Source organism: Balaenoptera acutorostrata, chromosome 10, assembly GCF_949987535.1.
Source record: "Balaenoptera acutorostrata chromosome 10, mBalAcu1.1, whole genome shotgun sequence".
NCBI classification, from domain to species: Eukaryota; Metazoa; Chordata; class Mammalia; order Artiodactyla; family Balaenopteridae; genus Balaenoptera; species Balaenoptera acutorostrata.
In genome coordinates, this window is record NC_080073.1 from 3,343,437 (window position 1) to 3,414,997 (window position 71,561).

At 45.0% G+C, this 71,561-nt stretch overlaps 2 protein-coding genes and 1 long non-coding RNA gene across 3 annotated transcripts; 2 read left to right on the top strand and 1 right to left on the bottom strand.

The window, feature by feature from the left end:
• Nucleotides 1-593: 593 nt before the first annotated feature.
• On the bottom strand, nt 594-31,712 carry XPC (XPC complex subunit, DNA damage recognition and repair factor). Its single transcript, XM_057555191.1, has 16 exons — nt 31,500-31,712; nt 24,455-24,650; nt 21,985-22,103; nt 19,569-19,692; nt 18,566-18,650; nt 17,465-17,622; nt 17,068-17,188; nt 10,198-10,287; nt 8,468-9,364; nt 7,123-7,283; nt 4,553-4,634; nt 3,456-3,590; nt 3,206-3,375; nt 2,565-2,658; nt 1,969-2,058; nt 594-1,249 (listed from the first exon to the last, which is right to left on the bottom strand). Exons 1-16 carry the CDS (start codon nt 31,645-31,647, stop codon nt 1,043-1,045), a joined length of 2,877 nt encoding a protein of 958 aa, XP_057411174.1. The 5' UTR covers nt 31,648-31,712; the 3' UTR covers nt 594-1,042.
• Nucleotides 3,584-7,150, top strand: LOC130709084 (uncharacterized). The gene is made up of 4 exons (XR_009009559.1): nt 3,584-5,484; nt 5,585-5,912; nt 6,179-6,402; nt 7,012-7,150. It is a non-coding gene; the product is annotated as an uncharacterized LOC130709084 (long non-coding RNA).
• A 144-nt stretch (nt 31,713-31,856) lies between the features above and the next one.
• On the top strand, nt 31,857-42,077 carry LSM3 (LSM3 homolog, U6 small nuclear RNA and mRNA degradation associated). The gene is made up of 4 exons (XM_007182992.2): nt 31,857-31,995; nt 34,210-34,320; nt 36,893-36,988; nt 41,672-42,077. The coding sequence occupies exons 1-4, from the start codon at nt 31,975-31,977 to the stop codon at nt 41,750-41,752; spliced, it is 309 nt and encodes a 102-aa protein (XP_007183054.1). The 5' UTR covers nt 31,857-31,974; the 3' UTR covers nt 41,753-42,077.
• The last annotated feature ends 29,484 nt before the right edge of the window (nt 42,078-71,561 follow it).

Here is a 71,561-nt window from a genome sequence, read left to right on the forward strand (position 1 = left end):
GAGTGAGATAAAGCCCACGAGCGCCTGAAGAAGTGGGCGGCCGCGAAGTGTCCACCGTGCAATTTGAACTTTTCCCTTGTTACTGGATTTGAAGCAGGTGAGTGGTAACTTTTCAAAACCTGAGGTTTCACTCCATTTCCAAGATGCATCCTAGGAGCTGCTATCTGCCTGAAGAACCAGTTATTCCTGCAGAGACGGGGCAGTGCTCTTGACTCAACTCCTAGAAAACAAGGTGCTCACCTCCAGGAGGGTGAGAGCCAGCTCTGGTGCACGAAGTGCCAGACCAGGCGGTTTCCATGGCAACCCCCATGTGTTTCACAACAGGAGCCTGCCTGCCAGTTCTTGCTGCATGAGTCACACCCCAAGTGTTTTGTTTGTTTCCCTTGGATAAAACTGACTCACATTTTTTTTAATGGCTCCTGTCAAAGATTAAGTCATATCTCCTGGATTAAACATAGAAAGAAAAAAATTCCATGTGTGTAATGGTAAGTTCCCAGCCTGTGGGAAAACAAGATCTGATCTTTAATGTAGTCACGACCTGCATACAAATCACTGTCGTCCCAGTGTTCTTATCTGATGTAAAATCTGAAAGAAAACGTAGAGTCACGTCTTTCTAGAGAAATGCTTTATTTTTTTCCTCAAAATGTTACAAAAGTTATTTCTCCTAAATATCTACAGTGCATAGGGCTTTATAAATGTATCCAGTAATGAATAAAATCTAGGTTAACATTGATCCACTCTTCCTGACATTTAATTCTCGTTTTTCCTTTTCTTTCCTGACTTTAGCTCTTTGTTCTAGTCTTCTGCCACCACGAAGTGTTACCTGGGAAAGTAGGTCCAGCCGTGTCACCCTGAGACGGCCTGCACTGACCTGCTCTCCCCCCACGGCGTCAGGCGGCGTCAGGGACCTGACTGAGGGCAACGAGGCGCCTGCAGAGAGGGGGCCCGAGTCTGCAACAGCACGAGTGTCGGACGCAGGAGGGATCTATCCGGGAGCAAGGTCTGGGGCACGGCTGAGCCACCGAGGAGGTGACCACTCACATCACAGCTTCTCAAACGGGAACAGGTGGGAAGCTGCCTCCTTCTCCCTCCTGCTCTTCCGGGGGCACTTCCGCTTCTCCTCTACCTCTCGGTTTTGGGGCCAGGAGGCCGCCAGGATCCTGGCCGCTTCCGCTGGAGAGCTGGTCCCCTCCTCCTCGTCTGAAGAGAGCCCTCCTCCTGCGTCTGCGTGGGGAGCGGCTTCCTCGTTCTGGGGGGGGACAGTGGAGGAAGCCGCGTCAAGAGGCAGCGATGCCCTAAAAGCGCCGCGCCGTGACCCGGAGGACAGGGCTCAGCCCAGCAGGTCCTAGAGCGCTTGCTGTGCACACAGGGCTGGGGACACAAAACTGCCCTCGGGGAGCTACGAGCAATCCAGGAGGTAACTGCGTTTTCTTCCTCGTTTCTGAACAGAACAAGTGCACGAATGCACAGCACCAGCGCTCGGTGCCCACTGCTGCGAGGACGGGCTGGGGAGGGCGGGGACAGCCGTGCATGGGGTCGCAGCTACCCCCAGAGCGTGTCTGTGCGTCTCTGACCACTCCACGTGACTGTGTCCAGGGGGCCTCTGTGCCCCCATGGGAGCCCGCAGGGGCTGCGAGAGGGACCTGAAGGAGCACCTGTGGGCCTGGGGGTGGTCACAGCCCCAGAGGCAGCACAAGGCCAGGAGATGCAGACACCTGTCCCCCCCGAGTGGGCTCAGCACCAGATCCAACCCATAGCGGGCACCCTCTCGTGCAGACAGGGTGGGGGTGGCAGAGCAGCCGAGGCCTGACTCCAGGACACCTTTCTCAATGTGGACAGGACGCAGGGCCTGGGAGATACAGGTCTGTAGCACCGGAACAGAGCTGACTTGATCTTTGAGCAGAATCGGCCCCTGGTTCCCTACCCACCCCCACCAAACCTGGAGTGTCCTCCAAGGACCACTCTGACCTGATCCCCGTAGCGAAGCCTCAGCCGCTCCCGGATGAGCAGCCCTTTGACCAGCAGCTTCCAGTTCCCCAGAGCACGCTTCTCCCTTTTCTGCAAAAGCAAACAGAATGGAAAACACCGTGCACTGCCGTTTCAGGAACATAAAGATTACAGATAACGCTTCAGGTTAAGATAGTTTCTCAACCACACCAGATGTGATTCATAAAGTGCTACACACACAAGTCACCAAAACCAGAAACCTCTTCTTAATTGTTAACCAACTCTAAAGTGTTTAGTGGAGGAGGGGGTCCGGGACCTGGACCACGGGCAGCTCCCTTTAACAGAGGCGGGTGTCAGCAGCAGGGGTAGCGGGCCCTGGAGCCCGGATCCAGGCAGACAGTGGACAGAGACAGGGTTCTGAGGGGCAGGCAGGTCGTTGCTCAGTGCTGGCTCCTCGGTGCCTCCGGAAGAAAGAGCCAGAAAGAGGGCTGAGCCCGGACTCTCCCCTCCTCTTACACGTGGCGTGAGGGAGGCTGGAGGGAACACCGGCTCCGCTGTGTGTGCTGCCCGCCTTTCTGCTTCCCCGTCCTGGCCCCTCCCAGGCCCTGCCTGCTCACCTCCTTCTCCTTCTTCTCAATGAGCGCCTGCTCGTTCTCCCAGGCGGTCAGGAGCACATCTTTATATTCCTCACAGACTATGTAGCCATCGGTTCTGTGGGGATCAACACGATGGTCTCTCTCGAGTCTGGGCCTGCTCTGGCCTCTCCACTCCCCTCTGCGGGGGACAGTGGGCTGCTCCTAAGCACTCGGGGCCCTGAAGTACTTCCAGGGTCAGCAGTCCACAGTCCCGGCCACAGCTGCTGGCAGACACCACCCACGCAGAAGGCAGGCCCGTGGACCCCAGGCTGTGTCCTCTTCCCCAGCCCCCTCCCCCACCCCCACTGCAGGGCAGGACAGAGGTCACCGACCAGGAAGGATGCTGACCCTATTCAGTCACCCTGACCACCCCCAGAACAGTTTTAATCCACATCGTTAGGGTGCTGGTTTCCCAGCTTTCACTGGTTTTGCAGCCTCTGGTTGGAAGCCAGAGTAAAAGTATAGGACATCGAGGGTTAAGGCTGATTTTGCAAATCCAGAGTAAAACCTTGAAAATAAGAGCCACTGGGCCTCAACCCCCGCCAGCCACACACCAACCTCCCGCCCCTTCTCCATAACCTCCCCCCACCCCTTCTGGCCTCCACGGGAGGCCCCTCACGCACACGGGATGGGAGTAGCCTTTGTGGAAATCGAAGCCCGTAACAGCCTGGGCACAGTCAATGTTCAGCTTTCGGGCCACGCGGTGCAAGTTGGGCAGGTTCAGCTGGACGCAGCCGACAGGCATCATGCCGGGCAGGAAGAGGTACACGTTCCCAAATTCGTTCCGGGGGACCTGCGGAGGGTGGCACACCGGGTCCGGCTGGCCGCAGAGGGAGGTGGCCTGGTACCGACCCCACTGAGCGTGGCCCTTACCTTCCCATCCACGGCCACCGGCGGCTGGTACTGCTCGGTCTGCCACTTGCCAAACAGGCCCAGGTCGTTGTAGTCCTGCAGCTGCGGCTCAGCCAGGCGGGCTCTCCGGGCCCGGTTGGAATAGCCTTTTACAACCTGCACCGGAGGGGACAGCCACAGTTTATAACAAAGGCGACCACTTCCTGAGCGTTCACTGTACACCGGGCACTGTTCTCAGTGCTTCTGTGTATTGATTACTTAATCTTTTCAACAAACCCAGGAGGTAGAGTCTATTATCGCCTCCATCTTATAGCAGCCTAGGAGGTATAAACAATCCACCTACAGTCACACAGCTTGTAGAGACCAGAGCCTGTGTCTTGAACAGCTATGCTGTGTTTGGTGTCCATCACTGAAGGGGAAATTGGGACTCAGAGACGCTCCTGTGGCCGGTGAGTGACGGGGCCTGCTTTCGGCAGTGACCGGCTGGCTCCCTGTGCCTCAGCCCCGTCCCACCAGCCAGAGGCCCCTGCGCCCCGGCCCAGCTCCCTGGGCCTCACAACGCGAAGGGCTCCTCCCAGGGATCTGACAAAAGCGACTGTGTCTCACGACTGGCCGCTGTCCTCCGCCGGCTGAAGCGGGCCCTGTGTCCCGTGACAGCCTGTGCGGTCTGCGCTGAATTCACGCGTCTGTGGGCAGCTGACCGGCCGGAGAGGGAACGAGGCATTGGGGCTGCACACTGCCATCTCACTAGCTCAGGCCTTGGACAAGTTTCCCTTTCTGAGCTCCTGTTTTCTCATCTGTACAACAACAGGCATCCTGATGCTAACTCCTGTGAGACTCAGCGAAGATCACATACATGCAAAACGAAGGGACAGTGAGGGCGGGTGGGCCCGTCCACGCCAGGCAGGGCTCCGGCCTCTCAGAACAAACGGGTGACATGGTTCTGACCCACAACACTGAGGCTTGGAGGGCTGCTTGCTGGCCTAGACTTCCTGTGTGCTCGGGAAGGCCCATCTTACAAAGTCCTCAAGTAAAGATGCTCTTCTCCTCTGATCCTCTCAAGCCAGAACAGTCTGTCCCCACACGTGCGCGGCAGCCCGCAGTCCCGCGGCCGTTACCTTGTAGGGCACTTCTCCAAGCCTCACCACTCGGGCCTGTTTCAGCCACGTGTCCCTGGAGTGCAGGGTGTGCACGCAGTCCCTAAGGAGCCAACGGGAGACAAGACAGGGTTCACACCCACTGAAGCACCCCGCGCCCGGTAGCCCGCAGGGCCCGGCTGCCTCCTCTGGCCCCCCAGGAGAAGGGGGAGCTCGGCCCTGGAGCGTCTCCCGGGGGACCAGGGGCCCGCGTCAGGCCCACAGTTAACAGGCACCTGCTGTCTCGCGGGGGGATGCATCCACTCACAAATCCCAAACTAAATGGCTTCCCGTGGTGCCTTCCCCCTCCTCTCGCCGGAAGGGCCCAGCAGAGCAGGTGCAAGCCCTCACCCAGGGTCTGGCCCACTCCTGAATACCAGAGAGGGGGAGGGAGGGACGAGTGTCCAGAGAAGGGGTGGGGAAGCCAGAAGACGACGACACGGAGACTACAGTAAGCTGACAAAGTACACAGGTTAGGATAAACGTACACAGAACAGTCGGTTCCACCTGGCTCTGGCTTCGCTCTCCTTCCAGAGCTTAGAGCCACACCCCGCCTCCCATTCCAGCTGCTTCCTGCTGAGCCTTCAGCAAGGCCCACCCTTCAGTGGGGCTCCAAGGAGCAAGGGCACTAAGCTCCCTCTGGTGTGGACATCCGGCCCTTCGCCTGCCCCCGGGCTGAGGCTGACGTCCAGCACAGCACACCGGACAGGGTCACACCTCCTCTGTGCCCCTTCCTAGCGGGATGACCCCCGATCCATCAGGGACAGTGAGCACTGCCTCCCCGCCTCACAAGCTGCTGGGGGGACCAGAGCCCAGGGCTCCACACGCGTGCCCACCGCAGGGGCCCATCTCTGCCTGAAGGAGTGACTGTCACGGTTGTGGTCTTCCAGTAGGAGCGGAGAAGGGGCAAGCAGGTGGGCATCGCCTGGACATTCACAAGGATAGCAGAGGGAAGTGGGCACAGACAGCCCGTTCAGAATAAATCTCAGCTTCTAACCACTTTACATCTATTAGGACACTACTCAAGAAACAGAAAACAAGAACTGGAGAGAATGTACAGACACTGGGAACTTCATGCTCTGCCGGGGGATGTAAAATGATGCAGCCACTGCAGAAAACAGTGCGGAGGTTCTTCACAAAGTTAAACAGAATCACCATGTGATGCAGAAATCCTACTTCTGGGCGTATACATCCAAAAGGACTGAAAGCAGGGTCTCAAGAGATGTCTGTGCACCCATGTTCATAGCAGCACTAAACACAACCAAAAGGGGAAGCAACACAAGTGTCCATCAATGGATGCCAGTCACAAAAGGACAAATGCTGTAGGATCCACTTCTATGAGGTGACTGGAGGAGTCAGATTCACAGACAGAAAGTAGAGGGTGGTTACCAGGGCCTGGGGGGCGGGGGCGGGGGTGGGGAGGGGGGGTAGTGTTGATGGGGACAGTTTGGGAAGACAGAAAAGTTCTGGAGATGGTGGTGATGGCTGCACAACAATGTGAATGTACTTAGTACTACTGGACACTTAAAACGGTTAAATGGTAAATTCTGTTCTGTATATTTTACTACATTAAAAACAAAAAACGTCTGCCTCTAAAACTTTCTCCAGGCAGGGACCCCCTTCCCACCAGATGTCCCCTGCACGCAGGACACCTGTGCTGTATCCTCCATTGAGGTCGCCAGGCCCTGGATGCTGTCGGCAGCTGGGCCCCTGACCAGCCAGGGGGCAGAAAGCTCCCACAGTGACCCTAACCGGAGGGTCGGGGATGCCTCGCCTCGGGGCTGAGCTGCAGGAAGTAGCTCTCAGGCAGAGGAGTTGAGCCACCTACTCCTGTGAGTTTCCCTAAGTTTCCTTTTCTGTCTTTCTTTTCCCGTTTATTAAGAACATCCTCTATTTTGTGGTCTTGTGTGTCAGAGTTTCTAAAAATCACTTATTTTCTTTCTATTAACATTTCTTAAATTTCTACTTCCACTGTTAATTCTGACTCACCTTAAGTTTCTTATTACATTTTTTCTCAGTTTTAACTTTGTATATATTTTATGTTTATTTTCTATGCTGTTCCCCCTCCCCCCCCTTCTTTGGCAATTTCTTTTCACTGTGGAAAAAAACACACATAAGATAAAATTTACCCTCTAAACCATCTTCCGAGTCTACAGCTCAGTGGCATCAAGTACATTCACACTGTTATGTAACCGCCACCACCATCATCTCCAGAACTTTCTCCTCTTCCCAAACTGAAACTCTGTCCCCATAAAAATATCCGCTCATTTTAAGTTTCATTATCAAATCCTTTATTCCTTCCTTTTGCATGTTCTTTGACTTCTGTTTTTGGGGTGTGTTTTCTTATTGCCCCATATAAACCGTATCTGTCCTACTTATCTTTCCCCCCATAACTTTTCTCCCCCTGCTGATCTTTTAATCCCCATGGTTTTCATTTCCAGGCCGCAGCCTCTCCGCCGTGCCCCTCGCCCACAACGGCATGCGCACACTGTGAAGCTCCAACCCCAGCCCGGCGAAGGCTGCTAATCCCGGGCCGCCGGGCGTCTCCTCACCTGGAGTAGACAGCCTCTCCGCGGCAGTACCCGAGGATGGCAGCCGTCTCAGGGTAGATGGCCTCGTACTTGAGGAGGTGCCTCTTGAGGGCATACAGAGGGTGGTTCTTGTACGTGCCTATGACGGTGGGCAGAGGCTGGTCCAGGTGCCTCGCCTGAAACTGCAGAGGCCGAGAGACGACGTTGGGTGTGGTGCTCGGAGAGGGAGGGAGGTTGGCGGCGACCCCCGAACTTGCCCAGGTAACTGACGGTGCCGTGGGGCTTTCGGGGCCCCAGGGCCGCTGCACCACGCTGTGACCTGGCGTTCTGTCCCACGGGTTTAGGTGCCTCGGAAGCTCCGCAGGGGCCAGTAATCCTGCAGCTCGCAGCAACAAAAAAGTCATCCCTGCCCTCTGACACCTCGGCCGGCCCGAGCAGAGCCTTCCTCAGGAGGCCTCACCTCAAGTGACACCACAATTCTGTGACACGGGTTCAGCGGCTCGGCTCCCATGGAAACCAGAACGAGCACTCACACCTTCTCTGTCCACTACGATCAACACCTGTTCTCCCTGCTGCCTCAAGGCGCCTAGCTCCTCACTGGCAACCCCACTGCTCTCACCTGCATCCCACTCACCAGGTCTCCTGCACTTGCCCGCAGCATCTCTTCAAACCCCGACAGACAAGGGAGGAGCGGCAAGTGGGGAGCAGGAGGGACCCCGCTTGGCCAGCTTGCATGACAAGCCCTTGAACTAGGTCAGTCGCAACAGGCTCTGCACGACTGCCACGACCCTGTCACCTCTGAGCCACACCCTGAGCGATGCAGTGCACAGGGACGACTCCCTGCCCTGGGGAACTGGCAATAATTCTCCAGCAAGTCTGCCCACCCTGTGGGCGGCCCTGCACAAGCCCCGGGCCCTCTTCCGGGCCCACAGCTGTCCCACGACTCAGGGACGCGCTGCTCCAGAAGCCGCCCCCAGGGCGCCCCTCACAGCCGAGCCATCTCCTCAGCCCTCCTCCTGGGGGCTGAGTGTTCTGGGTCGGGGCAGGGATGCTGGTGGGCACACCTCTGCGTGTGCGCACGCTGAGAAGGGAGAACAGCTGTATTACTGCTACAAATACCTACCTGACTTAAAGCTCCAAATTTATAACTGGGCAATAACCGAAAGTACACAGGCTTTGAAGCCAGAGCCACCTGGGTTCAAATACCAGGTCGGCTCATCTCTCAGATTCTAAATGTTCAGCTGGTAAAATGAAGGCTACGATAACCCCAGCTTTGTACTGCTGCTGTGATAATTAACTGAGGTAACACTCTACAAACACGACACGGGGCTGGGCATCCAGCAGGTGCGCGCGCGCAAGGCCTCACCTCCTGGTCCTCCCTCTGCTCCCTCGCCACCAGCGGGCTCCGGTAGGGTCGCAGGGCCTCGGCCCACCACGCGGCATCAACCCGGCACTTTCGTGTCGCCGTCATCCAGGCAGGGTCGTACCTCTGTGTGACGTCGCGCACCCAGCCGTCGCCGTCGATGCCCACGATGTAGGTCACAGGCTTGGTGGCGTGCTGGTAGCAGGTCAGGGGCTGGCCCACGACTCCATGCACACAGTCCACGCACAGCCACTTCTCCTCCCGCTCGGAGAACACCTCCAGCCACTGGTCCACACCAGCTGCTCTCCGGCCGTCTGCCTCCTCACCATCCACGGGCATCTTACGCTTGCCTCTCTGACGCTTACTGCCGGAAGCGCTTACAGACGCTTCTGGAAAGCCAGGAGGCTGAGGGCGGCTTCCACGCTGGGACCTGGACTCCCTCTTGGACCCCACCTTCATCCTCTGAGGGGCGGTGGCCCTCCTCTGCCTTGAAAGGCCTGGCTCAGAATCCTCGTCGGATGGGTGATGGCTGTCCGAGCTGGAGAGCTCAAAGTCAGAGCCGCTGCCAGCCTCGTCACTCCCGCTCTCTTCTTTGTAAGACACCCTGGCGGCTGCCCGCCGCTCCCGGCCCCGTGAACGCCTCTGGGCCCCTTCCGTCTGCCCCCCGGCCTTGCCCTCTTCTTCCCTGCTGGAGGAGGGCTCTCGCCGCTTCTTCCTGATGGCAGCCGCCTTGCTCCCCTTCCCTTTGGCACGTGCACTGCCAGTGCCCTCAGAAGACGTGTCCTCTCGTCTGCTTCCTCTGCTGGTCTCTGGTTTGCTTGGTTTTCCAGGAACTTGGCTGGAAGTTTCTGAGGAGCCTCCAGGACCCTCTGTGGATCTCTCCTTGGAAGGTTTCTTTCCCTTAAACAGAATAGGAAATTTTTTCTTTTTCTTTTTTCGCTAATGATACAATAAAGACTCTGGCATCTAACGGGGCTAAGTCACACTGGAACACCAGCGTACACAAGACGTTCCCGGCTCAGACAGTGACAGACTGGCTACCCTCCAGGGTTGTAAGAAAGCAGTCACTAAATTCTGCAGCACCTTAAATAAGGCCACACTCTAATTCTTTTCAACACAAAGGGTAGCACAGGGAAAAGAGCACGGGATGTGGAAACAGACAAATCCGGGTTCAAACTCCACTTCTGCTTTCTCATTTTTTATGTGATTCGGATAAATTATGTAACCTCTGAGTCTCAGTTTCCTCAGCAATAGTACTCACCTTGCACATAAGGCATTTTGCAAACAAAGTCACAGCATTAAGAATTCAGAAATTATTAAACTTGACTTCTGGACCCAATTTCGGACAATGCCAGCACCCCAAGGAGCACAGGGGTCAGGCTCCTCGGATGACGGCAGAGTTCTGAGTCCTCACCGTCCTCTCCTCTCTCCACACCGCTGAGGAGGACCAGTACCTTTTTATTCCACCATTTACAGAACAGAAACCAGAGCACGAAGGAGCCCAGGCTCTCGCAGGCCCCGCTATGCACGCAAAGCCTGGCTGCTAGATACCCACCCAGGCGCCCAGTCTTCCCAGCACAGGGCCTGTGCCAGGCAGGCTCCGAGGAACCCTGCTCCACGAAGACTGATTTTTAAAAATCGTCTAATGAGCAGATCTGTTTGCTTTAAGTCTCATAATTTCTCACTCCTCCCTGACCAACTACTCTTTTCTCTGGAAGCCCCGGGAACCTCACCTTCGCTGCTGATAACTTCAGAGGAATTGGCTGTAGAGACAGTACGAGTCGGGTAGGGAGATGCAGGGCCCGGAGAATCAGTAAAAATATCTATAATGAAAAAGAATAACATGCTTATCCTCAGGAAAGAATTAAGGATTTGCATAATTCCATGCTGTTTGTTGTGGTGCCTGTTTATAAAAGGGAAACAACCAAATTGTCTAACAGTAGGAGCCTGGAACCCTCAACACTATTAAAATGATGCTGTAGAGATTTATCTTTGTAGAAAAATGGGGAAAGGTAACCATATATTAAAGGAAAAGAAATTGTTTGTTTTTTAATGAGTTATGTTAATTTTCGTAAGAAAAAATCGTGTCCAGACATAAACATGTACGTATATTTGGAAAAGCATCCATATATGGGGTTATGGGTGTTTATAGGTGTTTGGTTTTTTTCCGGCTTACCTATCTTCTGATTGTTCTGTTTTCAACATGTGTTGTGTTTGTGATAAAACAGTAAAGTAAAATACCACTTTGAGAGAAAAGACATCATCATCATCAGGCCCGAGAATCCCTCCCCTGCACTCAACCTCCCCAGAGCGAATCTTTCAACCAGAGGCTGCAGCTCTAAAAATTCTGTAAACTTGGAAGGATGGGAGCCTCCTCATGGGAATTAACCTCCAAAACAACAACAGTGGGACAGCACGTGAGCAAGATCTTCCCACACAGACCTCAGGGTCCTGGCGTCCTCATGAATCACTACAGTCATTTTCCCTCCTCGGAAAGCAAGAGCAAAAGTCAGAAACAGGAAGGCAGGTTTTCTGTGAAAAGCCAAGTATATTGAAAAAAATAACTACTTTTGCCTTGTTTCTTCTGGAGTTAAAAACAGGGGGGATGAGAAAACATCAAAGAAACCCAAATTGAGGAACTCTACAATAAATTCCTAAGCAGCACACCTCAGGATGGTCCAGGAGGACTGAGACACAGTCACGGCCTGGAGGGGAGGGGGCGCTGGGGCGACAAGATCACTAATGCCTGGACTGTGTCCTGGGACAGGAAAAGGGCATCAGTGGGAAAACCTGGAAAACACAACTCATCCCTACAGTGTGGTTGACAACACACTATTAACTGGCACAGTGAATACTGTACGAGTGTTGGTTGGCTCCTCAGTTTCTCAGTGTGCGGGTGGCGCAGGGGCACAGATGTAAAAGGCAGGGAAACCGAGCACCAGCAGGCAGCTGAATGGTGGTTTAAACCTAGAACCTCCATCCGAACATCCCCACCTCGTCCTCCTCACAAGACCACAGGGAAGACTGGATAAGGTCAGGTACACGACAGCGCTCTGGAAGCGACCCTGTGCTTCACAAAGACGCATGGTCACCACCTTTCACAAGGACGTCACTGAAGAAAAAAATTTAAGTTACAAAACGGTATGATCCCTACACTAAATACAAGGTGACCCAAGAAAAAAGGACAGATCCTAGAAACATACAAATTACCAAAACTAACTCAAGAGAAAATAGAGACTCTGAAGAGACCTGTAACGAAAGATTGAGTCAAAAATCAAGCCCTCCCAACAGAGGGGGATCAAGAAAGCAGAGTATGAGGACGTGGAGCTCACCTCCCCCCACAAACACACCAAAAACACATCTACATGAGCAACAACTCCCACCGAAAACTAACTGGAAACTCACAGAAGATCTCCCATAACCAAAGCTGTAAGAAAGATCTCCATGTAATCACGTAGGATGGAAAAAAGAAAGGTACCAGGTTGGGACCGGCACTCCTGGGAAGGATCTGTCAGGAAGAGAAGGTGTCCGCTTGCCCTGGGGAGTCCCCTTCCTGCTGGGAAGCCCACTGAGACAGACAGGACGGCTGGAGAAGCCTAGACTCTACTCAAGAGGAGCACGCGGGCTGGCTTGCTAACAACCAGGACAGAGAGACCTGCGCTGGTGGCGGCCGCCTCCCCGCACTTCCCAATTCTAAGGGGCGAATGCCCTGGCCCCACTCACTCCACACCACGGCCTGGCATGAGATCAGTGCAGAGACTGGGTCTAGCTGCGCAGAGGCAGACGGGGTGCCTGGGATGTGATCCAGGTGGGACTGTGAAGACTCCCATCAGTGCACACACAGGGGCCACGGGGCACGCTCGGAAGACAGTGTCAGCGCATGCTGCACGTGGCACCTCAACAACGTGCAGCAGCTAAGCAGTGAATTTTACGTAGAACCTACAATATGCTGCCACAAGAGACTCGCTTCATGGCGAAAGACGCACACAGACTGAAAGTGAAAGTATGGAAAAAGATATTTCATGCAAACGGAAACAACAAGAAAGCGGGCATAGCAATACTTAACAAAAGACAAAGTAGACTTCAAAACAAAGACAACAAAAGACAAAGTAGACTCAAAACAAAGACCATAAAGAAAGACAAAGAAGGATATTATATAACAATAAAGGCATAAATACAACAGCGTATTACACTTGTTAACAAAATGCTTCCAACACAGGAGCACCTAAATATATAAAGCAAATATTAACAGACATAAAAGGAGAAATTCACAGGAATACAATAATAATAGAGGACTATAACATCCCACCTACATCAATGAACAAATCATCCAGACAGAAAATCAGTAAGGCAACAGAGGTCCTAAATGACACAATGGACCAACTGTACTTAATAGATATCTACAGAACACTAAATAAGAAAAACACCAAATACACATTCTTTTCAAGCCAGCATGGAACATTCTCATGGATAGACACATACTAGGTCACAAAACAAGCCTCAACAAGTTTAAGAGGACAGAAATATTTTCAAGCATCTTTTCTCACCACAATGGTAAGAAACTAGAAATCAACCATAGAAAGGAAAACAGGAAAAGAACAAACACATGGAGACTAAACAACATGCTACTAAAAAGCAAATGGGTTGATGATGAAATCAAAGAGGAGACCATACAAATGACAGTATATGCAAAGCAGAAACAGAGTCACAGATATAGAAAACAAACTTGTGGTTACCAAGGGGGAGTGAGAAGAGGAGAGGGACAAATTAGGGTATGGTATTAACAGATACAAACTACTATACATAAAATAGATAAGCAACAAGGATTTGCTGTATAGCACAGGGAATTATACCCATTACCTTGTAATAAGATATAATGGAATATAATCTGCAAAAAACACTAAATCACTATACTGTAATCTGAAACTAACACAATATTGTAAATCAACTATACTTCAATCAATCAATCAACAGAAAATCCATGAATGCAATGCACTATGTTAGTAGAATGAAGAGGAGAAAAATCACAAGATCATCTCATTTGACACAGAAAAAGCATCTGACAGAATCCAAAGCACTTTCATGATTAAAACACATTCAGAAAACTAGAAATACGGAACTTCTTCAACATGATAAAGAATGTATATGAAAATCCACAACTACCAAGATACTCAGTCATGAAAGAGTGAAAAGCTTTCCCTCCCAATATCAAGAACCAGACAAGATGCCTGCTTTTGCCACTGCTATTCTACACTGTGCTGGAAGTTCTAGCCAGAGCAATTGGACAAGAACAAAAAACAAAAGGCATCCAAACTGGAAAAGAAGAAGTAAAACTACCTCTATTCACAGAGGTCAAGATCTTATATATAGAAAATCCCAAAGAATACACAAGAAACTGCTACATGAATTCAGCAAAGCTGCAAGGTATAAGATCAACACAAACAGCCATTTTTTTGTACACCTTCACTGAACAATCTGAGAAGGAAATTAAGAAAACAATACCATTTACAATAGCATCAAAAAGAATAACATACCTAGAAAAAAGTTTAACCAGAAGATGAAAGACAGGTACACTGAAAACTACAAAATATAACTAAAAGAAATTTAAAAAGCAAATAAAAGGAAAGAGCCATGTTTACAGACTTACTATTGACTAGATAGCAATGCTTCCCTAATCAATGTACAGAATCAATGCAATCCCTATCAATACTCCAATGGCCTTTTTTGCAGAAATGGAAAAGCAGACCATCAAATTCACATGAAATTGCATAGGGCCCCAAATAGCCAAAATAGCATTATGAGGTTGTACTCATACTTTTGATTTCAAAACTTACTACAGATTCACAGTAATCGAAACAGTGTGGCACTGGCATAAGGACAGACATGTAGACCAATGGAATAGAACAGACAGCCCAGAAATTAACCCAAGTGTCTATGGCCAATTGATTTCTGATAAGTGTGCCAAGACCATTCATCCCTATTGAAAAACTTCTAACAGATAGTGAAAATAATACAACAAATACAATGAAGTTGAAAGACTAGTCTCTTCAACAAATGGTGCTGGGACCAGTGGATATCCACGTGCAAAAAGAATGAAGTTGAACACCTACCTTACATCATATAAAAAACATTAACTCAAAATGGATGAAAGACCTAAATGTAAGAGCTAAAACTGTAAAACTCTTAGAAGGAAATATAGGAGGAAATCTTCATGATCTGGGATTTGGCAATGAATTCTTGATATGACACCAAAAGTACAAGAAACAAAAGAGGACTTCCCTGGTGGCACAGTGGTTAAGAATGTGCCTGCCAGTGCAGGGGACACGGGTTCGAGCCCAGGTCTGGGAAGATCCCACATGCCGTGGAGCAACTAAGTATGTGTGCCACAACTACTGAAGCCCGCGCGCCTAGAGCCCGTGCTCCGCAACAAGAGAAGCCACCACATTAAGAAACCCGCGCACCACAACGAAGAGTAGCCCCCGCTCGCCGCAACTAGAGAAAGCCCGCGCGCAGCAACGAAGACCCAATGCAGCCAAAAATAAATTAATTAATTAAAAAAAAAAGGAAAAATAGAAAATTGGACTTTGTCAGAATTAAAACTTCTGTGCATCAAAGTACTTCATGAAGAAAGTAAAAAGACAACCTACAGAATGGGAGAAAATATTTGCAAAGCATATATCTGATAGGTGTGTAGTAACTGAAATATATAAAGAATTCTTACAACTCAATAACAAAAAGACAAAGAACCCAATTTTAAATGGGCAAAGGACCTGAAGAGACATTTCTCCGAAGATAAACAAATGGCCGATGTGCACGTGAAAAGACATTAACCCATCATTAATCTTTGGGAAAATGCAGACCAAAGCCACAATGAGTACCACTTCACACCTGTGAGGATGACTACAATTCAAAAAATGGAAAATAACAAGTGTTCGTGATGATTTGGAGAAACTGGGATCCTTGTACTTTGCTGGTGAGAAGGTAAGATGGTGCAGCTGCTATGTAAAACAGTTTGGCATACAATTACCATATGACCCAGCAACTCTACTTCTAGGTATATACCAAAAAGAACTGAAAACAAGTACCCAAATAAATATATGTACACACAATGTTTATAGCAGTACTCTTCATAACAGCCAAAAGATGGAAAACAACCTAAACGCCCATCAATTGATGAATGGATAAGTGAAATGTGGTCTATCCATACAATGGAATATTATTCACCATAAAAAGGAATGAAGTTCTGATACATGTTACAAACGTGAATGAACCTTGAAAGCATGCTAAGTGAAAGAAGCCAGACACAAAAGGTCATATATAGTTGTCCCTCGGTTATCTGTGGGGATTGGTTCCAGAACCCCCCCCGGATACCAAAATCCGCAGATGCTGAAGTCCCTTATACAAAATGGCAGAGTACAGTTGGCGCTCCCTCTATCCTCGGGTTCTGCATCTGCGGATTCAACCAACTGCAGATATAAGTCTGATTGGCAGTTGGTTGAATCCGTGAATGTGGAGCCTGCAGATAAGGAATGCTGACTGTATTGTGATTTCTTTTATATGGAGTATCCAAAATATGTAAATCCATAGAGACAGAATGCAAATTGGTGGCTGCCAGATACTTGGGGAGGTGGGAAAAGGAGAAAGAATGGGAGTGACTGTGTAATAGGTACGGGGTCTCCTTCTGGGATAGTAAGAGTGTTTTAGAAATAGATAGATGTGGTGGATGCACAACACTGAAAATGCACCGAGTGTCACTGAATTGTTTACTTCTTTAAAAAAAACTATTTACTTTGCTTAATAAAACTACACAAACAAAACAAATATGTACGTGCACAGATATACGTGGGAACAAAGTCTGGGAGGATGACACTGAAATATGAGTGTTTTTCTCTGGGTGGTGATATCACAGCACAATTACTGTCCAGATACTCAGACTTTTTCAAGTCAAATTGGAAGAGAAGTAAGATGCCAGTCATTTGGTCTCTTTCCCTAAACAGAAACTGAAGCTCAGACACAAGTATATGCATCAATAGAAATCTTCCAGGGATAAAACCACATTTCTACCCATTTTTGTTTTATTGAGACAGAGCCTTACCTAAGGGCATTTTAAGCACGTGACAAAGCCTGTCTACACACAACCTCTTCGCCACGACTTCTTTTGGACAGAACCCTCCTCACTGCACGGCCGCCTGCCAGCATCATCCCCCAACTTGGAAGGTAAGGAAACACTTTCTTAAGGATTTCAGCAGCCAATTTGAAAACACATTTCCTTGGGACTTTTAAACACGATTTTTGAACACTGTCAACAATTCTAGGGCAGCTGACCAAAAATTGAGTGCTTTAATACACCAGGACACCAAGTAAGAGACAGGAGAGAGGGCAGCTTTCAACTCACACATGGGCCCAATCCTGTCTCCAATGCTTACCAACCGAATGACCGTAAGAAAGTGATTTAGCCTCTCTGAGCTTCAGTACCTGTTTTGATTTTATGAGAACTGAGCAAGGAAATATACGTAAAACAGCTGGAATGGTATGTGGCACATGACTGCCATATTCCTCAGCTAACAGGCCTAATGAAAACAGTGCTGCCAGAAGTCACTCACATGGACCAACTCTTCATTGTCTCTCGCAGAGTAAATAGCAAACCTTCTCTCCAGCGTCGTCTGCAGGCCATCCTGCTCATTGGTTGAAAGGTCTGCATTAACTGTAAATGTTCCAATGAACCTGGAGGGAAATCAGGCATTCCTTTGCATCAGAGGTCAGGGCAAAGAGGAACTCTGTTCTTCTACAGCCAAAACACAGAGCGGGGTGTCTTGGGAGCCCCGCTTGCCGGTGCTCCTCTTCCCAGCCTGTCTGGCCAACTCCTGAAGACCCAACTCAGGCCCTCCCCCTGGGGAGCCTTCCCAGCCCCTCAAGGAGGGTCTGTAGAACTGACCTGCACCCAGCCTCTGAGACACAAATCCTACACTACGCTCTGCAGGACAGGCCGGAGGGCCCTACCATTTCGCCAGGTTTGACAGGTAGCTGACGTCCACGTCTTGAGGTGGCACTTTGGTAAAGCGAGTTGGGACGATGGAGAGGCCGATAGCACGCAGATCTGGCTGGCTGCAGATGCTATTTCGATAGAAGCCATTTGCCAGCAGACACAGAAGGTGAACCTGGGGAGAGGGAAAAGGGAAGGCTGAAAACCAGTGGGATTTTTGCTGCCAAATTCAAAGACGTTTTGCGGACAGGAAATATTTGTTGTCATTTCTACATACAAGAAAGTAAAAATACTAACACTGCCATTTCCCAAGACTCTGTCTTTCATCCCCTCATCTCTCCGCCCTGGCTCTGTGCTCTTTGCACCTCTCAGCTTCTGCAGCTGCTGCAGGCGGTGCCCCTTCCACCCTCCCCATCACTACACTCTCACTAGCTGCCTGCTGCCTGTCAGAGGAAAACCAAAGTCTGCCCTTGCCTCACTCTCCGTGGGCCTCCAGCGCATGCGGCCTCCTAGATGCAGGCCCCCTGGCTGTCCCACCAGGCCGGCCACCACTCGGCCTTTCGGCGTCTCCCTGTGCCATCCTTCCTCCTGACCCGCCCCATCCTCTCTCCTAAATGAGGCCTTCCTCGGCTACTGAGGCCCACACTGATCTCTTTCCTTGTTCTATGTCTCGAGTCTCCCTGTTTTGATGTCCTTCCTGTTCCGTGTGTGAGATCAGAAACTCCTGAATGGTAGGAAACAAGCTTTATACAAGTCTCTCTCCCCACAATGCCAAGCACCTTGCTAGGGCCACGGTGTGTGTTCAGTAAGTACCAGCTGAAGCCAGAAGCCACAGCAACTTTAGCTGAGATCAGAACCAATGTCATTAAACAGCTGAGAGAAGGGATGGGAGAGTGCCTGGTATTAGCCCCTGCTGCCCGCCCGGCGCTGAGCTACGTGCTTTACACGTGCTGTCTGCTTACTCCTCACGCCCATCCTCCCAGGCAGACACTGTTATCACCCCCACTTCAGGAGAGAGTCTGAAACTCAGCAGGTCACACAGTGAGTGGAAGCCCAGAGGCAGGGCTGACGGAAAGCCCAGTTCCCCCGCGTACCACCCTCCTCCTTCCCTGCCGTACCTTGTGTGTGTCCTCACGGACTTCCTTATTGAAACGTTTCACCATCCTCCGAAGATGTGTCTCAAGCTCCGTTTTTATCTTTTCACTGCAATGCACATTGAAAAATCCGAGAATGAAGGGGGGAGCCCGACCCCACTCTCCCGTCAACGCCTCTCAGCTGCGATGACTCAGGCTGTGCTACTCAGCAGACCTGCGGGCTGGCTGTTCCTGCTTCTCCTCACCCGCGAGCCCTGGCCCAGGACATTCCCTCCCCTTGGCCTGCACCCGTCCTGCCTCCCAAGCACGCTCCAGGGCCCGTCCTCCAGGACGTCCCCTCTGACCGTCCCACCCCCGGGACTGACCGGCTCCTCGGCACGCACTGCCTTTACGTCAAGTTAGCACATGCTCATTTGTGTGATGCTATTCTGCTGTACAATCTCTCTCATGTCTGTGTCCCAAGCATCTTGAAGAAAACCTGAGGCTTCTTGACTGCTATTGTCTCCCTCCTTCCCGCCTAATAACGTGCCCATCACATGGGGGACTCCGGAACCAATTAACCACCGGGAGACGCACTCCATATGGCCGGGCCGCCAGGGGATGCAGAGGGCCTGGGGACCCTGGAGAGAAGTGGGGACCCCAACCACGGTGGGCACCGCCGCAGGCCCTGCAGTGACGTGGGGAGACGAGCAGCAAGGCCGAGCCAGCCGGAGGGATGCAGATCGTGGCGCATCCACTCCCAGCTGAAATGTTACTAACCCTCTCTGAGTCTCCGGCTCCTCCTTCGCACACTGCGCTAGAGATGGAGTAAGATAACGGGCAGCCTGCAGAGCCCTTGGCGCACCTCCTGCCCTAGCCCGGACACAAAGGCGTCTCCTTCAGGTCCTAAAGGTGAGCCCAGGGCTCTCTCACCTAACGCTCCCAACAACTCTGACACTCAGCCCGGGTCTCCTATGTGTTTTTCATTGAGGAGCAGCTGCCGGTGATGATACGTGACAGAAATCTAGAAGCAAGTGCTTAATCGTACCTTCTTTCTCTTGCCTTCAACTGCTCCGGTGTTTCAATTTCTATCTCCACGGGCTTCATGGGCAGAGCAGATGTAGACAAGGCTGAGCTTTCCCCCACGTCACCCGGCATGGGCTCACTAACTTCTATAAACAGTCATTTTTAAAATCAATAATGATAGTTATCGTTATAATAGGTACTGTACCAAACAAAATCGAGGTTCTGCTGGGATGGAGCAAGTGAGGAATGGGTGTGAGGTAGGAAACTGTAGAGACCGTGCTTTGAGTTCCTAGGAAATGCCAGGCCCCGTGCTCTTACAATCTAATTGTCTCATTAACCTGCACAAGAACCCAGAGAAACAGCCCTCAGAGGAAGAACCTTAGGCACAGAGATAGTGAGGTGAATTAGATACAGACCCCTGGTACCATGGAGCTAATGCTCATGTGTGTGTGTTTTAGTAGAGACTTAGGGAACAATTTCCTGTTCTCTGTATCACTATGGTAACGCTCACAAAAATTTGCTTTGTAGAGAGGCACGACTTCCCGATTCAACTGTAAACTTCTACTGAATACATGGCAAGGCATGCATCTTCATCTCTTTCTCCGCTACACTGTTTATGAACACCAGCTGAAATAAATTAAATTTGCTGACTGTGAACTTCATTAGCAAGGTTCCTTTCAAAGCAGCTCTGGGCCTAGAAGCAATGACACCCCCCTGGCAATGACAACACCCAGTGCCAAGACCTTGGTTTCTATGTACCAGTTCCTACTAAAATGAACCAGGGCTTCTTAGAGAGAAAAAAGGCCAATTCCAGGTCTGCAGCAAGGAGAGTACAGAGAGATCCTGGAACATCTTATTGTGCCAAAGAACAAAAACATTCTCAGAAACTAATGAAGCCATGTCAAAAGGGCTCTGTAGGGTAGCTAGCTTAAAGGGGCTCCTGCTCGCCAAATGTGGGACAATCCAAAGATCAAAAAGTGTAATGATGATAACTGATAACATATTTGAATTTTTAAGTCCATAGTGATACCCAAAATAAATAAATACAATTCTTAAAAGGCAGAGCTCTTCTTTACAGATCAAAGTCAGCTAATAAATATACATGAGATGACAGAATCAAAATATTGCCACTTTGCAATGCTCAATATAATAATCTTTGATTCAGTCAAGATCATTGACGCTTGCTAAAACCATTAAATAGAAAGTGACTGGGGAACAGGATATTCACACAGAATCAGAGTCCCACTAGAGATGGTAAATTACAAAAGGAAAATGTACCTTTACATTGGCACAATCAGGCAGTACCACAGACATGGTCAAACTTAGCATCAGTAGCGGAACAACCTGACATTAGATGCCTCTTAATGGATGCACTGTGAAGTACAAAGCTCTGAAGTGTTCCTGCCAAAAAATGTTTAATCTAAATATAACTAAGTCTTTGGACTCACCTTTCAGTTTATAAGAAATCCAGGGGGCATTCAAACAAGTTTACCACCAACACAAACCAGAATATGAGACATTCTACAAAACAAGAGGCCAGGACTCCGCCAAAACAAAACAAAACAAAACAAAACAAAAAAACCCCAGTGCTATGAAAAGCAAAAAAAAAAAAAAAAAGAAAGGAAAAAACAGTTAAAAAGGATAGTTTTGTAACAATTAGGGGCTTAATTTAGGTGTGATAATGGTGTTTCATCATGCAGGAGAATGTCTTACTCTTAGGAGATGCATGCTGAAGCATTTACAAGTGAAGAGTCAGGATGTCTTCAACTTACTATCACGTGGTTCCACAATGCAGATTTACAGAAGGAAAGATGCTGGTACATTCAAACGGCACAACGGTGAAGTTAGTGAGTCTAGGTGAACAGTGTATGGACTACATGTTCAATTTTTTTTGTAGGTTTGAACATTTTCAAAAAAAAAGCTGGGAAAGAAAAATCACGCTAGGGATGGTGACATTAGGGGCTATGTATTGTGAGTATGTGATGCACCAGGCCCATCACACTTTCCCACAACAACCCTGGAGCCTAGACTGTGCCCAGCTCACAGTAAGTGTTCGATGTTTACCAACTGTCACCAGTGGAAAAACTCAGCTCGGACAGCTAGAGTTACTCACTCACCCAGCTGCACAAGTGGCAAAGCTGGCCTCTGAGCCAGGTATGAGCACCTGCAAAGCCCGGGCTCTCTTTATGAGATGATGCGGCTTCTCTATCTCATGATCCCCTCCATGGAGCACCGCCAGAGGAAGAGAACACACAACGTTCTTTGCTAACCTGGTCATGAATTTTTCCTTACATCAAAAGCAAGTCCCCTACTGCAACTTTATCTTTGTCTTTATTAGTTTCAAAAGAAAAGGACAGGATTGCAGTGACATGACTCCAAACAGAATGAAACAGAAAAACAGGATCAAACAGTTCTGAGAACAGAGGAAGACACTTTACCTTCTACCTCTTCCCAGTCCTCCTCACTCTCTTCCTCGTCGTCCCCTTCACCCCCACCTTTGTCCACAGCAGCCTCTTTCTCTGGACGGTGCACCTTCTTGCGGGCACTCGGGAACTCCCTGTGTAGAGATCACAGGAAGGAAGATGAAGAAAGCTCAGACATCCTAGGGCTATGTTTAAACTAAACTCAACTTTAAGGACTCCTTCTATTTACTGAGAAACTGTTGCAATTAGTTGATGATTTGTGAGCTCTGAGCCTCACTTCCTCCATGAGCCCGGGTCTCAAGTTCCCATCAAGATGTGCTCTGGGGTGCTTCCCTGGTGGCGCAGCGGTTGAGAATCCGCCTGCCCACGCAGGAGACATGGGTTCGAGCCCTGGTCTGGGAAGATCCCACATGCCGCGGAGCAACTAAGCCCGTGTGCCACAACTACTGAGCCTGCGCTCTAGAGCCCACGAGCCACAACTACTGAGCCCTTGTGCCACAACTACTGAAGCCTGTGCGCCTAGAGCCCGTGCTCCGCAACAAGAGAAGCCACTGCAATGAGAAGCTTGTGCACCGCAACGAAGAGTAGCCCCCGCTCGCCTCAACTAGAGAAAGCCCGCGCGCAGCAATAAAGACCCAACACAGCCAAAAATAAATAAATAAATAAATTTATAAAAAAAAAAAAAAAAAAAAGATGTGCTCTGATCATGGGTCTCACACTAGATGTGCTGTCAAAACAGGAGGAACATGATGAACCTACAACCTAGAGCTGTGTGAAGGGGAACAGCTGTGTCTGTAAATCATACGGGGAAAGTTAGAAAAAACCACAAAAATAATGTGAGTCCCAAAAGTAAAAGCTGTGATGTCTGTGTGCACACATGTGCAGCCAGACGCCAGAAAGAAGAGGAGAGAATTCACATTTGCGGATCCTACCATGACCCAGCTCAGAAGATTCTTTCCCCACCTCTGGGAAATAAGATGAAAGGAGACTGAGGTTGGTAGAATTTTAACTTCTAAGTAAGTGGGGATGTGACTGAACACAGGTGTGTCATAAGGCACACGGACAGCTGGAAGGGTAGGGAGAGAACTACGTAGATACGGAGCTGGCTAAATACTGGCTCAAGAGTCAACGGTTGCTAATATGTAATAAAATTCTGCAAATTCACACGTAAAATATGTTCAGGGAATTGAGTTACTTACAGCTTTTGTAAGACTGGACACATGGTATCCAGTGAGAACAGGACCCAAGATTTTACCACAGACATTTAAAATAACAAGCCTCAGACTTCAGCTGTAAAAAGATAAACACTCCCTTTTTAGCCTGCCACTTCCTCTCAACACCACAGCAACAAAAACGCCCCCTTTGAGTAAAAGTGGCAGAAACGGCAACTCTTAACTGAGAGGGAAAGGGGGACCAGAGCTTCCCCTGGCAGCATCCTGGTCTGTTTGTGAATTTCTCTGGAAGGAATTCAACAAGTGGGGAGAGGCAACTGGGAAGCAGTAAGCTCGGAGGCATTCGCAGGAAAAGTCTTAGGGCAAAGAAGAGACGGACGATGGTGGAAAATCCACGTGCTTCCTCGTGCTCCCTCCTACAGCTGCCCCATCCTGGACTGCTTTCTGAGCCAGGACTGGAGGTTGCTGGAAAAGCTGACGCTGAGAGTGAGGGTTTACTTTTGAAACAAAGAAGAAACTCCTGCCTCTCTGTTTGTCCTCTTCCTCCCCCCTCCCCAATTTCCCTAGGAGGCAGATGATCAAGTGTTGATCGTTCACCACACATTAATATGTTCATTCACTGTCAAAGGCCCTGCCCTAGACGCCACGGGGCATACAAAAATGAACCAGTGTGGGTCCAGCCGTCTCAGAGCACACAGTGGTATATGGCACGGACACAAGTAAGTGTAACACAAGGCAGATAAGTTACACTCTTAAGAGATGCAGCAAGAAGTCCGAGGAGGAAAAGGGGGAGGAACCAATTAAGACTGTGGAGCGGATGACTTCTGCTCTGCATCTTGAAGGTGGAAGAAAGTGTTCCAGGCAGAAGGAAAAGCATGAGCACATCTCGAGTGAAGGAGGGAAGTCCAGCTGGGCAGGAGCGGAGCGTACGCGAGGAGAGCAGGACGGGACACGGCCAGAACGTCAGGGAAATGCCTCGTGTATGAAATGTCTTTGTGTGGTATAAGTAGCACTGGACCAGGAGTCAGAAGACCTAGCTCTCATCCTGGTTTTGGCCACCATCTAGCTGTGTAACCACGAATAAAGCACTTTCTGCAAGCTGTTGTCCTCATCTGAAAAGTTTGGGAGGTAAACTATATAATTGCCAAGACTCTTTCCAGCTCTTACTAGTGGTCTGAGCTCTACCTAGAAGAGTTTAAAGATCCCACCTTTTCCACGGATCCCAGTGACAAGCAAAAAGAGCAGGTTTTCTTAGGCACACTTCCCTGATGTGAACAAGCAAGACCTGGTCAAGAGGTTTTCAGCCATCTCACCTGAAATCTTCCCCATCACTGAGGGCTTCATCCTTAATAACCTGAGGGTTTTCGGATTTAACAGTCACTTTGGCCGCTTTCTTTCTTGCTGGACCATCTGCTGGGCCCCCAGAATCACCGTAGCCCCTCTTCCTCTTTCCTCGTGAAACTTTTGAGAGAAGGCTCTTCTTTAGAGGTTTCTCATCTTCAAAGACATCTAGATGACCACACAGAACATGATAAGGGACAACAGGAAAGGTGGAGACACTGTAGCTTCATGGGCAGGGTCATGAGAAGTCCTCTTTGGTAACCTCCCTCTAAACCTCCGTCACCATCCCATGTTTGGTCAGCAACCAGCTTTCAGCCTCTTCCCACCTCCAGCTGGTCTACACTCTACACTCTTCCTTTATCAGCACTGTATTCTACTCCTCCTAAGACTATAGACACACCACCACATGACTCATACAACCTGAACTGCAAACCTTAAATTTCAGCTAATATCCAGCAAGGAAAAGGCATCAATCCATTAATTAACACCTTGCTTATTTACTACCTGCCAAGACTAATTATTTATTTTAGGGATAATCCACTCCTATTAAGTGCAATGTTTCAAGTTCATAAACATGTCCGAGTTTCCAGTTTTACCACAACCGATTTCTCCTAATCTAAGTTTCTGTCATCTTTCAAACCCAAACACTACTCAAAACACATACATTATGAAATCTTTCCAATCTTACCTCAATGCCACTCTCAGCAAACTTAGGGTTGGAATGAGTTAGCAGTAACTCAAAAATAACTTTATTTTCTCAAAATAATTATTGTTTCCTTTTTTTGTTAAAGGGAAATATATAAAATGCATAAACTGTTGGTTTTAGTTCAACTAAGGTATCTAAAAGCATGGTCTCCTTATTAACATATATTACTATTATATATATTTATAATATGTATTAATATGACAGGGAAATATTTTTCTATTCTATTATAAATATATTCATGCAAATTATCTTGAATCTGAAATAAGTCATCTTCTTTTGCTGCTGCACAACTCTGCTTCAATTAACTGTGGAAAACAAAAATACCCTAGCCTTTATTGAGGTTCCAAAAGGAGCTGCAATATTAACCTAAAATATCAAATTAATTCATTCCTTTCCTCTATGGTTTGTCCTGCTGACTCTCTGGATAGGTATTTATATTCCCCAAGAATACAGTTTTGCATGGCGGAAAAAGACTCTCCCTTTTGATCTAAATAAAATCATAATTTTAATAAATTTCACCTTATAACAGCATTTGTTTTAATGCTGGTTAAAATCACTGATTCAGTTCTGTTTCTTTAAAATATTTTATAAAAGAAGAAATTTATGCATTCCCAGGTTTTAAACACTTTAATGGAAACAAAATATTTCAAAATTAGTTATTTATAATCTGGAAACAGATTTCTTATTTCAAGGCCAGAATTTGTTTAAAAGTTTATTTATGACTTGACAGTTTGGTAGGGCACCCTTAAAATCAGGATTTCTAGATCTTACAGTGGTTTTTAGCCCTCTGTTAGTAAGCAAAGATGCTAAATACTTCACTTTACTAATCTAAAGATGCAGGTGGGAGGTTGCTCCAGAAGCACTATTTCTTCCTCACCAAAACTACTTGGTTGGTTAAAAGGCAAAGCTGTGTATTTTTGTACTTTGAAGAGAGAGGTCGAGGAGTTAAAAGTGAGAACAAGGGAAACAAACTGTGAGTCAAAAAAATGTTCATAGTATCATTATTCATAATATCCAAAATTTTTAAAATCTGAATGTCTATCCATTAGATAAGCATCAATTATGGTACAGTCACACAATGATATATAATTCAGTCATCTTCTAAGGCAAAGAAAAATGATATATGATAAAATGCTAAGAATGCAAAATTGTTTTAATAGTATACTTTCTACTACACACACAAAAAAACACAGACCAGAAGGAAATACACTATTATTTAGTGGTGGCTGTTTCTGGATGGTAGACATACAGATGACATTTTTTTCTTTATTCTTTGCTGTTTTTTTTTTGTTTTTGGTGCCACAGTATCAAGAGGCTATTATCCACGCAAATGGAAACAAAAAGATAGCTGGGGTAGCAAGACTTGTATCAGACAAGATAGACTATAAAACAAAGTCTATAATAAAAGACAAAGGACATTATATAATGATAAAGAGGTCAATACAAGAAGATATCATTCATAAACATATATGAACCTAACATAGGAGCACCTGAATATATACAGCAAATATTAACAGAAATAAAGGGAGAAATTGACAGCAGTACAATAGTGGGGGACCTTAACACCCCCACTTACATCAACGGACAGATCATTCAGACAGAAAATCAATAAGGAAACAGTGACCCTGCGACTTCCTTGGTAGCACAGTGGTTAAGAATCTGCCTGCCAATGCAGGGGACACAGGTTTGAGCCCTGGTCCAGGAAGATCCCACATGCCACGGAGCAATTAAGCCTGTGTGCCACAACTACTGAGCCTGTGCTCTAGAGCCCATGTGCCACAACTACTGAAGCCCGTACACCTAGAGCCCGTGCTCCGCAACAAGAGAAGCCACTGCAATGAGAAGCCCACACTGCAATGAAGAGTAGCTCCCGCTTGCCGCAACTAGAGAAAGCCTGCGCACAGCAACGAAGACTCAACACAGCCATAAATAAATAAATAAATAAATGGAGGAAAAAAAGGAAACAGTGACCTTAAATGACACATTAGACCAGATGGACTTAATAGATATCTGCAGGACATTCTGTCCAAAAACAGCAGAATACACATTCTTTCCAAGTGCACGTGGAACATTCTCCAGGATAGATCACATGCCAGTGCCAAAACAAGTCCCCCAAAATTCACGAAGACTGAAAATGTATCAAGCATCTTTTCCAATGACAACAGTATGAAACTAGAAATCAGTTACAGGAAGAAAAAAGAAAAAAAGACAAACACATGGAGACTAAACAAGATGCTACTAAAAAACAAAAACAAAAAAACCAATGGATGAATCATGAAATCAAAGAGGAAATTGGAAAATACCTTAAGACAGTGAAAATAAAAACACAATTTTACAAAATCTACAGGATGCAGCAAAAGCAGTTCTAAGAGGGAAGCTTACAGCAATACAGGCCCACCTCAAGAAACAGGAAAAATCTCAAACAACCTAACCTACCATCTAAAGGAATTAGAAATATTACTCAGCCATAGAAAGAATGCAATTTTGCCATTTGCAACAACATGGAGGGTATTATATTTGGTGAAATAAGACAGAGAAAGACAAATACTGTGTTTTCCCTTATATGTGGAATCCAAAAAATAAAACAAATGAACAAATATAACAAAACAGAAACAGACTCAGATACAGAGAACAAATTAGTGGCTACCAGTGGAGAAAGGGGTGGGGGAAGAGGCAAGATAGGGGAAGAGGATTAAGAGGTACAAAGGACTAGGTATAAAATCAGTAAGTTAACAAGGATGCAATGCATAGCACAGGGAATATAGCCAATATTTTATAACTTTGTATGGAGTGAAGTCCAATATCAAATATCAGATCACTGTTGTACATCTGAACTAATATTGTAAGTCAACAATAATTTTAAAAAAAAAGAAAAAGAGGTCATTTTCCAGGACTCTCCAAGATCTAGAGCTGTCTACTTCAGTCAGCCCTCCGTATCCCCCTGGTTCTTAATCCATAGATTCAACCACCCTCAGATTGAACTTTGGTTGAATCTGCAGATGTGGAACCGGAGGATACGGAGGGCTGACTGTACTACACTGTTACGTAAAGGATTTGAGCATCCGCACATCTTAGTATACACGGAGGTTGTGAAACCAATTCTCTGCAGATACCAAGGGACAACTGTCTAACCAGCCTCCTTGACCCTAACCAAGTTATTTCAGCAGGGCATGAATTAACCACTGGGGCTTGCTTGGCCAGCCACTGATTTACTAACAAAAACACCTGCTTAGAACTGCCAGCAGCACCTCATAGCACTAAGAATAAAATACAACCTCCTTAGTTTGGTCTCCAACCTAAGGGTCCTACTCATGTCTCTCACCTCAATTCCAAAACATTCCCTCCTATGGGTCTTTAAACTTACTGATTCCTCTGCCCAGAGCTCTCTTCCCCCACAACGTCTTACAAAAGGCTCCTTCATTACAGTCAGTAATTGGCTCAAAGTGCCACGTCTTCACACAGGCCTTCCTTGACCACTGATTCTGACAGCCGCTTCTTCCCTGTCCCCATGTCAGCTTTATTACAGCAACCTGTTCTACCTTCTTCATTGGTCTTATCACCATGTGAATTTATTTTTTAACTTACTTGTCCTACCTACCCTTCCCCAAAGATTACAGGCATCATGAGAGCAGGAACCTTGCCTATCCTGTTCACTGCTATAATTCCAGTGCCTAGAACAGGGCCTGAAAATAGCAAGTGCTCAGTAAGTCTCTGTTGAAGGAGTTAATGAGCTACATCGATGAAGGATTTAACATTGAGATTAAATATGGAGAAATCAGAGGTGCCCTAATGGAAACAAAGATATAATGTGGAAGACTATTTTCTTTGTCCCCAGCTGTTGAAAGCAGCCAAGTGTCATCTTCATGTGCATGCACCGAGGTGCTGGTAAAACTCACACTATGGTGCTGTTAGACAGTACGCTGGAGAGTCAACAAATCAGTGTCACCTGCGGCCAAAACCACAACCAAATTGCTCCTCTACCCAACCACATCAAAGCTGATAACTCTTCCCGGAAGCTACCTTGGAAACTTACTGCAGCTCCACTGGCTCGCAGAGCGTGAGTGAAGCTTAAGTGCGTCCTTGCCTACGTGCAGGCTGAATTGATATGAGCTAGCCCATCTGATTACCTCACCGGGACCATGCCAGGAGCCTTACAGGATGAAAATTCACAGCCATCCAGCAGGTTAGAATTAAGTTTCACAGACGAGGTCCAGAGAGGCTAAATTATTTGCACCAAGTCATTTACCCAAGCACGTGTAACTACTAAACGTTGGAGCTATACCAACCTGGTGCCAAGGTGAAGTGTTTAGCTGGGAGGAATGCTACCCGGGCTGGTGGCATTTCCAATACCTTTTGATTTCAAAAAAAAAATTTTAATTGCCACGTATGCAGAACACATTCCCTCTGACTAGAATGACAACCCCTTTCCACAGCCGTTTGCTGAAATATTACCTATTCTTCAAGTCGCAGACCAAACATAACTTCTTCAGAGACCATTTCCCAATCTCTCCTGATTATTCCTTCAGAAGTCAGAAAGCCTTATACCTTCTCCCATGAAATCACACGCTGTATTGGACATTTTTTTGGTAAATGTGAACACTACCCTACTCTAATCTCCAAGAAACCTCTATCTCCCATGTCACCTAGCTCGTGTGCAGCAGACATTAGGTACTCAAAAAATGTTACCGGAATGAGTCAATGAATAAAATGGAACTTGTAGTATTAACTGTGAGGTAAATCACCTTTTAAGTTTAGAAATGGTTACCACTGGACTATTTCCTAATGGATGATGGCCTTAAAATATGTACAGAATCAAAGAATTACTGAATCTATGTCACAGGAGCCCTTGCTGGTGACCTAGGCTAATTGTCTACCCAGTTATATCAGGTACCCCAGAAATCCCTTCTACAGCATGCATTATGCAATTATTTATAATATTTATTGAGCACTTAGTATACGTAGAGAAGGGGGGGAGGACAAAATAGGATACAGCAAAAAAATAAGACATGTTTTCATAAGCTTAAATTCCGGTAAGACAGGTCAAAAAGGAAGCAAATAAATTAACAAGATCATTACAGATGTGACATAGGCTGTCAGAGCCTCTGTGACAAGGGGTACCTGGGAGAGACCACCTTAGGCAGGATACTCGAGGAGTGCCTGGGTTGAGACCTGGAGGAACAGAAGTGAGCCACGGCAAAAGCCACGGAAGAACATTCTAGGGAGAAGGAACATCAAAGGCAAAGGCTCAGGTGAAAAATAACAGCGTATCTGAGGAACCGAAGGGAGGCCAACAAGGAGGGTATCTTGCAAAGAAGACAGTGGTAGTAGACAACAGAAGAAGCAGGAGCCAAAACATGTAGGATCTCGTAGGCCATGGTGAGGAATCTGGATTTTATGCCAAGAGCAATGGGAAGCCACAGAGGATCTGAAGTAGGAGCATGGCAAGATCTGATTTTTTTTTTAAGATCACTTGTGCCGCTGCATGGAGAACTCCTGCCGTGGTGAGGGATGAAAGGAAGTAAGGAGGCCAGTGAAGAGGCAACTGCAGTCGCTCAACTGAAAAGTGAGGGTGGCTTGGGCAGGGGGTGTGGCCACGGAAATAAAGAGAAATGGAGAGATTGAAGATATGGTTCTGAGGTTGAACTAACAGGACTTGCTGAAGGGCTGGAGGTGTGTGTGTAAGGAAGAGGAGGGGTCTGCTTTAACAAGTGAAGGGATCAATTACTCAGAAGGGGAGAAGTGGGGAAGGGGCAGGTTTAAGAGGGGAAAATCAAGAGTTTTGCTTTGCCCAGGGCAAATATAAGAAGCCTATTCGATATGCACGTGAAGAAGTCAGGTGGGATCCGAAGCTGGGGCTCTGAGGTGAGATTTGGCTGAAGGTACTATTCAGATCTGCACACTCCAGCACTCTAAGTCCTGGTCCGTTCGTCTTGTGGGGACACAAAACAACTGCAGTGCCTCTTGCCTATTCACCCTCTGCATCTACCAGGAGGCCGGACTTGATCCTGCGGGTGACGCGGAGCAGGAAGAGGCTGAGCAGGGGAGCTCGCGGTCCGGCCGGGCTCCGCGGAACCGCTCAGGGCGCATCGCTCCCGGCACGGAAGGCAAAGACGCAGCGACGTCGGGGAGGCCCGGGGCAGCCGCATGCCGCCTGCCTCCCGCGGTCACCGGAACGCCGTCTCACTGGCGCAGGTGGGCGCGGGGTTGCCTCGCCCGCACCTGCAGGAGGCCGGCCTCGCCCTCCCCCACCCGGCCTGCCTCCCACCCTCCTCCAGCCTCTCCCCCTAAGCCCGGCTGGACCTCGCTCTCACCCGCCTCCTTCTCCTCGCGCCTGGCTTTGCTCTCGCCCTTGGCAGTCTGGCCGCGTGACTCACGTCCCCGCGGCTCCCTGCCCGCAGCCATCTGGCTGCGCAACTCGCGTCCCTGCGACTCCCTGCCAGCCGTGCGCTTCCGAGCCATCTTTGCCTGGGCAGGACTGGCCTGGCGCTTGACGCACCGCGCCGCCGCGGGACGCTGCCCGCGCGCTGGCTCCGCCCCTAGGCGGGGCGAGGCACGGCCACGCCCCCTCACGGAGACACCAGGTACCCAATTTCCCGCCCCCCCCCAATGTCGGCGCCCCTGATAAAGCTCCGCCCCAGCCCCAAAGGACCAATGCCAACTGCAGGAAGCAAGAATCAGCAAAACCGATTTTTTCTACTTCCGGTGCATTGGGTCGTTGCCTTTCCCGAGACCGGAGGGGGTTCTCGTGCTCTCGCGAGAGGCGGGAAAGAGCGCAGGGTTTGAAAGATGGCGGACGACGTGGACCAGGTGAGTGTCTTCTGAAGAACTCGCTTCGGAGCGGCTTCCCCACGCCCAGGCCTGGCTCTGCCCGACTTTGCCTGTCAGGGTTGCTTTCTCCAAGCTCACGGCAACGTGGTCAATCACGCTGCCTCTTTCTGGGTCTTCACGGCCTTAATCTGCCTCTTGGTTAACCGCGCCTCCTCCCAATTTTGCCTCAGGCCCTGAGATTTTTTTTCTGTTCGAAGTCCGCTGGAAACTAGTTATTCCTCACTGTCGTCACTTCCTTTCTCTTGAGTCTCACCTTTTTCTGTAGGGTGGGAATAATTATCCTTGCCTGCCTCACGGACCTGTCGGGGTTCTGATAGAAAGCCTGATAATACAGTTAAGGAGTTGTTATCGTTACTGAGCGCAGCAGTTGTTGCACAGTCAGCAAACACCTAGTGAGCATCGTCTTTGTGTGGTTGGACACCGTTCTGAGCACCAGGGACACTGGCATTGACGTACGTGGTCCCTGGCCCCACTTGAAGTTTATATTCGGGGAAGGACGGGTAAAAAGTAAATATAAGTGTGCGCGATATACGGGGCTGTGATGTGGTATGAAGGCAACAAGCAAGGAACTGGTATCCACAATAACTGATGGTCCTGCAGGCTTTCTCACGCGCTCTCCTTTCTTTCCAAAACTGCTCTTCCTCAGATATCTTTGTGGATCAGGTTACAGCTTGTTCAGCTTTCTACTGAAATCTCACCTCCTCAAAGAGGACTTCTCTGGCCACCTGCATCAAACGACACTCTCCCAGTCTGCTTTATTTTTCTTCATAGAATGTTATTGGTTCATATTAAGTATATGCTTCTTTGTATAATGCCTGTATCCCCCAACTGGAATGTGAGTTCCTTAAGAGCAAGAGTTTTGTTCACTGTTCTGTCCTCGGGGTTTAGAACGGTGCTGGAAACACTCAACAGATACTAATTGAGTGAATGAATCGAATGATCAGGGAGTCCCCTTTGAAAAGGCAGTGTTTAAAACTACGAGATGAAAAGGGTGGACAGTGGGTAGTAGGGCTCAGTCACGTATATATCCTTACAGTGTTATGATTACTTATTTATATGCCTCTCCCCACTAGAATGAACTCCTTGAGGGCAGGGACTGACTTCTGTATCATTGTAATCTAGTATTTGGTTAGCTGGTCCTTAACAAACACCTATTGAACTGGGGATGGGGACTAGGTGAGTCAGTATTTTTTCTTCTTCTTTTTTTCCCCTCATCCAGCCCTTTAGGGCTGTAGAGCCTGTAACATTCAGTCATCTTCCTCCACTGGCCTTGTGTACTTACTGAAGCAGCTCTCCTTGAATAATCTTATCAACTCTCCTGGCTTCAAGCATCCCTTCCATATGGACCCCGGTCATCCTAGCCCTGATCTCTTTGAGACTTGTTTCCAACAGTTCTTTAATAGTAATAAAAAGAACCATTTATAAGTACTTTTCTGTTTGCCAGATACTATTTAAAATACATCAACTACTTCAGTTAAATACATTAGCTCTAATCCTCACAAGAATTATGAAGGGAAGATTGTGGCTTCCTCATTTTGTAAACAAGGAAACTGAGAATCAGAGATGGCATGATTTTTTATTCGCAATTCGTAAGTGTCAGAGTCAGGAATTGAACCCACACTGCCTGACTCCAAAGCCAATGCTTTCAACCAGTATTCTATACTGCCTGCTAAATATATTCATCTTGCTGGCCAAATGGCTCCCTGAACTCAACTTGCCGTGTACTGAACTCATAATCCTCCCTCAAACATTCATCTCTGCTTAGCAGTCTGACTAGTATGTGGTAGTCATTAAATGTAAGTTCTTCAAATTACTAAATGATATTTGAGATAAAGCTGAAGTCCCTGAGAGAGTGACTCCCTACACACTGAAATGGGGTCAGACAGTTTGGATTTTGAGGGAACAGAGTGCCGTCATGATTACTTTGTCATATAACTCCTTTCTGTGTATGTGTGTTTCAGCCCTCATTTATCTAGCACTTACTCTGTGTCAGGCACTGTTCTGTGCCTTCAAATATGTCATTTAAGCCTCACAACAGCAGTGTTAGGTAGGCACTTTCGTTATACACATTTTGCAGATTAGGAGACTGAGGCATAGAGGGGTTAAGTAATTTGCCCACAGTCATGCAGGGCACCGATGGTTCAGACACTTCACTCTCTAGTACTGTATTACTAAGCCTGTTTCTTTTATCAGCAACAAACTACCAACACTGTAGAAGAGCCTCTGGATCTCATCAGACTCAGTCTGGATGAACGAATCTATGTGAAAATGAGAAACGACAGAGAGCTTCGAGGCAGGTTACATGTGAGTAAATTTACTAAATCACCTTGAAATCAGATTATTTCCTTACCATTGCTCCCTCCTCCCACCCCTTTGAAATGTAAAAACTGTCCACTCTGGAAGAGTGTTTGAATGTAGACAAGGAGGAGGTGGAAAGTCACCCATATTTCCAAAAGCCAAATGCAACTGTATTTTATTCATATTGTTAACATCTATTTCTCTTTACGGAAATGCTGTGTTTATTAAAGAATATTTTCATTTCTTTCATTTTTTCCTGTGTTTATTTGTAAATAACATTTATTTGTCCTCCATTCTCATTTAAGTGTTCTTTAAATTACTGACATATATATAAATTTGTGTTTTGTTGTGAAAAATTTTAGACAGCACAGACATACATAGAGTAAAAGGGGAAATGCCATTTCTTCTTTTGAGTCTATAGTCTTTCAGGTCTTTTCTGTATATTTACACATATATACAAGAATGGTGTGTCTGTATGTATATATTTGCACTATATACACCACCTCTAAAAAAAAATAAATGGGATCTTGCTATACATTTTGGGGACACCTTTCTTTTTCACTTAATTATTCTTGGAAATTATTGATCCTGAGTGCATATAAATCTCCTTTATTTTTTTAAATGATTATGTAGAATTCTGTATATGGTAGCAGTGATATTAAGATTGTTTTCCATTTCTTACTACTATAAGCATTTTTATACATCGACCTCTGTGTATATCTGTAAATATTTCTATAGGATTGGTCCCTTGAGGTGGTCCCATTTATTCATAAAGAGAGTATACTAAAGGTTTTGCCTCTTCTTGATAACTCGTTACTTTCCTGAGTAAGTTGTTTTTATTACTACCATTCTACCCTAAAGTGATTAAAAATAGCTACTTTTTATTGAGCATTAATTATATGCCAGGTACTGTTACTCTAAGTGTTTTGCATGTAATATCTTATTTAATGTCTATAACAACTCTATGAGGGTAGATACTCATTATCCCGTTTTACGTTTGAAGAAGCTCAGGCTCAGAAAGATGAAGTTACTTTGCTTAAGGTGACACAGCCAGTAAAAAGAGGGCCAGACTAGGAACCTAGGCAGTCTGACTTCAGCCCCCTCTTAAGTACTATGATTCTACCTAACATGAAACCTAAAGGTAAAGAACCTCCTGTGCTTGGAAAGGAAGTGGGGACCCAGTAGTCTTAAATTACAGAAAGGAAGAGGAACCCCCGGGTAATGGAATAGTGGCAACTTTGCAGAGAAAAATAGAATTGAACTTAATCACATGGGCCAGTGGCAAGTAGACAAACACCCCAGGACAGACGTGTTGCCTTAACCCTTGGAGGCTTCTTCAGTTCCCTGCGTACACTCAATTGTCTCTGTACTGAATGACCACCAACCTTTTGTTTTCTGGCCCTCATCTGTAGATCTTTGCCCCCGTTTGTTGCTTTGCCTAGCAGTTCCCCGTGTTGCTAATTGGCTATCTTTATTTTGATGTGAGCTGGTGAACCATTTAACACTTGGCTAGAAGTAAGCATAAGTGGGTTCTAAACAAGCCACTCCCTCCCTCCCACCCCCTGGAGCTTCATCTTTTAGTAAAATGCATGAGCCTTAGAGCTTGGATTGAGGACATCCCTGAATATCTGAGTTGCAATATTTGTTGATCGAGCTCACAGGTGCCGAAAAGCTAGTTCTGGTGAGGCTATAATGTGCAGGGTGTTGCTCTACTTACTTTACTTTGTGGTGTTTAGTTTAGGACAGGGCGTGTTGAGTGACAGGGTCTTGTGCTTTTAGGAGACTGCATTGCCATCATCTTAGCAGTTAAAGAATTTTATTTCCTTTACTGTATCTTTCTTGTCACGCTATTACAGATGGAATTTAAAGAAGTATACTGAAAGGTGTATGAACTGGCTTTTTTTCATAATTAAATATTATAAATATTTATGTGACTGCCTTAGATAACAAATAGGGTGGGCACTTTAATTTCAGGGCTTCCCTGGTGGCGCAGTGGTTGAGAATCTGCCTGCTAATGCAGGGGACACGGGTTCGAGCCCTGGTCTGGGAAGATCCCACATGCCACGGAGCAGCTGGGCCCGTGAGCCACAACTACTGAGCCTGCGCGTCTGGAGCCTGTGCCCCGCAGCGGGAGGGGCCGCGATAGTGAAAGGCCCGCGCACCGCGATGAAGAGCGGTCCCCGCACCGCGATGAGGAGTGGCCCCCACTTGCCGTAACCAGAGAAAGCCCTCGCACGAACCGAAGACCCAACACAGCCAAAAATAAATAAATAAATAAATAAATAAAGGGAAAATAATTTGGAAAAAAAAAATAATAATAATTTCAAATTATTTTGAGTAATTCATTTTTGACCATAACAGTTTTATATTTGTATCAGGTCAATTAAGTCATCATTGGAGATGATTGGCAGAGAAACAGTATATTAGCACAGCAGGATTATTTTTTATTTGAATGTAAAAGTTTGTGGTGTAAGTATTATGTGTTACTGGTAATTGAGTGATTTGCATATTATAAGCCATGTTTATTATTTCCTAATTTGCGTATTACATTTCTTGGTCCCTCACCTTCCCACTTCAGGCTTATGATCAGCATTTAAATATGATATTGGGAGATGTGGAAGAAACTGTGACAACTATAGAAATTGATGAAGAAACATATGAAGAGATATATAAAGTAAGTCATGCAGTTCCATTCATCACTTTTAAAATGTCAGTTTTTCTCAGAATCCAACAGTTATTTATGGAAAACCTGTCGTGTTTTGATACCTATTCATGGACTCAGTAGAGTGTAGCAATTAAAAAAACCAAAGGCATTGGGGTTGGACAGACCTGGTGTCCAGTGCTGGCTTGGCCACTTCCTATCTGGGGTACGTTGGGCAAGGGAAGTACCTTTGCAGATGTAACTTCCTCAATGGTAAGCAGGAATACAGTCACTTCTGTCGTAGGGTTGCCAAGATTCGTTGAGATATGGCTGTGTAAGATGCCTCTGTGTGCTGGCGTATAACAGTAATACTGGACAGTGTTTTGTTTGATGTGGACTTATGTATCAGTACTTACTAGAAACTAAAACTGAGAAATTTTTAAAATATTTAACTCATTAAAAATAATAAATCTATTACATTTTGACATAAGTAACATTTTTATGAATAATAGCTATATTTTCTAAAACAAAATATTCAGTGAGAAGTGTCTTTGTTTTATGTTTTGCAAATGCTTGGCTTAATAGACAACAGCTAGTTACTCACATCTCTGTTTCTGCATTTAATCTGTTGCGCTATATTGTGAATATCACACAGATAGGTAGTTGGAAAGGGAGGAGTATTTCTTGTGGATACTTGCCTTTGATACTACACCCAAACTCAGCAAGCGGTAGTTTCTTAAAGGTTAGTTGTAGTGTAGAATCTGAAACTATATCAGTGAACTTTTCATACTCTTGTTATATGCAAATTCATTGGTTTACCTTGCGCTTGGAATGGATTTTTTATACATGCATGATTTTGTAACATCAAACTCTGGTCGTTTGGAAAATATTGGTTCACTGAATTATGCAGATCTTCCAGATATTGGCACATTTTGTTGTTCAGTCTTTTAAGTATTGAGAAGCCACTCTGGCCCTCAGGACCGCCTGGATTCACATCTTGACTCCCTTGCTTACCAGCTATATAATTATACCAACTTGTCTGTGACTGAGTTTCTGTATCTGTAAAATGGGGATGGTAATACGACTCACTTCATACAGCTATTGAGGATTCATTGAGAGATTCCGTGAAAAGCCTTCAGGTGGCGACAGGCACGTAGTAAGTGTTCAGATGTCAGCCTTTGTTGGTTTTTGTGGTTCTGCTTTATCCCGGCCTTCCTCCTCTTTTCAGCCACTCCCAACTCCGTGGCTAGTTTTCTTTCTCCCTCTGAACGTGGGATTTTTTTTTAATCTGCTTTTTTTTTTTTCCCCTCAGATGTCATTTACTAATTACTGTTTGTTATAAGCCATCAATCTGTAATAATAGTACAGCATGAAAGCTTGAGCTCTGGCTTAACAGATCTCGGTTCAAATCCTGGCTGCTGATGATTAGTTATGTGACCTTGGGCAAGTTCTAGAAATTTTTTAAGCCTCAGGGACCTCCTCTGTAAAATGCCAATACAATAATTGTGCCTTCCTCCCAGGATTATCACAGGTTGCACTGAATTTGGTGCTTGTAAAGCTGGCGGCAAGTGGTGATTGGTGGCCATTATGATTATGGATAAATCTGTGCCTCCAGCTTTTTTCTTTTCTGAGCTTCACTCTCTCATTTCCAATATTCTTATTGAAAATATATCCACGTTGGGTGTTATCTCAAACTCGGTATATATAAAACTAAACATCTGGTGTTCTTCACCTTCAAAATGAGGTCATTCTCAATTCCCTGTTTCTGTTCATGATTTTCTCAGTTATTTGGACCTTATATCTCAGAATTTTATATAACAAGTCAGCCAAAAACTTAGTGGCTTAAAAGTACACACATTTATTAGCTCACAGTTTGTGTGGGTCAGGTGTCCAGGCTTAGCTGGGTCCTCTGCTTCAGGGTTTCTCACAAGGCTGCACAAGGGCTGGGGTCTCATCTGAAGGCTAAAGTGGGGAAGGTTCTGCCTCTAAGCTCACTTCGTGGTTGTTGAGAGGATTCATTTCCTCGAGGGTTTTGGACTGAGAGTGCCTCAGTTCCTTGCTGCAGGGCCTCTCCCACCGGCAGCTTGCTTTATCAAACCCAGCAAGAGAGCTGGCTAGCAAGGTGGAAGTAACTATCTTATGTAACCTAATCATGATAGTGACATCCCACTAACTTTGTAGTATTCTACTGGTTAGAAGCAAGGCACAAATTTTACCCACACTCAGAAGGAGGGGGTTACACAAGTGGGTGAACACCAGGAGGCAGGGATCCTTGGGGGCGATCATAGAAGCTGCTTACTTGGATCTCCAGAAAACTATAATTGAATTAATAGAGAATCATTTCGGATGAAGTGGTTTCCATATGAAGGTAAGGTTGGAACTTTTTAGTTCAGAAGTATGACTACTGAATGAGGGATTTGAGTAAAATATATCAGTTATTTTGATGAGTGCTGACTCCTTCACTGAACTGGCTATGGTAAGACTAGGTTGCCTTTTGCAACTAGGAGACCAGAAGGCAGTGCTGCTTCCTAGTAGCAGACAACAGACATGATCCTTGTTTCTCTCAGAGTGATTCTCAGAGTGTGTTCCTCAAACCAGGAGTATGGGCAGACCTGGAGTGTGTTGGAAATGCAGGTTCATGGGCCACACCCTGGCCTACTGAGTGAAGATCTCTGGGCATGGAGCCAGGGAACAGCCTGAAAGGTGATCTTATGCACATTGAAACTTGAGAACCACTGCCCTGAGAGTGTATTATCTGGGAAAGAGTTAGATACATTCGTGGATGTGTTATCTGGGAAAGACTTAGATACATTCGTGGATGTATTATCTGGGAAAGAGTTAGATACATTCATGGATGACACATAAGTGTACTTGATTTAGCATACTAAATTTATAGGTACTACTTGAATTTACTGTTGGGGGTTCTCCTTTTATGTTAGTTCCAGTGCCCAAGAAGCTCATAAAACATGGTTCTTAAATTTTAAAAAAGTTCTGAAAACATAGCTATTACCAATATTTTCTGCCTGGCGGAGAGAGAGTTTTCTGTCAGATCTACATGTGGTCAGTTGTGGTACAGATTCCTGTAAGCTAAAAAGGATAAATTAATTGTCATTGCCCCTCCCACCTCCACTGTAGCACAGCAGGGACAGGATATCCGCTGCCATAAAAACTCCCTTTCAGAAAAGGAAAGAACGGGGACGTAGAGCAGTTACTGGTCCTTTGCAGTGATGGATCCCCTGGGGAGGCATGAGTAGTAGAAGAAATCCCTTGGTTAGGTCATGTATGTCCTGTGCGATATTTGGGACATAACTAAAAAAAATTCTTTTTCGTTTATCTATAATTCAAATTTAATTGGGCGACCTGTATTTTTATTTGCTAAATCTGGGGGCTGCAGAACATTCACAGAAACGTCTCACTTATGCTGGAAGACTCAAATTGTCAAAGGCTTTTTTTAGCCAGGCTATGTATTCGTTCTTTGGCTATACCATTTCTTTAAAAACTTATGACTTCATATATTTCTGATCTGTTTACCTCCAATCAATTCTTTGGGCAAGTCACCTCAAAGTCTTTTTCTGTACAGAACTTGTAGACACCTTTATTTCTTTAGTTCCTCACCTCTAATATGTGTAACTTCCTCTCCCACAAATTAATGTTGACTACCTTGGATCATTTGCTAAAGTAAATTTGGGTGGGAAAGGAACACCCTTCATCTGGTCTTCCCCTCAGGGCTGAGTTTGTTTAACTGAGAAGATTTACAGGCTGCTTTGTTCCTCAAAGCTTTTTTTCCTGCTTATTGTCCACAGTTTGGAGTCTAAAAACAGTTGGCTTTTATGACTCATGAATGCTGTTTCTTATAATCTCTGCTTGAAAACCAGCTAGTTGTCACCTAAGCTCATCTCTTCCTTACACTGCCCTGCCCAGTGCATCAGGTTAACAGCAACACTACTAATGTTTGGCTTTTTCCAACCTCTTCCCCAGAACCTATAGGTTTGGGACATCTTTTGGGCTACTTTTGGAGTCACTGCAGGCAACAGTTTTACTTAATGTTTTGCCGAGGCATGAGAAAATTTCAGACCTTCCATATCTGTTTCCTTACAGCCTAAGGCTTGTCCCCTAGGCTAACGCAGAAGGTATCCATTCTGTATATGAGTGCAGTAGCACATAGAAGCAACACATGAGGGCTTAGCACAGTAGGATTTTATTTGTACCCACACAACAGTCTTTAGTGAGGTTTTAGGTCAGTGCAGTAGCTTTCTTCCAGATGCTCAGTCAGGGACCCAGGCTTCCTGGCTCTGCCATCCCCAGGGTTCTCCATAGTCTGAGTCCGTGGCCGGGGGAGAACACAGAGGCGCCTCTGTGGGAGGTTTAGGGGTTGGTCATCACTTCTGTTCACTCTCCATTGGTTGAAACCCAGTCCGTGGCACCATCTGGTTGGCAGGGAGCGTGAGGAACGTGGTCTAGCTGTGTGCCAAGAGGAGGGGCAGAAAGGGCTGGGTGGGTAGCTGACGCCTCTGCCCCAGGTGTGTTCCAGGAAAAGAAACAGTTAGTAGATGGTTCTTTGTGCCACAAAGGTAAGTGATCAGGTTTTTTAAGCAATTTGTTTGTGTTATGATGAATCTATGGTTTTTTGTTTTCAAATTTCTCTCTCGAAAAATAAATACTACTACTACAAATTTGTATAAATGTGTTCTGTGTTTCTTTTTTTTCCTCTTCCAGTCAACAAAACGGAATATTCCAATGCTCTTTGTCCGGGGAGACGGTGTTGTGCTAGTTGCCCCACCATTGAGAGTTGGTTGAAACAAAGGATTTATCCTGTGTGGAAAATAGGAGATTTTGTATGATTGCCTCTTTAAATGTAGAAGATATTCAAAAGAGAAACCGGCGTACGTTTTGATTTTAAGAAATAACCACGAATTCTTCCACTTCTGAAATAAGTTGATTTGCAGATAACTCACAAATTCTTAAGCTAAATGGCATTTTTATTTTTCTCCAACCCTTCCAAAGAATGTGATCACCAAGATGCAGAACTTTTTCAGGAGTTGATTTGCTCCATTGTTTTTTCGGACAATTTCTGGGTTTCTTTCTTTAAATTAAATTTGATGTTTCCTTTTTTGATTTTTAATGCAGTCTCCTGTCTTGTGAATTCTTTCAAATAAGCACATGTGTTCCATTCACTTTATTTGTACACTTTTGTGTTGCATCTACTATGTTTGTGGCACCAAGTTGAGTCCTGGGAACGACAGTTTTGTCCATTTGCTTCCCTCCCTGGAGTCTTCTGGAAAGGCAGTTGTTGAAGCCAGTAACTGCAGGACAGTGAGGTCAGGGCTGATGGCGTCATGCATGTATGGGATGCCATGAGAGCACAGAGAAGAGCACCATGGGTGGGCGGGCGGGTGGTGGGGCTCTCGTTGTAAACACTGGCACTGCAGTGAAAGATGGGAGCCTGGTTCTCTTACTTCTGTCTGGCCGGATTATTTCTAAGGCCAGGCTTCAGTGGTTGTTAATCCATTATCTACCACAATATGCTAACATATGCACAATATTTTAAGCCACATGCAAGAAAAATGCTTTCGTTAAGACATTGTGTAATAAGGTTTCGTTTTATTTATTGTGCTGTTCCTGCAAGTTAGTGGAGAAGAAAAAAACAACTGTGGGCAAGCTGACAGATGCCTTACCTTACGTGAGTAGACAGGAGAGAACCACTCCCTTCTGCCACCCCGCACTTTGTCCGCAGGCTTCAGTAGCCCCAGGACGTAACCTGTTTACAGCAGCCTACTGTTCACTGTTGAAGGAATGAGACTGTGGTTCTGATGGTAGCAAGTGGTTGATCCTTCAGATCCTTTCTGAGTAGAATGCTTGCCTAAGTGCTGATGATGGTGATACATGTAATAATTGCCATCTTTTGTTGAACAGAGTACACCAGGCACAGGCATTTTGTGTACAGCTTCCTATTTAATCCCTGCAACAGCTCTCCTGCAGGATGTTACGAGAAACTGAAGCTCCACGAGCTTTCATTGCTTGTCTGTGGGTCTGAGGAAGTACCTGTGTGAGTGAGTGGGCCAGGCGTGTGGTGCAGCTCTGGCTCCTAATGTCCACCACAGCCATGACGGCCACTCTGCGGTTCTCTCCACGTTGCATTTATTTTTAGTGGTATCTGATATCCGTGCCTAATTCCTGAATACTTATTCTACTCCGTTCTTGGTTATCTTTCTCTTTTTTCTGCTAAAATTGATAGGTTACAGCAGAACTTTTTTTTGGCTGTGAGGACTTGTGTACACACACACGTTTATGAAAACCATGAACCTTACAATCGGACACAGTTGCCATCGCGTGCACATAAAACTCAGCAGCCCCGTACAAATGTCCACTTACTCCTGGCTGCTAAGGTACAGGGAAGGGGCAACAAAAGATTTAACTGCAGGATAACCATCTGCGTGTTACCAGACGGGGGTTTTGCGAGCCCTTTTGGAGCTCAGGCTACCTGCCTGGAGGGTTGGAGCTGGGACCCAGTCCACAGCAGGGGCCGCTCAAGCAGCGTCCTGCCACAGACCCCCGTCAAGGCTTTCTCTCCAGGTCTGCAGGGGCGCTGCCCTCTGAGAGGGCCCCCGGAGCCCCGCCTTGGACTTCTGGTGCCACACAGCACACTGAGCTCTGGCCAGCTGGACGGCCCGTTGTCGTTGGAGCTGGTGACTGGTGGTTTCTGCAATGCGGTGTCACATAAATCAAGGGGAGCCTTCTACCCGTTTTTCCTTTGGAAACCTCTCAAGCAGATGCCATACCTGGATCCCCGCGTTGGTGGATTCCTGAAAGAGATTGTCGTGAATTGTCGCGGCTTCCCACAAAGAAAGCTGGACAGACGGAACATGGAACTACACACTCAGCTTTGAGATGAAATGTGCCCAAATTGAAATCTGAGTAACTTGAGTATCGCAAGTAAGACTAAAAGCATTAGCTACAAGTGGGCAGTTTTCACACATTTTAAATAGTGGTTTTGTAGATCTGCCCAAACTAGGCTGTTTTCACACTTTTACTACATATACAGGCAGACCGCGGGGCTATTGCAGGTTTAGTTCCAGACCACTGCAATAAAGTGAGTCACAGGTTTTTTGTTTTCCCAGGGCATGTAAAAGTTATGTTTACACTATACTGTAGTCTATTAAGTGTGCAATAGCATTAGGTCTAAAAAATGTACATGCCTTAATTAAAAAATACTTCATTGCTAAAACATGCTAACCATCCTCTGAGCCTTCAGCCAGTCTAAATCTTTTTGCAACAGTAATGTCAAAGATCACTGATCACAGATCACCATAGCAAATATAACAATGAAAAAGTTTGAAATATTGCAGGAATTACTAAAATGTGGCATAGAGACATGAACTGAGCAAATGCTGTTGGAAAAAATGGCGCCAATAAACAATGCAGGGTTGCCACAATTTGTGAAAAAACGCAATAAAGTGAAGCACAATAAACGAGAAATGCCTGTAATATATACCTACATTGATTTTAGCCTGTAGTCAGAGGGGAAGAATGTTCCATTGTGTGAGCAGTTGCCAGCTGTGAGCAATGCTCACCTGCACCGGACAGGGAGAGTCACTGAAAATTCCAGGAGTCATCCTGGCAGCAACGAGAGGCTCATTGATGTTTGTGTCCCTCAGCTCTGCTGAGCTATGTGGATTTCATTCTTGGGCAATCCCTGCCTGGTAGCAGATCCAGGAGTACAACGTACCTGCTTGCCAGCTGCAGTGATCTCATTCTCGATTGGCTCACGGGCTGGTCCATGACTAGTCATCATGGCCAAGAGAATGCAGGGTTCTGATTGGAACTAAGAGTCAGATTATCCCTGCCTGGGCTATGTGGTCTGAGGGTGGAGAGGGGTAACTTCTCTAAAGGGAACCAGGGGAAAGAGTGGATGGGAGCTGGAGACAAAGAATGCCTGTTATGTAAGGATAATTTGTAGTCTCCTCTAACTTCTACAAAAATAAGCCCTTTTGATACTTGATTATTAGTAACAAATATCGTGGAACACACCTCATAGCAGACATTACGATTTGAAGCCATCGCTCTGGAATCTAGTAGGAGGCCCTCGAGCACCCTGAGCAGGGTCGGTCAGTGTGGAAGGAGCTTAGATGTGTTCCATGACTGGGCCTGGTAGTAATGAGTCCTCTTGGGGGGCCAAGGTGGACCAGCAACACAAGAGGGTATTCGGCTGAGAGTAGGTATTGGAGTCCTCAGGGCTCTGAGGAGGGTGGGGTACTTGCAGGATATGAGTGAGAAACAGCGAGCCCCACCCTACAAGTGGCTTTTTGTGAGCAGGGACCATCGTCACAACCCCGGCCCAGGGCTTGGCCAGGAGTGTGTCCCCAGTAAATGCTGAATGACTGAGTAATTAAACCATAAGAAAGCCAGTGACAACACTATGTGTGGAAAGGGTAAATGGTACTCTTTTTCAGCTTTATTGAGGCATAATTGACAAAATTGTAAGATATTTAAAGTGGGCATTGTGATTTGATATAAGTATACATTGTGAAAGGATTCCCACCATCTGGTTAATTAACACATCCATCACCTCATATTCATCTTTTGTGTGTATGTCTGTGTGATGAGAACTTTAAGTTCTACTCTCAGCAAATTTAGATTATGTAATACAGTGTTGTCAACTTAGTCACCATGGTTTACATTAAATTGTCAGATATTACTCATACCTGAAAGTCTGTATGTTTATACCAGCCTCTCCCTGTTTCTACCACCCTCCAGCCCTTGGAAACCATTTTTCTACGAGTTTGACTTTTTCCTTTTTTTTTTAAATTCCGCATATGATACATGCAGTGTTTGTCTTTGTTTGGCTTATTTCACTTAGCATAATGCCCTGAAGGTCTATCTACATTGTTGCAAATGGCAGGATTTCTTCTTTTCTCATGGCTGAATAATATTCCATCATTTAAATATATATATATATATATATATATATATATATATATATATATATATATATATATATATATATCGCAACTTCTTTATCCATTCAGGGCAAATGGTACTTTCAAAGTACCATTGCACATTGTTTTCCAGATACTTGTGATGTCCTGCCCACAAGTGGACACTTTTTGCCCTTCTAGCCATCTTGCCCCCATTACCATTTACCTGAGAATAGCAGTATATGGCAACAGTAGATACCTAATTATCAATTTACATGGAAAACTAACACCAAGAAAATAAGAAAGCCAAGCGTTTTATTTTTTTTAATTAATTAATTAATTTATTTTTGGCTGCGTTGTATCTACGTTTCTGCACGTGGGCTTTCTCTAGTTGTGGCGAGCAGGGGCTACTCTTCATTGCAGCGTGTGGGCTTCTTAACGCGGTGGCTTCTCGTTGCGGAGCATGGGCTCTAGGTGCGCAGGCTCAGTAGTTGTGGCACGTGGGCTCAGTATTTGTGGTGCATGGGCTTAGTTGCTCTGCGGCATGTGGGATCTTCCCGGACCAGGGCTCAAACTCGTGTCCCCTGCATTGGCAGGAGGATTCTTAACCACTCAGCCACAAGGGAAGTCCGCCAAGTGTTTTAATTCCTTTTAGATCCATTGCTCAATTTTAATACCTGGAGCATGTAGGTTCTTATTTTCTTGGCTGCTTCTAGAAGTTTCCTGGATGTGGAAGTAGCATGCCCCACCACAGGTTCGGATATTGATTACAATCAGAGGAATTTTTTTCTTGGCAGTCATCCTACCCACCTACAGCGCTATGGGGATCTGGGCTGTAGGTGTTGACAGGACCCCCGGAGTTGCCCTTGGTGGGTTGGAAGACTGACCACAGAGTCTGGAGATGTGGTCAAGTCAGATAAACCTGGCTACAAATCCCAGCTGTGCCACGGGCCAGCTGGGCAAATTACTTATGCCCTAAGGTCAGCCTGTAAGGGTTGGAAAGCTTTTCTATAAGAAGCCCAGGACGGAGCCTGGAATGTTGCAGACACATCACAGACCCCTGGTTCAGAAGTCTCAGAAAGGGAGGCAGTACTGGGAGGCCTGTTCAGTTTGCTCTGGTCACTTACTCATCTTATTTCAACTATCCCCACTCTTTCTCCCCAGATAGATTCCAGGAGGACCATGAATGTGAAATAATTTAGTTCAGTCAATTAAAATTTATTCTCAAATGTCTTCTCAGTGCCAGGCTCTGTCCATGGAGGACTGAAAACACAAACTGAGTGCACAGTGCTGGTGCCGTGAGGCACGTGGAGGGTCAGGTGTTGAGCACACAGCGCGGCTCAGTGGAAGGTGGTCTAAGTAGGTAACGTTTGAGCAGACATCTGAGTAGCAGGAAGGAGCATCAGTCCAGGCCCCTGGAGCCGTGCAGAAGCTCTGAGGCGAGAGCAGTGTTGCCTGGTCAGGGGTCTGCAGGGAGACCAACAGCAGGAGGGGGAGGAGCTGAGGGCCCACACGCAGCCCCTGGCGTTATGTGACGTGTAGTCTGCACGGTCCGCTCCTGATCACACACTAACACCTCACTTCCTTTTCCTCCCTCCCTCCCTCCCTTCCTTTCTCTCTCTCTTTTTTTTTTTTTTTAATTCAAAACTTGTTTATTGGTATGGTTTCCCACTCCTCTTGGTTCAGAGTGCTTTTAGTGCTGTCTGTGTCTGTAAGTTCTGCTTTTCCTCCTGTGGCCTGGTGAGGACAGTGGAGCAGCCAACGTGCAAAGCTGCCATGTGCGTGGCTCCAGTGGGTGATTTCGTGGCTCACTGGGCACCGCTCACCCATGAGGCAGGACCTGGGGCTGTACACCAGGCACTGCTTGTGTTTCCTCTTCTCTTCTGGAGAGAGATGGAGGTCCTGAGCCAGAGGCATGTTCCCTCTCGTGGGAGGTGTTACCACCAGTAAGGGCCTTCCCTTCTCAAAGGGAGGGATCTTCCTCCTTGAGGCAGAGGACGGCTGGGAGTCCGTTCCCGTGAGGGGAAATGACTGCTCTCCCCTCAGGTGGCCTGGTGGGAAGAACAGAGGTGGAAATAGCTCTCTCATCTGTGTTTTGTGAATTTTGGCAAGCCTCGGACCCCTTCTGGCCTCACATGAGGGAAATGCAGGGAGAATTTGACCCCCCCCCCACCATGGGCTTGTGCTCCTAACCCAGCGCCCAGCTCAGAGCGTGCCTCCACTGCCATCTCAGGTGTCAGCAGCAGGTGGCGCTGTGCTCTCTGCTTCTCTGCCTCCACGTTTCTTGGTTTGCAGTCAGCGCTGATTCATGCTGGCCAGCAAAGTCTGCGCCACTTATTTCCTTAAATCCACACAGTTTGTGGAGCTCTAACCCAACAATATCTGTTGCCGCCAGGATCAAAGAAGGAAAGAAAACAGCATGCTGTTAGGCCCCAGGGACTAAGTTGTAGGGTGAAATGTCCCTCGTGCCCACATCTTACTGAATTAAAATGAGATTGTTGACAAGACCACATCCCAAACAACATGCCTTTTCTCAGCACTCTGTCCTGTGTGTGCATGTGGTCGACAGGTGGTCGGAGAGAGCTTTTGTCAGGGTTTGAGTCCAGATGCTGCCACTGTCGAGCAGATCTCTTACCTGCTCACAGCCTCAGTGCCTTCATCTGTGCAGTGTCCTTTCAGCCTAAGCACTGTGTGTTGGGGGGAAGGCTGCGATCATTCTGTTACTGATTAAGAGAGCCTCAGTTTGGAGTTCTTGAAAAACTCTTGGTTATAGTATTCGAAAGCCAACAATTACGTGCTAGGTGAACAGTGCAGATCTGGAGTCAGGAAACCTTGCATTCATTTCCCCGCACCACTGCTTATACTAGGTGAACAACAGGTCTGGCCTCTGCTCTTCAGTTTCTTCCTGCATAAACCGAGGATGGTAGCCATGCCCACCTCATGAAGAGGCTAAGCATTCACTGGCATCCAACCAGGATCTGGCTCAGGGCCTGCATGCAGTAGGAGCCCAGAATATCTTTGTTTTCCTTAATTAAGCCAGCGGCTCCATGTACCGTTCTTCTTGTCTCCTCCTGTCTGCCTTTCAGGCCTCTGTGGTTGGTCCATAGTGCAAAAGACCACTCGTAAATATTTCTCTGTCTTATAATAAGGATCAAAGCTGTTCTTTATGAGTTCATAGTTTCTGCCTGGCTGAGTCTACTACAACATTTAAAAAAATAATAATCTCATTGATCTCTTTTTGCATTGTTTTTCCTTAAAGGCTTTTCCAGGCTGAGGACTGCTAGAAAGTGGGTCGGATAAAAGCTAATCATGAAAAGTATTTGGAAATCAGATGAGAGGTCAAGGGGTCTTCCCTTGTGCAGAGTCTCGATGCTCTCCCTCCTTGATTCTCAGCAGTGTTTTTCTCAGTTCAATATTAGGGTACAAGAGAAATGAGTGGAACCAGCTCTGTGAACAAGGTCACCCAGCAGCATCACGAGATGATGACATCACTGTCAGCTCTTGCCCAGGAAAAACCCAGGGCTCAAATAACTGAGGGAAAGGACAGGTCATCTTCATGGCAGGTTGACAGAGCTGGTTGCAGGCCGCCATCAACTATCAGGCCCGGGAGTGTTGCTAAAAATTACCCGGGGCCACACCCACCTCTGCTCAATTTGCGCCGGGCAGCCTCCCTGCCCTCGCATGCTCAGGACATGAATATCACCAACAGGTGTTTTTTTTGTTGTTGTTGTTCCATTTCCTAGAAGAAAGGTTACCAACTGCCAGAATCAAAATAGAATGTGAATTGTGTCCCAGGAATCCTGTCCGATCCAAGCACACTCATATTGTGCAATGACCTTGAGGGGATAGAGCAGATAAGCGAAATCTCAAAGTTATTTTCACTTTGTTGGAATTGACATCACGGAAGGCCTCTCATCAGCTTCTCTCTCCAGGCTGGTTATGTTTCCGCAGTTGCTGCATGTCAAGTGAATCCTGTTTTTAGTGCCCTAGAGGGACACTGTTGCTTAGGTGAGCCTGAGGCAAAATCCCTCACATGAAGAATCCTTTTGTTAAAGTGAGTGGTTGCTCTCAACTTTATCCATTTCCCAAATTCATGGTTTTATACATTTTTTTTTCTTGGCTTAAATTCTTCATTATTCTGATATGATAGAGTTTCCCATATGGTAGTGAAATACCTATGGTAACTTTCCTGAAGAACAAAAAAAAAGTTAAATTAGAGAATTCAGAGCTTTGTAGATTTGTCTTTCACATATATGATGAATATTATCTTTTTTTTAATTGTAAAAAACTATAAAATTTATCATCTAAACCACTTTTAAGTGTACAGTTCAGTAACATTAAGTATGTTCACATCGTGCCACACACATTGTGTTTTCTTAAAGCAAAGCGCTCCTGGGTGTGTTTATCAACAATTAGAGATGTCCCCTATCTGCCAAGTGTTTCTTCCATGAGGTAATACCTTATTACTACGCCTACACTTACTTTTTCAGGATTTCAAAGCTCTGGAAAGTAATTCTGAACAAAATCCATGGGCAGTACTTAAAATATAGGGAACACTAAGAGAAGGCTGTGAAGATAATTCATCCTTTATCTGTCACAGTTCTAACTCATTTGGATAGAAAGCCTGTGGACCTGCATAAGGAGGGCTGGCCTCGGGACTATCAGATGAGGGTCATGGTTAAGGCATTCACGTCATGTCGTCTGTGCTTAAAGTCTCCAGTGGCTTCCCATCTCACCAGAATGACCTCTGCATACCTGACCCATCTCATCCCGCCCTGATTCTACCCCTGCCCACTTTTCTCGCCTCACTTCCTCTGGCCTTCACACTGGCCTCCTTGCTGACCCTTGAAAATGTCAAGCTCATTCCCTCTCAAAGGCCTTTGTATTTATTTACTCCTACCTCTTTCTACAACAACCTTCTCAACTTGTGCTGAGCAATAGAAACACTTATGAAAGTCATAGCATTCTCAGTGCCCAGGCCACATCCTATACCAATTAAATCATCATCTCTGGGGCCTTAGTGATCAGTATTTTTAAAAAACAAATAAACTCACCAGGGGACTTCCCTGGCTGTCCAGTGGTTAGGACTCTACGCTTCCGCTGTAGGGGCCGCAGGTTTCATCCCTGGTCAGGGAACTAAGATCCCGCATGCCATGCAGCCAAAAAAAAAAAAAAAACCACGAAACAAAACAGAACTCACCAGGAATTCCAATATAGCCACGTTTGAGAACCAATGTCCTGGATCAGTGGTTCTCAAAGTGTGGTCCCAGATCAGAAATAGTAGCATCACCTGGGAACCCCACCCTAAACTTACTGAATCAGAAACGTTAAAAGTAGAGCCTGGGAGTGTGTATTTGAACAAACCCTGCAGGTTCTGTCGCGTGCCTAAGTTTGAGAACCATTGTCCTATATCCTCGGTGCTCAAGAGGTGGCTTGTGGGCCAGCAGGTCAGCATCACTTGGAAGCTTGTTAGAAAAGCAGAACCTGACACCAGCTGGTAAATCCAACCAACTGAATCAGAATCTGCACTTTAACAATATCCCAGTTCCTCCTGCACATTAACATTTGAGAAGCTTTCTAGCTCTGTCTCCTGCGAGAGCCTAAGGGCAATAATGCACTGGTAGCAGGAGCCTACCTGGCACCTAGAGCTTGGATTCTAAGTGTCTTTTAACACCAAAAGGCTTGTTGGAGAAAAGGCTGATTCCATGCTCATGCAGGGAAAGTGCAAGATGAGTCTTAGACATCTTGTGCCAGAAAGCAAGGAAATGCTTAAAGAATGATGGGGACACGTCAAAAGAACACAGGGGCTGGGGTAAAGGGGCTCTCGTTGGCCAAATAGGAGACAAATCTGGCAGTAGTGGATTATAACCTGTTGAATAAAATAAAAGCCAATGGGTTTGTAGTGCTATAAGGAAATAAATCATTGTATAAATAAATGAAAGAGAAGAAAAACTCTTCCTTGCAGTAGAATGCCAACTAATAAGCATAGAAGGAAAGATGGAGTAAGAAAATCAGCCATGAATGCTAAAACTGATGGGTGAAAGTTTGAGGAACAGAATATTTATATTCTAAAAGTACCTCCCCACAAATGATTTATTAATTACAAAGGGGACAATAGCAACTTTATAGTGGAGAAACCTGGCAGAGACCACCTTCACCCAGCAGTCAAAGTTAGCATCACCCGCCCTGGGACAGCCCAGCACCACGTGCCTCCTGCTGTGAGGTGCTGAGGAGGGCAGAGTGTACGTTCCGTGGCGTTCCTGCCAAAAAGGCATACCCGAATCTGCTCCTCAGGAAGCATCAGGAAACCCAAATAGAGCAACAGGTCACAAAGTAACCGGCCTGCATGCTTAAAAAATGTCAAGGTCGAGAAAGACAAAGAATGGCTAGGGAACTGTTCCGGATTAAAGGAGACTAAAGAGGTGTAAGGACTAAATGCTGTAGGAAATCCTGGACCCAGAAAAATATATGTCATTTTAAAAGGTCATTGTAGGAGCAATTGACAAAGTTTCAATACAGACTGTGGTTGTGTAAGAGAATGTTCTTTTTTTTAAGATTTATTTTTTTCTTTTGATGTGGACCATTTTTAAAGTCTTTATTGAATTTGTTACAATATTGCTTCTGTTTTATGTTTTGGTTTTTTGGCATCGAGGCATGTGGGATCTTAGCTCCCTAACCAGGGATCGAACCCACACCCCCTGCATTGGAAGGCGAAGTCCTAACCACTGGACCTCCAGGGAAGTCCCGAGAATGTTCTTATTTTAGGAAATACACACTGAAGTATAGGGTAATGGGGCAGTATGTTTGCAGTATGTACTCTCAAATGGTCTGAAAAAAGTATGCGTGTGTGAGTGTGTATGTATATGTGTATAACATGTAATATGTTTAGAGAGAGAGTAGAGAGAAGAGCGCAAAGCTTTAACAGTTGGTGAATCTAGAAGATGAGAGTTTCTTATTCTATTTCAGAACTTTTCTATAATTTAAAATTATATCAGAATAAGAGTCATATCCTCTTCCCTCGAAAAAAGACCTATGAGAACAAACGCCAAAATAAACCAAGGAAGCAGCAGTGATCCGGAGCACTCTGGCTTCCGAGTTAAGTCTGACTGTCTACTTCTGGTCATTCGGGTCTCCTATGTCACCTCCTCAGAGAGGCCCCAGCTGGTCACCCCATCTAACGCAGCCCCCAGCCACCACTGTCAGACCCTCTCTATCATGTCACCTCCTCTCATTCTCATAGCACTTGGTTGGCATGTAAAATTATTCTTGTTTATACACCTGTCTACTCATTTACTGCCTCTTCCCACTCGGACATGAGCTTCATCATCATAGAGATTTTATCTGTCTTGGTATACCCCCAGTATAGTGCCTGACAGCTAGGAGGCACCTCACGTGTGTGTGTTAAATGAATGAACAGACAGACCTCAGTTTCCTCATCCTCAGGACAAGGGGCTGCTCTACGATGCAACACCAGACTCCTTCCGGCCTAGACACTGATGGAAGGAGTCTGGCAATGTAAGAATTACTGTTTAAACAGCATCTAAAATGTCTTAGGCTTTTACTTACAATCTCTCATTTAATCTTCACAATAACCCTTTTCCGTTCATTCATTTAGCAGACACTTACCAAGTGCCTGTTATCCACTAGGCACTAAGAAAACACTGATTAACACAACAGACACAGCCCTTACCCCCATGGAGCTTCCCAGGTTAGCCAGAGCTGGCTGAGAAAACTCAGACTCAGAGAGGTTGCCCAGCTTGCTGAAGTCACACAGCAAGCGCAAGGCAGAGCTGGGAAGGTAACCATCATCTCAGTCCAGAGCCCATACTCTCCTACTGCTGGGGACCTGCTGCCTCCGAGCTGTTGCTATGAGCGGGTCCACTCTTCAGGTGGCTCCCTCAGAGCTGTCACAGCTCCTATGTCCCATGACCTCAACACTAACCCTCACTGTGCCCCTTTCCTCAGCAAATAAACAAAATGTGCTGTATCTCAGCCATTTCTGATTATGTTTCCATGGCTTCTTGGTCCCATTTACTTCAGATAAGCAAGGCTCTGTTCTGCTTCACTGGGCAAAGGTTAAGTTCAGTTTAACCTAAGAAATAGTCTAAGTGGGAGATGTAATCAAATAACCTTACCAGAAGAATAACTGAAAAAGCAAAAAAACAAGAAACAAAATAAAAACCCACTTCAAAAATGTTTAATGATGAGACCAAGCATGAAGAATTAAAACAATGTAAGAGAGTGGGGAAACTTCCTAAAAGATGTTTGATTTTTTTTCAGCTCATTGATCCTTTCCCTCCTTGAAAGCTTTCTCTGCCAATTAATCACTCAACTTATTACCAGGCCCTGTTTCCCTGTTTATAATTTTGAGCCTCAAGAATCCCTCTGTAAAGACCACAATAAATTTCCCTGGTTAGCAAGACAAACATTTATCTTAGAGAATCAATTACTATGCTGGGAGGTCTTGGATTCCTGGGATTTAGTGCATGCCTTTGCCCTTGATTTGTTGGGTGACCTTCACTTCTCTGTGCCTCAGTTTTTGAAGCTGCACAAGGAAAACAGTGTTGTGTTCTGAAATTGCTCTGGGTTCCCTGTTGGAAAATAGAAGAGGGTATTTGGCCAAGGATATGATTTATCTATGCCCATAAATGCCTCCCCTCCTCCTCTGGAAGCTAGCTAATTATGTTTAGAGTTGAAATGCGTTCTCTCTGGGCATCTAAAGTAGATTCCTTGTGGGAATGTCTAGCGGGTGGGTGAATAAAAGAGACACATTAACAGAGTTTTGTTATTCTAGAGAAAAATGTCATATCTCTATTTTTTGTGGCCACAAAGTTCAGAGTTAGGGAGGGGGGTGGACAAGAAAACAGTATTGTTCTTTGGAACTGCAATTCACAGATGACTTACCTGTGAGAGGAGCTTTTCTTTCACTGTTGATCGATGCTTTTTCAAGCAAGCCAGGCAGCTAACTGGCAACCGGGTAGGTGATGAAATGACCACCTTTGTGTTTAGTGAGTTCCCCGTCATTGGAGGTAACTAAGGATAGGCTGAAGGAACCCTCAGTAGAGGGTGGAGTAGAGAAAGTTCAAGCACCAGAAGAGGGTTTCAACTAAGTACCATTCATCCCCCTCTAACCCTGAGATTCAGGAATTCTAGTCCCTTTTGGTGTCACGTGCTCTTCTGAACGGACAGTCCCAGCTGTACAGCAGAGCATGGGACAAAGGGCGGCGATAGGTAAGGTCATGGGAAAATTTGAGATTCAAATCTCTCAAAGAAAGGATGGCTTTATATCTGCTACAAAGCATGAACCAGAGTTAGGATCCCAGAAGAAGAGGCTGAGTAGGGTATTGTGTATTTGAGGGCTCATCATATGTATTTGAGAACACACCTTTCAACAGGAAGTGTTGCATGGACCATGGACTCTGCAGCCTAAAAGGAATTTGTTGCAGCCACTGAGACCCCTCTGGATGTAGCTTTCAGCCATAGAAGCCCCATCACTGATTAGAGGCAGGAGGAACCCCAGCCTCAGAGACCCGGAGAGGGTGAGCATGGTGGTGGAAATTGGGGATGGTATCAGCTTTTAATCAGGCACTTATTTTAGAGTAAATAAAAACCACAATAATAATAAGAGCTGCCAATTATTGATCATCTACTATGTGCAGGTATGATGCATAGTTTGCCTCACTTCTACAATTCTTCAAGGTAGGTGCCATATGCCTATTTTGCAGATGAAGAAACTGAGGCTTCCAGAGAGCAGAAGTGACCTGCCTTGCAAATAGTGACACCAATATTCAAACTCAAGTCTGTCCGATTCAAGATCCATGTTCTCTCCACTGTGTCAACAGTCTTGATTTAGAAGTAGGGATTATTAACCCCATTTTTACAGATAGAAAAACTGAGCTCTAAAAGTGCAAGTAATAATGGGAAAACTGAAGTTTGACTAATTCCAGATCTCTGCCAGGTATCCTGTGAGAGGAACCTTGTAGAACCCCAGAAATGGGGGACACCCGTAGAGCAGTCTGGCCAAATCCCTTCAGTCTACAGAGGAGAACCTGACTCAGAGGGGGAAGCTAGCAGCTCAAGGGCATGAGGCAAGACAGCAGCAGGCCGGGCAGGATGTGCGGGTGAACAGCCTTCAGGTGGAGTGGGGCTGGATCTGTGCTGACCACCTCCTGGATGCCTTTGGGCTGGCAGTGAGGCTGCAGTGAGGCCTGTCTGTGACCTTGGAGAGTATCCAAGGGGCTAGAGCAGTGAGGGCTGAACTTCTGTCAGGGAAGCTGGTTCCCTGTGAGAGGACGTGGACCAGCAGGCAGGCCCTGGGGTTAAGGGGTCACCAAGCCCAGCAGCTGCTCATGCTGGCAAACCTGGGGAAAGTGAGGGGATCGGTTGAAAGGCAGGGAACACAAGTGGGGCTTCTTTGGGGAGGTGAGCCATTATTCCCAGATGCCCCTGCTCATCCTGCGCCTTCTTCGAAGGCTCTGCCTGTAGTGTGAGGCCTCCCTGGATCTATCTGAACTCCCTTCTCCCCCTCTGGCTGCAAGAGCCATGATCCTGACTGCCCTTTCTAGAAGACATTTAGGTGCCTGCCCCTAGGCTTGACACCCCACGTACAAAATCTGACATAGAGCTTTCCCAACAATCCTGTGACCATGCTATAATGAGCTAAGGCTCAGAGATATTAAATGACTTGCCCAAGCTCACGCAGCTGATAAGTGACAGAGCCAGGATGGCAGCTCTATCAGGATAGGGATTTCTGGCTTCTTTGGTCACTGCTGTATTCCCGGTGCTTGGCACGTAGTGGCTACCCAGTACAGATTCATCGAGTAAATGTCTGACTCCAGTGCTACGCCTGTTGCCCTACACCTAGCTGCCTCTTGAAAACCCCCATGATGGGAGAATTCAGTTTTGAGTGAAAATAGATTTAGAGGACTTCAGTCAAGAATGAATCCATGAAGTCCTTTTCCATGAGTACTTTTTATACTTACCAAAATAAGACAATGAAGAAAGCTCCCTGAATAGAATGTAAATTGCATTGTGCATGTTTTTACAATTAGTAATCAGGGCTGCTACAGAATTAATTTCTTCCCCAGGCGGGTTCAATGAGATGCTCGTTAGCTCATTTTGCTTCTTTGCTTTCCTGCAGACAACATGCATGCCAACAGGCAGTTCTTTTTCCTTTCTGAAATAGTGCCTTTTTGAAATGGTTCAAAGCCATTTTGATTTTACAACTCAGAGTCTCTAAGTCATTTTCCTCAAGCCATGAATTTGTGACTATATATATTCCCAGACTCTGGGAGTACAGAAAGGGTAACCTGTATATCCTCGAATTTCCAAAAGGGAAACTTGTAATGAGGTCAGCTTACAATATAGCTCCCTCTGTTGACTGACGTGGTCCAAGTTTATTGAATGTTTCGTTTATTGGATTGTAACCATCCATCCACTCATGGGTTCTCTCATTTTCAGCAACTGGAATTCTATAAATTACAACTGAACTCCATCTAAACTTTACTGACCATAATTATTTTTTTCTTTCATGATTCAGGATGTAGTTTAACGTCTCACAGAGCCCTAGGCCAAAATAGTGAATTTTGAATTAAAACTTCTCAGAGCTGAAAGGGATCCTACAGCTCCCCTAATCTCACTTTTCCTAAATTCTGTCTCACAAAACAACTCCCCCGTAAGAGAGTGTACCTAGAAAAATTTCCTCTGTCAAGTAAGTTTGGGAACTGCTGTGTGCTCTGCCTTCCTGTCAGAGTCACAATGCATAAGAGCAGACTGAAGTTTCCAAGAAGTCCTGCAGTACATATACTGTTGTTTAACTTTGTCCCACCCAGTGTTCCCAAAATTACTGGACCAGGGAGATGGGGGGGGGTGGTTTTTAACTTCTGAAAAATGCCTACTGGAAAACACTTTGGGAAATATCACTCTAGTCAGACCTCACACACACATGCACACATACCCACCTTCCAATTTTACAGATGTGGAAAGTGATGTTCAGAGAGGGGAAGAAAGTGGCCTGAAGCTGTACATGGCTAATGGCAGAGCTAGGCCTGGAACCCACACATTTCTTAGCTCCTAGGTTCATAATTCATATCACCTACAATGCCCAGGTAAGATTGGTAGACAAGAGATAGCCAGGTAATAAAGTATGGATTGACCCAGCTTTTATTGTACCAAATAAACTGTTTATTTTATTTTATTTTATTGGAGTATAGTTGATTTATAATGTTGTGTTAGTTTCAAGTGTACAGCACAGTGATTCAGTTAAGCTATACGTATACATATATTCACTCTTTTTCAGGTTCTTTTCTCATATAGGTTATCACAGAATATTGAGTAGAGTTCCCTGTGCTATACAGTAGGTCCTTGTTGGTTCTCTATCTTATATATAGTAGTGTGTTTATGTTAATCCCAAGCTCCTGATTTATCCCTCCCTCTGCCACATTTCCCCTTTGGTAACCATAAGTTTGTTTTCAGTATCTTTAAGTCTGTTTCTGTTTTGTAAATAAGTTCATTTGTATAATTTTTTAAAAATTAGAGGGCTTCCCTGGCGGCGCAGTGGTTGAGAATCTGCCTGCTAATGCAGGAGACACGGGTTCGAGCCCTGGTCTGGGAAGATCCCACATGCCACGGAACAGCTGGGCCCGTGAGCCACAGCTGCTGAGCCTGCGCGTCTGGACCCTGTGCCCCGCAACGGGAGGGGCCGCGATAGTGAAAGGCCCGCGCACCGCGATGAAGAGCGGTCCCCCGCACCGCGATGAAGAGTGGCCCCCACTTGCCGCAACTAGAGAAAGCCCTCGCACGAACCGAAGACCCAGCACAGCCAAAAATAAATAAATAAATAAATAAATAAATAAATAAAATTAAAAAAAAAAATTAGATTCCACATATGAGTGATATCATATGGTATTTGTCTTTGTCTGACTTACTTCACTTAGTATGATAATCTCTAGGTCCGTCCATGTTGCTGCAAATGGTATTTTTTCCTTCTTTTTATGGCTGAGTAATATTCCATTGTATATATATACCACGTCTTCTTTGTTCATTCCTCTGTCAATGGACATTTAAGTTCTTTCCATGTCTTGGCTATTATAAATAGTGCTGCTATGAACATTGGAGTGCATGTATCTTTTCAAATTCTGATTTTCTCTAGATATATGCCCAGGAAAACTGGTTTTTTGAAGCTTATTATATTGAAAAAGATAGCTATGGAACAAGGAAACTTTGTGTCTGCCTCAGGTGGCTTTCTCCATTCTGGAGTACAGGTCCTAACATGGCTACTTTACTTCTTATCCAGCTGTAGATTATTTCTTATAAAGCGAATTGGAGTAGTTGGAAGATGGGGTAGGGCCGGTGATCAGGCCATTACGCTGGAGTGACTGATTATCATTGTTAGTAACAGCAATCATAGCCACTCACTGAATAGGGACAGGATACTTCATTGGTGGCAGTGAGCTTGGGAGCCACACACCCTGGGCTTGAATCCTGGCCCCATCACTGAATAACTGTGTGATTAATAGTACCTATATTTTCCTGGCACTGCAGTCTGAGAGGATTTGATGTCATGATTTCTTCATCGGGAACATTGGGTATCAAACACAATAGTTCCTGTCTTAGAAGAAGGAGGTTTTCCAAAAGATGCACAGAGGCTCACCAGGCAGCTATCTCATAAACCTGGGGGAGTTTGAGCAGGTAGCCCAGGAGGGGCCTGTAGGTTGGCGCACAGCAGTAAGAGTGGGGCAGGGGTAGTGATTTGGGCAAAGATGAGTGAAGAGATGCTCAATCCACACAGAAGATGAGGAGCATATTTTTAAACAATTGAGGCAAAGAACAGCTATGGAAGACAAATAGATTGTCTTAACCAGGATTTTTTTCATTGACAATTGACAAATAGCTCCAACTGGCTTAGGAAAAGGAAAGGAGCAGGAGGAGCTGACTAGACATGGCTGCATCCAGGGCTTGAGCCAGATGAGCAGGAATCTCTCTCGCTCTATCCCTTGGCTCTGCTTTAGTTCTGCTGACTCTGTTCTCAGCCAGGCGCTCCCTTCATGCTGGCAAGATGGCCACAGCAGCGCCAAGGGGACATTCTACAACTTAGCCATCTTACCTCTTTCCCAAAATTGCAAACAGAGTTCCAGGATTCATTATGATGGGCCTGGCCCCGGGTCATGTGCCACTTTCAGTTACTGGGACTGATTGGCCAGGCCTGAGCCACTTGCTTCCTCCTGGAAACGAAGCAGACATGGGGCTGGGACCCTCACCTCCTGCCTTTATTTCCTCCTGTTTCTTTCAGTTCCTGACCCTTGTCTCTGTCTTCAGTTGGCCCACTGCTTCCCGGGCTTCACAACCACATGTCTTTCTGGCCCCAGGTGAGAAGTGGCCACATCCTAGAGGGGTCTTCTGGATAGACTTGGGACTTTCTGTTGGCTCAAAAGTAGATTCAGGAGATGCCAGTTCAGATAGAAGGAGGCAGTGTGGTGTGTGATGCTAGGCCAGTAGAGGAGTTTTCATCCAAAGTGCCAGTTTTTTTAGAGTGGCTGTCTTGCAGAGGGTGGTAGAGCTGAGTCCAGACTCAGAGGGAAAGGAAGCCCTGACTGATTAATAATATCTGCCAGGAGCACTGGAGTAGGTGATGGTAGCAGATGTGCATGCATTTGCGAAACCTCACTAAAGAAACAGCGTGGATCATGGAGTGCGACAGCCCTGCTCGCCTCCACCTCCACCTCTTAGTCCTGTGACCACACTGCAGTTACTTAGACTTATAGGCAACAGTTCCCGCATTTGCAGTGAGGACATTCATCCTGAAGAGCTTCTAAAAGAATCAGTGGAGACAGTGTACATAGATACGTGCTAACCATGTTGCATCATAAATGGAGCTTTGGTTTTTTTAGAAGTAGAAAGACATCTCACTTTTCCAGGGGTCCGCTGCCCAGAGTGCCAGCATTGCCTAAGATACCTCAGTTAGGAAGATTTTCATGGGTTTGAACTTCTGTTTTTTGGAAGAGTTTGAGAAAGATAGGTGTTAGCTCTTATCTAAATGCTTGATAGAATTTGCCTATGAAGCCATCTGGTCCTGGACTTTTGTTTTTTGGAAGATTTTTTTTTTTTTTTAATTTTATAGCTACGTTATTTATTTATTTTTGGCTGTGTTGGGTCTTCGGTTCGTGTGAGGGCTTTCTCTAGTTGCGGCAAGTGGGGGCCACTCTTCATCGCGGTGCGGGGACCACTCTTCATCGCGGTGTGGGGACCGCTCTTCATCGCGGTGCGTGGGCCTTTCACTATCGCGGCCCCTCCCGTTGCGGGGCACAGGCTCCAGACGCGCAGGCTCAGTAATTGTGGCTCACGGGCCCAGCTGCTCCGTGGCATGTGGGATCTTCCCAGACCAGGGCTCAAACCCGTGTCCCCTGCATTAGCAGGCAGATTCTCAACCACTGCGCCACCAGGGAAGCCCCTTTGGAAGATTTTTAATCACAGTTTCAATTTCATTACTTGTGATTGGTCTGTTCATATTTTCTATTTCTTCCTGTTTCAGTCTTGGAAGCTTGTACCTTCCTAAGAATTTGTCCATTTCTTCCAGGTTGTCCATTTTATTGGCATAGAGTTGCTTATAGTAGCCTCTTATGATCCTTTGTATTTCTGCAGTGTCAGTTGTAACTTCTCCTTTTTCATTTCTCATTTTATTGACTTGAGTCCTCTCCCTTTTTCTCTTGATGAGTCTGGCTAAAGGTTGATCAATTTTGTTTATCTTCTCAAAGAACCAGCTTTTACTTTCATTGATCTTTGCTATTGTTTTCTTCGTTTCTATTTCATTTATTTCTGCTCTGATCTTTATGATTTCTTTTCTTCTACTAACTTTGGGTTTTGTTTGTTCATCTTTCTCTAGTTGCTTTAGGTGTAAGGTTAGGTAATTTATTTGAGATTTTTCTTGTTTCTTGAGGTAGGATTGTATTGCTATAAACTTCCCTCTTAGAACTGCTTTTGCTGCATCCCATAAGTTTTGAGTCATTGTGTTTTCATTGTCATTTGTTTTGAACTTCTGTTTTTGAAAGATGCACTGTTGGTTTCTCACCCTTATCCCATCAGGCCTTTACAGTACACTGTATCCAGACCCAAATTCCGGCAGCCAGCATCTGCTTCTCACTGCCTCTCCTGCCAACAGGGTGGCAGTCAGCACCACCACCTGAGAACTTACAAAGAGTCTGACTTATCTTCATAAGATCCCACATTACCTTGCCTTATACCAAGGGACTCACTTAATGACAAAGGATGTACAGCAATGGGCACATGATCCCAGGACCCACTGATCTTCCCAGGGAATGTGTCACCAGAAGCTACTGTTGGCCCACTAGAATGTTGGAAGGGCCTCTTAGAAGCAAAGTTAAGTTGCCAGCCTAGGGGTGATATTCTGCAGGATTGGGGTGCTATGGTTTTTATTGAGGTAAAAGTCACATAACATAAAATTCACCGTTTTAGCCTTTTTAAAGTTACAATTCAGTGGCCTTAGTACATTCCTAATATTATGCGACCATCAGCACTATCTCATTGCAGAACATTTTCATACCCAACCAGCAGTCAATCCCCATTTCTTCCTCACCCCAGCCCCTGACAACTAATTTGCGTTTTGTCTCTATGGATTCACCTATTCTGTATATTTTGTATAAATGGAATAATACAAGATATGGCCTTTTGTATCTGGCTTCTTTCACTTGGCACAATGTTTTCAAGGTTGATCCATGTTGAAGTATGGATCAGTGTTCATTCCTTTTTATGACCAAATAGCATTCCATTATATGGATATACAACATTTTGTTTATCCATTCATCCATCAGTGAATATTGGGTTGTTTCTGCCTTTTGGGTACTGTGAATAGTACTGTTATGAAATTCTTGTAGAAGTTTTATCTTGAACATCTGTTTTCAGTTCTTTTGTGTATATACCTAGAAGTGGATTGCTGGTTCACATGGTAATTCTGTGTTTAACTTTATTTTTTCTTAATTTTTTTTAAAATTTATTCATTTATTTTTGGCTGCATTGGGTCTTCATTGCTGCGCGCGGGCTTTCTCTAGTCGCGGCAAGCAGGGGCTACTCTTCATTGCAGTGCACAGGCTTCCCATTGCGGTGGCTTCTCTTGTTGAGGAGCACGGGCTCTAGGCATGTGGGCTTCAGTAGTTGTGGCTCGCGGGCTCTAGAGCTCAGGTTCAGTAGTTGTGGCGCACGGGCTTAGTTGCTCCGCGGCATGTGGGATCTTCCCGGACCAGGGATCAAACCCGTGTCCCCTGCATTGGCAGGTGGATTCTTACCCACTGTGTCACCAGGGAAGTCCCTGTGTTTAACTTTTAGAGGAACAGCCAGACTCTTTTTCCCAGCAGTTGCACCTTTTACATTCCCACCAGCAGTGTGTAATATGGGTTCCAATTTCTTGATATCTTCAGTGACATTTGTTATTTTTCATTTTTTAAAATCATAGGCATGCTAGTGGGTGTGAAGTGATATCTTATTGTTGTTTTAATTAGCATTTCTCTAGTGATTAATGATGATGAGCATCTTTTCATGTACTTATTGTCCAGTTCTATATCTTCTTTGAAGAACTATCTATTCAAGTCCTTTGCCCATTTTTTAACTGAGTTGTTTTGTTGTTGTTGATTTGTAGGAGTTCTTTATATAGTCTAGATATTAATTCTTTGTCAGATATATGGTCTGCAAATATTTTCTCCCATTCTATAGGTTGCCTTTTCACTTCCTTGATAGAACCCTTTCATACACAAAAGTTTTAATTTTGATGAAGTCCAATTTATATATTTTTCTTTTGTTGCTTGAGCTTTGGTGCCATATCTAAGAATTTATTGCCAAATTTAAGGTCATGAAGATTAAATCCTATGTTTACTTCTAAGAGTTTTATAGTTTTAGCTCTTATGTTTAGGTCTTTGATCTATTTTGAGTTCATTTTTGAATATTTTATTAGGTAAGGTTCTAACTTCATTCCGTTGTGTGTGATTAGCATACTGCCTAGATTATCATAGCATTGTAGTAAGTTCTGAAATTGGCAAGTGTGAGTCCTCCAACTTTGTATTTTTTTCAAGATTGTTTTGGCTAATCAAGGTCCCTTGCAATTATATATGAATTTTAGGATCAGTTCATCCATTTCTGCAAAATAGGCAGATGGAATTTTGATAAAGGTTGCACTGAATCTGTTGCTCACTTTGGGAAGCCTTGCCATTTTTAACTGTCTTTTGTTTTACTAATTGCCCTAGGCAGGACTTCCTATACAATATTGGATAGAAATGGTAAGAGTAGACAGCCTTGTATTGTTCATGATCTTAGAAAGCATTTAGTCTTTCACCATTAACTATGATGTTAGCTGTGGGTTTTTCATCGGTGGCCTTTACCATGTTGAGGAATTTCCCTTTTATTCATAATTTGTTGAGCATTTTTTATCATGAAAAGATGTTGGGTTTTGTAAACTCCTTTTTCTGCATAAATTGAGATGATCACAGTTGTTGTTTTTTTACCTTCATTCTATTAATATTGTGTATTTTGTTGATTACTTTTTGTATGTTGAACCACTCTTGCATTCTTGGGATAAATTCAACTTGGTTATGTATATAATCTTCTTAATATGCTTCTAGAATCTGTTTGCTAGTATTATGTTGAGGAATTTTTCCATCTCTACTCATATTGGTATATTGGTTTTTAGTTTTATTTTCTTTGATGTCTGTGTCTGGCTTTGGTCAGAGTAATACTGGCTTCATAGAATGAATTAAGAAGTGTTTCCTCTTCTGTCCTTTGGAAGAGTTGAGAAGGGTTGTTGTTGTTAATTCTTTTTTTTTTTTTTTAAAGGAGTAACTTTTTTTTTTTTAATTTATTTATTTATGGCTGTGTTGGGTCTTCGTTTCTGTGCGAGGGCTCTCTCTAGTTGCGGCAAGTGGGGGCCACTCTTCATCACGGTGCGCGGGCCTCTCACCATTGCGGCCTCTCTTGTTGTGGAGCACAGGCTCCAGATGCGCAAGCTCAGTAATTGTGGCTCACGGGCCCAGTTGCTCCGCGGCATGTGGGATCCTCCCGGACCAGGGCTCTAACCCGTGTCCCCTGCATTGGCAGGCAGACTCTCAACCACTGCGCCACCAGGGAAGCCCAATTGTTGTTGTTAATTCTTCTTTGAACACTGTTGGATTCACCAATGAAGCCATCTGGTCCTGAGATTTTCTTTGTTGGAAGATTTTGATTACTGATTTAATATCTTTATTTGTTGTAGGTCTGTAAAAGTTTGTTTCTTCTTGAGCCAATTTTGGTAGTTTGTGTGTTTCTAGGACTTTGTCCATTTCATCCAGGTTATCTAATTTGTTGGCATGAAGTTGTTCATAACCATCTTTTATAATCCTGTTTATTTCTGTAAGGTCATTAGGATGTCCCCACTTTTATGTTTGCTTTTGGCAGTCTAACTCCACAGTCCAGACTCTTAACCACTGTGCTATGTTGTCTCCACCATTCCTGCTTTTGGTAATTTGAGTCTTCTCTGTTTTTTCTCAGTCATTCTAACTAAAGGTTTGTCAATTTTTTTTTTTTTATCTTTTCAAGGAACCAACTTTTGATTTCATTGATTCTCTCTATTGTGTTTTGATTCTCTCTTTCATTTATCTCTGCTCTTATCTTCATTATTTTTTTCCTTTTGCTTGCTTTGGTTTAGTTTTTCTTCTTTTTCTATTTCCTTAAGGTGGAAAGTTGGATTATTTTAGATATTTCTTCCTCTTTAAAGCAGGCATTTGGATTGCTTCAAGATGGCGGAGTAGAAGGACATGCTCTCACTCCCTCTTTCGAGAACACCAGAATCACAACTAACTGCTGAACAGTTATTGACAGGAAGACACTGGAACTCACCAAAAAAGATACCCACATGCAAAGACAAAGGAGAATCCTCGATGAGACAGTAGGAGGGGCACTATCACAATAAAATCAAATCCCATAACTGCTGGGTGGGTGACTCACAAACTGGAGAACACTTATACCACAGAAGTCCACCCACTGGAGTGAAGGTTCTGAGCCACACGCCAGGCTTCCCAACCTGGGGGTCTGGCAACAGGAGGAGGAATTCCTAGAGAATCAGACTTTGAAGGCTAGTGGGATTTGATTGCAGGACTTCGGCAGGACTGGGGGAAACAGAGACTCCACTCTTGGAGGGCACACACAAAGTAGTGTGTACATCGGGACCCAGGGGAAGGAGCAGTGACCCCATAGGAGACTGAACCAGACCTACCTGCTAGTGTTGGAGGGTCTCCTGTAGAGGCAGGGGGCAGCTGTGGCTCACCAAGGGACAAGGACACTGGCAGCAGAAGTTCTGGGAAGCACTCCTTGGCATGAGCCCTCCCAGAGTCTGCCATTAGCCCTACCAAAGAGCCTGGGTAGGCTCCAGTGTTGGGTCGCCTCAAGCCAAACAACCAACAGGGAGGGAACCCAGCCCCACCAATCAGCAGGCAAGCGAATTAAAGTTTTACTGAGCTCTGCCCACCAGAGCAACAGCCAGCTCTACCCACTACCAGTCCCTCCCATCAGGAAACTTCCACAAGCCTCTTAGATAGCTTCATCCACCAGAGGGCAGACAACAGAAGCAAGAAGAACTACAATCCTGCAGCCTGTGGAACAAAAACCACATTCACAGAAAGATAGACAAGATGAAAAGGCAGAGGACTATGTACCAGATGAAGGAACAAGATAAAACCCCAGAAAAACAACGAAATGAAATGGAGATAGGCAATCTTCCAGAAAAAGAATTCAGAATAATGATACTGAAGATGATCCAGGACCTCGGAAAAAGAATGGAGGCAAAGATCGAGAAGATGCAAGAAATGTTTAACAAAGACCTAGAAGAATTAAAGAACAAACAAACAGAGATGAACAATACAATAACTGAAATGAAAACTACACTAGAAGGAATCAATAGCAGAATAACTGAGGCAGAAGAACAGATAAGTGACCTGGAAGACAGAACGGTGGAATTCACTGCTGCGGAACAGAATAAACAAAAAAGAATGAAAAGAAGTGAAGACAGCCTAAGAGACCTCTGGGACAACATTAAACGCAACAACATTCGCATTATAGGGGTCCCAGAAGGAGAAGAGAGAGAGAAAGGACCAGAGAAAATATTTGAAGAGAATATAGTCGAAAACTTCCCTAACATGGGAAAGGAAATAGCCACCCAAGTCCAGGAAGCACAGAGAGTCCCATACAGGATAAACCCAAGGAAAACACGCCAAGACACATAGTAATCAAATTGGCAAAAATTAAAGACAAAGAAAAATTATTGAAAGCAGCAAGGGAAATATGACAAATAACATACAAGTGAACTCCCATAAGGTTAACAGCTGATTTCTCAGCAGAAACTCTAGAAGCCTGAAGGGAGTGGCATGATATACTTAAAGTGATGAAAGAGAAGAACCTACAACCAAGATTACTCTACCTGGCAAGGATCTCATTCAGATTCGATGGAGAAATCAAAAGCTTTACAGACAAGCAAAAGCTAAGAGAATTCAGCACCACCAAACCAGCTCTACAACAAATGCTAAAGGAACTTCTCTAAGTGGGAGACACAAGAGAAGAAAGGGACCTACAAATACCAACCCAAAACAATTAAGAAAATGGTCATAGGAACATGCATATCGATAATTACCTTAAACGTGAATGGATTAAATGCTCCAACCAAAAGACACAGGCTTGTTGAATGGATACAAAAACAAGACCCATATATATGCTGTCTACAAGAGACCCACTTCAGACCTAGGGACACATACAGACTGAAAGTGAGGGGATGGAAAAAGATATTCCATGCAAATGGAAATCAAAAGAAAGCTGGAGTAGCAATACTCATATCAGATAAAATAGACTTGAAAAATAAAGAATGTTACAAGAGACAAGGAAGGACACTACATAAGGATCAAGGGATCAATCCAAGAAGAAGATAAAACAATTATAAATATATATGCACCCAACATAGGAGCACCTCAATACATAAGGCAACTGCTAACAGCTATAAAAGAGGAAATCGACAGTAACACAATAATAGTGGGGAACTTTAACACCTCACTTACACCAATGGACAGATCATCCAGACAGAAAATTAATAAGGAAACACAAGCGTTAAATGACACAATAGACCAGATAGATTTAAGTGATATTTATAGGACATTCCATCCAAAACCAGCAGATTACACTTTCTTCTCAAGTGTGCACGGAACATTCTCCAGGATAGATCACATCTTGGGTCACAAATCAAGCCTCAGTAAATTTAAGAAAATTGAAATCATATCAAGCATCTTTTCTGACCACAACGCTATGAGATTAGAAGTCAATTACAGGGAAAAAAACGTAAAAAACACAAACACATGGAGGCTAAACAATACGTTACTAAATAATCAAGAGATCACTGAAGAAATCAAAGAGGAAATCAAAAAATACCTAGAGACAAATGACAATAAAAACACGATGATCCAAAACCTGTGGGATGCAGCAAAAGCAGTTCTAAGAGGGAAGTTTATAGCTATACAAGCCTACCTCTAGAAACAAGAAAAATCTCAAATAAACAATCTAACGTTACACCTAAAGGAACTAGAGAAAGAAGAACAAGCAAAACCCAAAGTTAGCAGAAGGAAAGAAATCATAAAGATCAGAGCAGAAACAAATTAAATAGAAACAAAGAAAACAATAGCAAAGATCAATAAAACTAAAAGCTGGTTCTTTGAGAAGATAAACAAAATTGATAAACCATTAGCCAGACTCATCAAGAAAAAGAGGGAGAGGACTCAAGTCAATAAAATTAGAAATGAAAAAGGAGAAGTTACAACAGACATGGCAGAAATACAAAGGATCCTAAGAGACTACTACAGGCAACTCTATGCCAATAAAATGGACAACCTGGAAGAAATGGACAAATTCTTATAAAGGTATAACCTTCCAAGACTGAACCAGGAAGAAATAGAAAATATGAACAGACCAATCACAAGTAATGAAATTGAAACTGTGATTAACAATCTTCCAACAAACAAAAGTCCAGGACCAGATGGCTTCACAGTGAATTCTATCAAACATGTAGAGAACAGCTAACACCCATCCTTCTCAAACTCTTCCAAAAAATTGCAGAGGAAGGAAAATTCCCAAACTCATTCTATGAGGCCACCATCACCCTGATACCAAAACCAGACAAAGATACTACAAAAAAAGAAAATTACAGACCAATATCACTGATGAATATAGATGCAAAAATCCTCAACAGAATACTGGCAAACAGAATCCAACAACACATTAAAAGGATCATACTCTATGATCAAGTGGTATTTATCCCAGAGATGCAAGGATTCTTCAATATATGCAAATCAATCAATGTGATACACCATATTAACAAATTGAAGAATAAAAACCATATGATCATCTCAATAGTTGCAGAAAAAGCTTTTGACAAAATTCAACACCCATTTATGATAAAAACTCTCCAGAAAGTGGGCATAGAGGGAACCTACTTCAACATAATAAAGGCCATATATGACAAACCCACAGCAAACATCATTCTCAATGGTGAAAAACTGAAAGCATTTCCTCTAAGATTAGGAACAAGACAGGGATGTCCACTCTCACCACTATTATTCAACATAGTTTTGGAAGTCCTAGCCACGGCAATCAGAGAAGAAAAAGAAATAAAAGGAATACAATTTGGAAAGAAGAAGTAAAACTGTCACTGTTTGCAGATGACATGATACTATACATAGAGAATCCTAAAGATGCCACCAGAAAACTACTAGAGCTAATCAATGAATTTGGTAAAGTTGCAGGATACAAAATTAATGCACAGAAATCTCTTGCATTCCTATACACTAATGATGAAAAATCTGAAAGAGAAATTAAGGAAACACTCCCATTTACCATTGCAACAAAAAGAATAAAATACCTAGGAATAAACGTACCTAGGGAGACAAAAGACCTGTATGCAGAAAACTGTAAGACACTGATGAAAGAAATTAAAGATGATACAAACAGGTGGAGAGATATACCATGTTCTTGGGTTGGAAGAATCAATATTGTGAAAATGACTATACTACCCAGAGCAATCTACAAATTCAATGCAATCCCTATCAAATTACCAATGGCATTTTTTACAGAACTAGAACAAAAACTTAAAATTTGTATGGAGACACAAAAGACCCCTAATAGCCAAAGCAGTCTTGAGAGAAAAAAACGGAGCTGGAGGAATCAGACTCCCTGACTTCAGACTATACTACAAAGCTACAGTAATCAAGACAATATGGTACTGGCACAAAAACAGAAATATAGATCAATGGAACAGGACAGAAAGCCCAGAGATAAACCCCCACACCTATGGTCAACTAATCTATGACAAAGGAGGCAAGGATATACAATGGAGAAAAGACAGTCTCTTCAATAAGTGGTACAGGGAAAACTGGACAGCTACATGTAAAAGAATGAAATTAGAACACTCCCTAACACCATACACAAAAATAAACTCAAAATGGATTAGAGCCCTAAATGTAAGACCGGGCACTATAAAACTCTTAGAGGAAAACATAGGAAGAACACTCTTTGACATAAATCACAGCAAGATATTTTTTGATCCACCTCCTAGAGTAATGGAAATAAAAACAAAAATAAACAAATGGGATCTAATGAAACTTCAAAGCTTTTGCACAGCAAAGGAAACCGTAAACAAGACGAAAAGACAACCCTCAGAATGGGAGAAGATATTTTCAAATGAATCATCAGACAAAGGATTAATTTCCAAAATATATAAACAGCTCATGCAGCTCAATATTAAAAAAACAAACAACCCAGTCCAAAAATGGACAGAAGACCTAAATAGACATTTCTCCAGAGAAGACATAGAGATGGCCAAGAAGCACATGAAAAGCTGCTCAACATCACTAATTATTAGAGAAATGCAAATCAAAACTACAATGAGGTATCACCTCACACCAGTTAGAATGGGCATCTTCAGAAAATCTACAAACAACAAATGCTGGAGAGGGTGTGGAGAAAAGGGAACCCTCTTGCACTGTTGGTGGCAATGTAAATTGATACAGCCACTATGGAGAGCAGTATGGAGGTTCCTTATAGAACTAAAAATAGAATTACCATATGACCCAGCAATCCCACTACTGGGCATATACCCAGAGAAAACCATAATTCAAAAAGACACATGCACCCCAATGTTCATTGCAGCACTATTTACAATAGCCAGGTCATGGAAGCAACCTAAATGCCCATCGACAGACGAATGGATAAAGAAGATGTGGTATAGATATACAATGGAATATTACTCAGCCATAAAAAGGACTGAAATTGGGTCATTTTTAGAGACATGGATGGATCTAGAGACTGTCATACAGACTGAAGTAAGTCAGGAAGAGAAAAACAAATATCGTATATTAACAGATATATGTGGAACCTAGAAAACAGTACAGATGAACCGGTTTGCAGAGCAGAAATTGAGACACAGAAGTAGAGAAAAAATGTATGGACACCAAGGGGGGAAATCGGCAGGGGGTGGGGGTCGTGGTGTGATGAATTGGGAGATTGGGATTGACATGTATACACTGATGTGTATAAAATGCATGACCAGTAAGAAAAAATAAATAAATAAAAAATAAACATAAAAAAATAAATAAAGTAGGCATTTACAGTTATAAATTTCCCTCTGA

Coding starts and splice junctions, on each gene's coding strand:
- LSM3 (XM_007182992.2), top strand. CDS start 31,975: ATGGCGGACGACGTGGACCAG. Junction 31,996..34,209: donor TGGCGGACGACGTGGACCAG/GTGAGTGTCTTC, acceptor TTCTTTTATCAG/CAACAAACTACCAACACTGT. Junction 36,989..41,671: donor CATATGAAGAGATATATAAA/GTAAGTCATGCA, acceptor TTCCTCTTCCAG/TCAACAAAACGGAATATTCC.
- XPC (XM_057555191.1), bottom strand. CDS start 31,647: ATGGCTCGGAAGCGCACGGCTGGCAGGGAGTCGCAGGGACGCGAGTTG. Junction 4,635..7,122: donor GGAGAGGCTGTCTACTCCAG/GTGAGGAGACGC, acceptor TTGGCTCCTTAG/GGACTGCGTGCACACCCTGC. Junction 2,059..2,564: donor TTGAGAAGAAGGAGAAGGAG/GTGAGCAGGCAG, acceptor TTGCTTTTGCAG/AAAAGGGAGAAGCGTGCTCT.